Source organism: Sorghum bicolor, chromosome 8 (assembly GCF_000003195.3).
Source record: "Sorghum bicolor cultivar BTx623 chromosome 8, Sorghum_bicolor_NCBIv3, whole genome shotgun sequence".
NCBI classification, from domain to species: domain Eukaryota; kingdom Viridiplantae; phylum Streptophyta; class Magnoliopsida; order Poales; family Poaceae; genus Sorghum; species Sorghum bicolor.
This window is the reverse complement of record NC_012877.2, coordinates 12,874,154-12,946,242: the sequence shown is the minus strand read 5'-3', so window position 1 is coordinate 12,946,242 and position 72,089 is coordinate 12,874,154. Positions and strand designations below refer to the sequence as shown.

The following is a 72,089-nucleotide window of genomic DNA, read 5'->3' as shown; positions in this document are numbered from 1 at the left end:
GTGGAAGAAATCCCGGTGCACTCCCAACTCCCTCAATGACCTCGTCAGGATGGGATTGCTGCACAATCAAGAGCTTGGCGGCTGGAGGGCATCTGAAGGAGAACGCTATCCAGAGCCCCGAGCTGGTGAGATTGTGGTTTTTGAAGATTTCTTTAAGAGGGGATTTGGGCTGCCGGGGCATCCATTTCTTCATGGTCTTCTTCTCTACTATGAGATTGGGATTTGCAATGTACAACCGAACTCAATTCTTCTTGTCGCCACTTTCATTCATCTTTGTGAAGCCTTCATCGGTATCGAACCACATTTTGATTTGTTTTGATACTTGTTTTGCTTGAGGAAGAAAGGAGCAGTTGGAGGCTCCAAGATTGCACATGGAGTATACCTCAATCTGCGCGACGGGATGAAGAACCATTTTCTCAGCTGCTCCTGGAACACCTCCCTTACTGAATGGTATAGGACGTGGTTCTATATTCGCGAAGAACCAGGGAGTGCTACGTTCTGCGACGTTGGATACATGAGAAGAGGGCCAGCTGGACAGACCGACCAAAGTATGCCAATCAGGTGGAAGAGTAGATGAGCCTGATTGACTAGTCGCGCCTTGATGAACCTAGTGTGGTTGGCAACTTCCTCAACCGACGAGTCATGCCGTACCAGAGGAGGGTGCACTCATTGTATGAGTACCAGGGAGACCAGGACTCGACCAGGATGGGTCGGGACAACTTGGAGAAATCGGAGATCCAGTGAAGGATCAACGAGCTATTCAACCTAGCCGACAGCAACTTCGTGCGTAGCGACAATCCTATGCATGCGTATAAGTTAGGCTGACCAACTCCCAAGGTAAAAATAACTTCAATCAATTTGTGATTTTGTAAACTGTTATGCCCTTATTCTGATATCTTATCACCTTTGTCTTGCAGATCAGAGACATTGATCGGGCAACAGTGTATGTGTCACTAGCGCCCGGCATGGAGCACCCGGTGGGGGTGGACCCACTGATGGATAACGCTACTTGGTATTACCGATACACCAGCAGCGAGGAGGATGATAGTCGACAAGCGCCGACCATCGATGACAGGGTCGCCGGCAAGAGACCGATGGCCAGGGAGCCATCCCAAACAGGGGCAGCAACGGCTGGATCAGCGCAAGGGCCCTCAACCGGACAAGGCTCTGCCTCGGGGGCCCGAGCGCCGAAGCATCAATGACTACTTCAAGTTGTTGACAATGATGACGACGAAGAGGAGGTAGCCCCAACTCTACTCCGCAAGCCACGTAGCCGCCCAGAGGTGGCTCCGGCAGAGGGTGGGTGGGCCACCGAAGATCCGCCCGCTACGGATGCCCCTGCCGAGCAGGCGTGCCTAGACAAGGCAGAAACAACGGCAGCGGTTGGTCGCACCAAGTGGAGAGTCTTCTCTTCGTCGCACCAAAGCTCCAATCTATAAGTAAGAGAGAAACAACTCTGTTTTTTATGATGTTAGAATTTCAGTGTTTTATGATTTGATGCAATTTTACAGTGCCGCCTCGGATGTTGACCCGAGCACCGTTTTGGGTAAACCATCATGGGGCAAGCTGCCACAGAGCAGCCTATGGCTCAAACCACAATTGCCCTGACGACCGAAGATATCATCGAGGACCCGACCTAGGAAGGTGCTGATGGGAATGTCCCAACCAGGGATGAGGGCACTGCTGCTGCTCCCCCACCGAGTAGTGGAGCAGGAGAAGACATCAGAGCTCCATCCCCTGCTCGGGTGGAGGAGCCGCCGGTCGAGGCTGCAGTGTCGGAGAGCACGCCTGACCTTGGGAAGAGGCCAGTGATGTCCTCGGCCTTGGTAGGGAGGAACGCAGAGGGCGAGGGGGCCCAAGCAGACTCCGACGATGAAGTGGAGGAGATCTAGGGGCGCCCCCATGACGAGCGCCAACATATCTATGTCTGGGGCTAGCATGAGGACCACTGGGTTGGCCACGAAGAAATCGCCGAAGTCGAAGAGGCGGAAAGGGTGGAACGGGACACCAAGCGTCTTGTCAACGAGGTTAAGGTAAGCGTCTTCCCAACTTTGAAAAATACGTAGGTCTAGCGTGGACACATTTATATGTGTTTGTAATCCATAGGACGCAATGAAAACAGCGAAGTATCATAAAAGATGCTTCGACGAGATTGAAGGAATTGTGGCCGAGAACAAGGCCCTGACATCGGAGGTGGACCGCCTTCGGTTAGAGGCCGAGAAGGAGGCCAAGGAGAAGGCTGCTCTGGAGGAGCGAATGCTGGACCTGACTCGGCGACTAGCCGACAAGGACCGTGAGAGGAAAAGTAAGACTGAGTGTTGGCGCTAGCCCTTATGCATGGTGTTTTTGGTTCTTTTAGTATAACGATTGCTGCTGCAGGTCTAGAGGAAGAAATGGAACGCCTCTAGAAGGAGAAGGACCATCTTGACTAGGAGCGCGCTCGCATGCTGGAGAACGAGCGGAAGGTCAGAGAAGAGCTAAAGATGAGGAACCACGAGCTGACCGGTAAGATCAGTTTTGACGGGGTGAGTGAAAACTCTTTTGCTTTTGTAGCCCAGTATTGACTTCCCTTGTTTTAATCTTGTCACAGTGCTCAAGGCTAAGACAAAGAAGCATCTCGAGGACCTGGTGAAAGACCAGGACTTGTGGAAGAGCAATTGCCTTCAGATCTGGAAGGGAGTGTCCCCGGTGCTAGATCTCATCAGTCTAGAGCTCCCCGAGGACTAGCCCCGCGCACAGAGGCAAACTCCAGTTGAGAAGTTGCAGCATGCGTGGGGATGGCTTTAGTAGTTCGTCAAGGACGTTGGGGAGTACGCCAGAGCCCATGTCCTGAGTGTGGTATGTGCTCACTACCCCCTGATTGATCTGTCCTGCTTGGAGGGAGGATACCCCAAGGAGGTTGGTCCAAAGGAAGCAGATGACCTTCATGTCAGTCTGCTGGACTTGTCGTCGATGGTGATTGGCGACATCAACCTCTGCGGGACATCTACCCACCCTAATCAACCGGGTTCAGAGAGGTTGACTACGGAGTGGTCAGAGCCGTCTACTGCAGGGGATGGGTGATTAGCACCTGCAGTCTTGACCAGCCAGGCACCGGTGGCCCTGACCTCTTCGACGGCACTGGAGCCTCGTGTTAGCGAATAGCCCGAGCAACAAGCCCCGGTCTAGTCTGTTGGTTTAGATTAGGAGCCGCCCGGAGGGGCTTTTATTGTAAACTTTGCTTGGAAAGTTTGTAATAAAGTTTGGATTTATAACCCATAGTTTTGAGTGCTGTAAATAATTTATGAGAGTGATGTATCAGTGAACGGATGTTGTCGAGTACGCTGTTGCTCGCATAGAACAGAGAGAAAACGTTCTTGTCGAATGGTCTGCATATAAAAAGATATAGAGCCAAAAGCTAAAACTTGTTATTATTAATAAGGAAAAAGATACAAACAAGGTGTACTGCTTCTAGGGGTAAAACTGCCGTAGTTTATCTATGTGCCAAGAGTTGGTCATACTTGTTCCATCTGGGTAAGCCAGTCTGTAAGAGGTGGGACGTGTGACCTCCGCGACCACGGAGGGTCCCTCCCAGGGCGTGGAGAGTTTGTGCATTCCTTCTTGGCTTGTCTTCCACTTTAGCACCAGATCACCGACCATGAAGGAACGCTCTTTGACGTTCTTGTTGTAATATCACCGCATAGCTTCGAGGTATTTTGTTGTTCGGAGGTAGGAATCTAACCGTTTTTCCTCTATGCAATTGATTTCAAGTTCTCTAGCGTGATCTGCTGAACATAGATCGAAATGCTCGACTCTCAGAGATCCGAACGCTATGTTAGAGGGGAGTACCGCCTCAGCCCCATACACCATGAAATAGGGGGATACACCAGTATTCTGACTAGGCTATGTTCGGAGGCCCCAGACCACGGCTGGCAATTCTTTCATCCACCTTTCCGGTGCTTTGTCATTTTCCTTGTACAACCTCTTTTTTAAGGTGTCTGTGATCATGCCATTGGCTCGCTCGACTTATCCGTTTGCTCGAGGATGAGCTACCGACACGTACTTTATGACTATGCCTTTGTCATCACAGAAATCCCAGAATGTAGTGCCGATGAACTGAGTACCCAAATCGGTAATTATACTGTTGGAAACCCTGAATCGGTGTATGACCTGATTGAGGAATTCTATAGCTGTTTCTAAAGTTTCTTTGACCAGTGACATGTACTCGATCCACTTGGAGAACTTGTCGACCAGCACGAACACGAACTTGAGGTTGCCAGGAGCAGGTTTGAATGGCCCAAATATCTAGGCACCAACAGGCGAATGGCCATGATGAAGGTATCGTCTGGGTTTCATGAGCCGGTATGTGGGTCCTCTTAGCGAAGAATTGACAACCCTCACATCGTTGGACCAGCTTCTCGGCGTCGGCCACAGCAGACGGCCAATAAAATCCTACTCGGAAAGCCTTTTCAGACCAGCGTTCGGGAGGCTGCATGATTGCCACAAGATCTAGTGTGTATGTCTTCTAGCAGCTTGGTGCCATCGTCTTGGGTGATGCACTTTAGCAAGACTTTTAAATTGGTGCTCCTGCACATAAGTCGACCGTCGACCAGTATGTAGTTTCTGGATCGTCGGATGAGGCATTCATTCTCTATCTTGTCTTGAAAGACGTGCGCTAGTCATCGCTGCCGGTTGTCGGTATGGCGTCCTAGACGAGCAGTGCCTCGCTATTTGTCTTATCGACCAGGTCACCTCCGATGCTTGGTTTGTCAATGTCTTGGACAAAAACGCCTTGCGAAATCTAGGCCCGGGATGATCCTATCTTTGACAGTGCATCCGCTGCTTGATTTTTGTCCCGGACTACGTGTATGTACTCGATTCCATAAAAATTTGCCTCCCATTTGCGGATCTCCTTGCAATACACGTCCATTTTCTCATGAGTCATGTCCCACTCCTTATTTAGCTGGTTGATGACCAGGGCGGAGTCGCCAGGTACGTAAAGGCGCTTGACTCCTAATTCCACGGCCAGTCGTTATGCCGTGTAAGCACACTTCGTACTCGGCCACGTTGTTAGACGTGGGGAAAAGGATTCTAAGGACGTAACGTAGTTTGTCCTTGTTTGGTGAGACGAAGAGGATCCCTGCGCCGGCACCATTGATATTCAAAGACCCATCAAAAAACATTAACAAGTGGTCGGAGATATCCGGGGCAGGTGGTGCGTTGAGGTCTGTCCATTCTGCGATGAAGTCAGCCAGGGCTTAGGACTTGACGGTCGTAAGACTCTAGAAATCCATCGAAAAGGGGCACAGTTCCATGGCCCATTTAACAATTGTACCATTGGCGTCCTTGTTGCGTAGGATATCCCCCAACGGGAAACTTGTAGTTACTATGATGCGATGGCCGTCGAAATAATGCTTCAGCTTCTTGGAAGTGATTAGAATAGCATAGATTAACTTCTGTATCTAGAGGTACCTGGTCTTGGACTCATTTAGAACCTCGCTTATTAAGTACACTAGTCGCTGGACTTTATAGACATGGACCGGTTTGTCTCGTTCTACTGCAAGCACCAAAGAAACGACTTGATCAGTTGCCACGATGTAGAGGAATAGGTCCTCATTAAGTTGAGGCGCAGTGAGGATTGTGGGGGGAAGTGAGGAAAACTTTGAGCTGCGTGAATGCAGCGTCGACTTCCCCTGTCCTGGCAAATTTTTTAGATGCTTTAAGTAGTTTGAAGAAGGGGAGCCATTTTTCTCCTAATCGAGGTATGAACCGGCTAAGAGCGGCCATACATCCTGTGAGTTTTTGTACGTCCTTTACGTTTTTGGGTGGTCGCATATCGAGCACCGCCCTGACTTTTGAGGGGTTCGGTCGTATGCCGTCGCGACTGACGACGTCACCGAGCACTATGCCAGAAGGGACCCCAAAGATACACTTTTAGGGTTAAACTTCCACTTATATCTATTTAACGCTTTAAAGGTGCGGTCTAGGTTGTCGATCAGAGTGCTGGCGTCTCTGGTTTTGACGACGACGTCATCGACGTAAGCTTCGACAAGGTCATCGCGTATCTCGTTGTGGAGACATTGCTGAATAGCGCGTTGATACGTGGCTCCGACATTTTTTAGTCCAAAGGACATGGTGGTGTAGCAGTATGCCCCAAAGGGAGTGATGAAAGAGGTTTTAATTTGGTCATCCTCTTTTAATCAGATCTGGTGATAACTAGAGTAGCAGTCGAGAAAAGAGAGTAATTCGCATCCGGCCGTTGAATCGACCACCTCGTCTATGCGAGGGAGACCGAAAGGATCTTTCGGACAGTGTTTATTGAGATCGGAGCCAATCAGGATCATACACTTCCTTAATAAAAGCCGTGTAATTTCTGTCCTAATAGCCTCCTTTTTGTCACGAGCGAACCGTCGTAGCTTCTGCTTGATTGGTCTTGTGGTCTTCAAGATGTTTAAGGAGTGCTCGATCAGGTTTCGGGGGACACCTGGCATGTCTGCGGGTTTCCATGAGAAAACGCTTACATTGTCCCTTAGAAACCTGACGAGCGTGTCTTCCTATTTGGCGTCCAAGTTGGCTCCGATGAGAGCCGTCTTCTTAGGATCACCGTTGACCAGCTAGACTTCCTTGTGTTCTTTGGACTTGATGCTCTTTCTTAGGGTCTGCTGCTCGGGTAGCTTGAGCTGGTCGCATGGGGCTTGTGCTGCTTGGGACACGGTTTCTGCCATCCGGATCGAGAGATCAATGGCTTTGGTGATCTTGAAGCTTTCCTCCTCGCAGGTGTATGCTGTGTAAACATTGCCTCTCACGGTCAGGACGCCCTTCTCGGTTGGCGTCTTGAGGACCAAGTATGAATAGTATGGAACTGCCATGAACTTGGTGAGAGAAGGACGGCCCAAAATGGTGTGGGAAGTTCTATCAAAATCGGCGACCACAAAATTTACAAACTCTGTGCGAAAGTAGTCTGGCGTTACGAACTGCACGGGCAACGTTATTTGGCCAAGAGGTATTGAGCTTTGGCCTGGTAGAACACCCCAGAATTAGGCTTCATATGGTTTCAGTTGCGCTGAGGTTAGCTTGAGAGCAGGCAAGCTGTTGCGGAACAAGATGTCGATAGAGCTACCACCGTCCACGAGCACGCGCTCAAATTTTACGTTGTTGATGCATGGGTCCAGGATCAATGGGAAACGTCCCGATTTTGGGATGGCAGCCCATTGATCTTGTCTGTTGAAGGATATCTCTCGGTGAGACCAGGGAGGAAACATTGGGTCGGTGACCAATCCGTCAGAGCTATCCACATTTAGGCAGGCTCTCTTGAGAAGTTTCCTCTCCCGCTTTGATTCAATTGAAACCTTCCCTCCAAAGATGGAGTGGACTACGTCGGTTGGATTGACGTATTGATGTCGTGGGTCTCTGTCTTGGTCTTCCTCTTCGTCCTCTTGGTTGCATCTATTGTGTTTCCCCGCAGTCTTGGCGGTGTCTCCTTGAGCGGCCCGCTGCGTGTAGATGCTCTTGAGGACACGACATTCCTACATCGTGCGGTCAGACTTGGGATGAAGTTGGTGTTGACGGTCCTTAAGTACTAAAATTAATAATCAAATAAACATGAAAAAGGATCAATATGAAACAAACATCTAGAATTAGGGTTTTATCTGACAGAATTCCACGAGCTTTGGTGTTTATCTATTTCTGCAGGGGTTTATCAGAAAATATGGAGAGAAAGCCCACATGTCATGTTTACAACGAGATAATTACGTGCCGCGCAATTTTCCTCCATCTAGAAGGATCCAGAAGCCACGGGAACGAACGGGAGGCGATTCGGGCTCGGGGGCTGGGCGGCCGCCCAGGGTTGGAGGCCAACCAGGACTCTGCTTCGGGGCAAGACTCCACCGACCTAAAGGATCAATCTAAACCATACAATCTATGTCGGTTTGATCCAATGGCTCACGTTCACTTGAGGGGACTATAAAACCAAGGCCAGACCCCCCCTGGAGGAGGGGAGGAGAAATCATTATTCAGAGGTAGCCATCAAAGTTAAGGTTTAGAGCTTCTCTCCCACAGAGAATTAGAATTAGCTACTCCCTAATCCTTCAAGTTTAGAGGTTTGATTAGATAGCAATTAGAGAAGTAGAGCACTACGCTCTGGATTCGGATCTTCGGTAATAAAGATTGGTATTATTCATATCTTTCTCTAATTCTTTGTTCTAATTGCATTATGTCTCTAATTATTATGTTCTTAGTTTGCTCTAGTTCTATATTTGATATAGTTCTAATTGATAATGAGTTTATGTATAAGTTTGCAAAGCGCTTAGCTCTTGACGCGAGGGAGTTAGGTGATAGATCACATGTGAGCGTGGTGCTTAGATGTTATTTATCTGCAAATGTATCCTATTGGCCGAGTCGTGTGGTAGTTCGCGATAGTGACAGCTTCGTTGATTCTTATATAGTCCACCCTCCGTTGATAGGACAGGCAGAACCGGTATTGTGGAGTAAGTCATGCGATGTTCTGATTTACTTTATCAATGTTCCTTATACATGAATGAAGAGTCTTTTATGCTATATATGATCTTGTAGATAACTAGAGTAGATTATGACTTAGTAGTTAGTAGATAACTTAGAATCCATTCTCTAGCTAATCTGACATCACCTACATATATGAGGAGTAGTCTATTTTCTAATCGCTGTGCTATCTACCCATGAACTTATAATTCATTATCATTATCTTTATGGTTTACCCCCTGCTAAAGTAAGTGACTGTGTGACGAGTTTCTCATTAGTAATCATGTTCTTGCAAGTTTATCTCTAGTCTATGCCTTGATAGATTTTGCCCCTTGATTTAATTCCATCTTCTTGAGATCCCTAGAGCAAAATTATAAATAACGATACCTGGAATACTTATCCTGGTGAAATGCTACAATGAGGTGTTTTATCTGTGCGCTTGTGGATAGAATAGATTATTTTCTAGAGAGCCTTTACATTTATAAATACCTTTGTACACTCTGGCGCCATGCTAGGGATGACAACCTAGTATCTAAGTGGTGTTAGCTAGTGTCAACAAGCATTTCTGGCGCCGTTGCCGGGGAATCTTATAGGAATTATACGAGTCTCAGGAATAAGTCATAAAAGGGAACAAAAGGGTAATATTAAGGAAAGCCAGAAAATCAATCAAGGTTATTCATATAAAACATTATACTAAACTATAGAGAAATAATTGCATAAAAACAACTACTAAGTGAGAAATCATAACAAGGCACCTCTGCTTTGGCAGGTTCACCCTGTTGTTTTTCTATGTTTATATTTTATACAGGGTATAACAGGATTGACTTTGGGTACATTCAACTCTTCATCATCAAAACCAAAGCAATCAAGAGAAGAAGAAGCTAGCTACCAATTGCTGAAGCTATGGCACAAAAGACCTTGCAAGAATTCTCTGCTCCAAGTCTTGACAACATTCCAACTGGTCCAAGATTTGCAATAGAAGAAGGAATACCCGAGTTTGAGCTCAAGTCAAGCCTCATCAATTTGGTACAAGCTACACAATTCAGTGGAAAGGCACATGAAGATGCTAGTGCACACTTGCAGAATTTCTTAGAGATTGGAAGCACAATCCACATCAACGGAGTTGACAAAGACGTCATACTGCTTCGCCTTTTTCCATTCTCACTAGAAGGAAAAGCGAGGAAGTGGTTCTACACTCATCAAGATAACATCAACAACTGGACAAACTTGTCAGATGCCTTTCTATCAAAGTTTTTCCCTATAGGCAAAACAACTGCCTTAAGAGGAAATATTGTCAGTTTCCAACAGCAGAAGACAGAAGCCATTTCAGAAGCATGGGAGCGTTTTCAAGGATACATATCAGATTGTCCTCACCATGGAATGGCCACATGGTTACTTATGCAGACCTTCTACCATGGATTAACCCAGAAGGCTCGTGAGTGCCTAGATGCATCTGCTAAAGGATCATTCTTGGAGCTTACAACTGGAAAAGCAGAGATACTTTTGGATAAGATAGCAGAAAATCAAACCTGGTTCCAAGATAAAGTCCAACAATGTCATCAAACTGAAGAAATACCAGAAGAAGTAAATGCATTATCAACTAAGATGGAAAATTTGCTCCATTGGATTGACCAGAGGGCCAAGTTCGAAGAAGATCAAAGGGCCATTGAGACAACATACAAATATCAACCAATTTCGAGTCAACCCAATAGCAAAGGTATGAATTCAGGTAATACTGTCAAACAACTTTCATTAAAAGAGATAATTGCTCAACAAACCAAAATTAATGATGAAGTTAAACAAAGGCTAGATACAAATGAATCGTCTCTAAAAGATATACATAATAAAATAGATTTTCTACTAACCGCCTTTGATGAACAAAACACTCTTAATAAAAGGGTAGAGCTTAAATTAATAAAGTTAGCTGCTGCACTGCCTGTTGCCACTAACATTGAGCAGGTAAAGAATATAACTACTAGAGGAGGTAAAGCCACCAGAGATCCACCATACCCAAAAGAGAAACAAAGAACATCAGCACCAGTGCAACCAGCAGTGATAGAAGAAGAAAGCCCAGTTGAAGCAGAAGATCTGCTACAACCACCAAGAACTAGAGAAATGAGGAAAGATTTTTACGACACCAACTATTTGCCATTTCCTAGAAGAAACAGAGGACTGCAGTCGGATGAGCAGTTTGGTAAGTTTGTAGAGGTCATTCAGAAATTAAATGTCAACATACCTCTGCTCGATGCTATACAGGTACCTACATATGCAAAGTACATCAGAGATATTCTTAACAAGAAGAGACCACTGCCCACCACTGAGGTTATCAAGCTGACAGAAGAATGTAGTGCGGCCATCCTCAACAAACCACCAAGGAAGAAGGAAGATCCCGGATGTCCCACTATTGATTGCTCGATCGGAAACCAACACTTCAACAATGCACTTTGTGATCTCGGAGCAAGTGTGAGTGTGATGCCAGCATCAGTCCACAAAAAGCTTGAGCATGCGACCCTAGAACCAACATCAATGTGCCTACAATTAGCGGATCAATCGGTTCGACACCCGTTGGGCATCGCCGAGAACATTCCAGTCAAGATCAGGGATTTCCTTGTGCCAGTAGACTTCGTAGTACTGGACATGAGTCCTAACTCAAAAGTGTCCATCATCCTTGGAAGGCCATTTCTGAGCACTGCCAATGCCCACATTGATGTCGGAAAAGGAGAAATCAAGTTCAACATAAACGGTCAAGAAGAACACTTCACATTCAAACCCAGACCAGAGAGAGACTCGACAGTGAAGGAAGTTCATGAAGAACCACTGGAGACACCGTCTCCAGAGGAAGGTAACTCAGAAGATTAAAAGATTTGGAGGTCCAGCTTGGGGGACCTAAAAATCCCAAACCCTCACCGGGAGGTAAATCGGTATTTATCCGCATTATTAATTTTCTCATATTTAAACTCTTACATAATTAATTCTGGCATTAGTCATATATATTCATAGCATAATTATAATAATCAAAAAGCCCCATATAAATAATATTTGTGGTGTGTAACAACCCATATTTATTAATTATTGTGGAGGCACAAAAATATTTTCCATTATCATTTTAATTAAGTTTCAATTCTCATAGATTTTCCTGCATTATATTTATTTATATTGATCTTCTAGAAGCATGACCCACACTCTTTGGGTCCCACATGTCATACACTTCATCTCACATACATCCCATCACATAATTTCATCCACCAATATGTTTCCACTCACTTGACATCTTTCCACCGTCCAACCACTACCAACACAATATTATTCTGCGTGAGATCAAAGCAAGGAAGCATGTGGAGGAGGCACACCCAGGATGGACACCAGGGGTGGGCGCCTGCCCACCTACCTTGGGCGCGCGCCCTGTCCCCTGCTCAGCTTATAAAAGGCCACCTCCAGCTCCCCTTCTCTTCACACAAACACTCCAGAAAACCACACAAGTTTTAGTTTCCCGAGAAGGAGCTCTTGTAGTGAAGAGAAGAGAGTAGAGAGAAAGTGGAGAGTGGAAGGTTGGAGTTCTTTTGAGAGAGTGATTATCACCTAGCAAGTAGTGATCCTGCTGTCTAACTGGAAGTAAAAGTTGTTTAGGGGGAGGCTCTACTAAAATAGAAACTTGTCTTGAACGATTAACCCCTGGACTACTGACATTCCGGACAGCTGACCACTAACATTTTCTCTCACATTTTCCACCAGTTGTGTTTTTGCCAATTTTTGTTTGCAGGATGTTTAAGAAGGTGAAGAATGCAGGGAAGGCTCTCAAGAACATTGGAACAAGGAGTTCATCCCAACACTCCTCACAGCCATCAGAGATGAGCGTCGACCCGACACCCACACAAGCTCCATCATCTTCATCAGGTCAGCAAGTTAAGGTCCTTCTCAAGATAGGAGACCTAGGACTGAAGACCCGAAGAGAGAAGGAAGTCTATCAGCAACTGAAGAACAAAGATTTCATTCACACCCCTACTATCGATCCAACCTTACTACAAGAAACAGGTATGGACACTGAATTTGACTTAATTTTTTAGATGATGGGTTGGACAAATTTTTGGAATATAACTGAGCTGGGTTCTCGTCTTCTCACCCTCGAATTTCTTTGCACCTTACAATACTATGAGGGGGGAATTGTTTTTCGGATGTTCAAACAGGAAATTATGTTATCTTGGAGAGAGCTGAGCGACCATCTTGGTTTCTCTTCAAGATGCATCCTGAACATTGACTCCGATTTACCCAATTTTGAGAGACACCAGTTTTGGATAGAAATATCTAGAGATAATTTTTATAGTCAAGCCCGAACCAGTGACATGGAACACCCCACTCATAGGATGTTCCACAAATGGCTTGGGTACAATCTTTTTTATCGTGATGATATTAGGAAAGTAAGAGTAGGAGATTTACAACTTTTATATGCTGCTATTAGTAAAGTACCCACTTCACCTGTTACACTATTAGTTTCACATTGGCTTAGTATACCTAGTCTTCAGGGACCAGTAGGATGTACTTCACTTATCACTCGTCTAGCCTCTAATCTTCACTTACTAGAAAATTCATCGTTGGACTTCATAGAAGAATTAAGAATTATCATGGCTATGACACATTTAGACAAGCTCGGATGTTAAAGAAAGAGGGAAATATAATGTACAAGCTATATGATGATAAAGGCAAGATTCGGTTACCTAACCCGAACCTTGGCCTCTAATCTGTGCAAAACTTTTTGATTGAAATTGCAGCAACACCAGTGAACCAGAGAACTCCACAGCGAGTGGCGTCTGAAAGGATAACCACTCACCGAGAACGCACTTGGTATGGAGCTGACCCTGGACCAGAAGAAGCAGCACACCTGCATTATTGCGATTAGAACCCTCGAGTCCTTCGAGACCCTTGGGCTCATCATGCGCAACCACAAGAGCCAACAGAGGAGACATGGCCGAAGAGCCAAGATCACCAGTGGACAAACCCGCCTTTTCATACGGGCAGGTATTCCACTGATCCATATGGAGCTTCAGGATCCAGACCTCCGCCCCAATTTGATGCAGGACGATATTCCGACGCCTCCTACGCTTTCACGAATGACTACTATCAAGAGGCCGGTGCTTTCTTCACTCGTACCGACAACACCCTCCTCGACATCCAGAACTCGCAAGCAGAACACGGAAGACTCCTGGAAGAGCAACAAAAATGGAACCAGGACCATGTCGCTGCAGTAGAAGAGTTGAGACAAGATACAACAACAATGAACAACAACATCACAACCATGATGCGGTTCTGGAACATCGGGTAAGACCGACGTCAACATCCAGCTTGGGGGAGTTTCTCCCCAATTTATCAAGTAAGTTTTTATTTGCTCTTCTTATTTATTCTTTTTCAGTATTTTATTCAAAAAAAAAACTTAGAAAACCAAATAAATATTTTGTTGCTTTAATTTACTGCATTTTAATAAACATAAAAACAAAATAAAAAGAGTGTGTAGATAAGTGTGCTTTATTTTTCTGCTAAGTTTAATCTCTAGAAAAAAATAAAAAGACCAAAAATATGTATGATGGAAATGATGAACAGTTGCTCTGTTTGCTTACTTACAAGTACCTAGCTTTTATATTAGAATTCTTCCAGGAATTACTAAAACTAAAATTACTATCTTTGGGAAGCATAAAACTAAAGTCTAGGTAAGAGAAAGGCATGATATAAAGTTGAGCTACTGTTTATCTTGTTCCTACTACACTAAGTTCTAGAGAATTATTTTGAAAACTTACAAGTCACATGATGAGTTCCTAGCATGACAAAACTACCTACCACAGCCATACTTGCTATAACATCTTTTACTACATTGAGTTTGATCGAGCTGTGTAGACCCTTAGGAGCTTCTCATGTGGTTAAATTAAGATATTCACTTGCACACATCTACCACAGCATTCATCACCAATCATTAAAATCGCTAAAAATATTTTCACTCACTATCCCGAATATTATTATTCTCTCTCTCTAAAAAGATTCAATGCAGAAGAGGCATGGGTTATGCAAAAATATGCGAGGAAATAAAAAGGGGCAAGTGCCCGGAACCTCGGAGAAGAAAGAAAAAGAGTGAGACGAGAGGTAAAAATGGACAAGTGTCCGAAGTAGAATTAGGGGTACAAAGATGCCCACTAGAGCGGAAAAAATGGACAAGTGTCCGACAGTAGAATTAGGGGTATCTACTACCCACCTGAAAAAAAAAGAAAAAAAAAGATAGCCCATGTTCTCCCAAAGCAAAGATCAAAGAAGAGGAGAGATAGCAATATAAGGAGCAATGAGAACTAAATTTTATTATTATCACTTATGCATTTTCACCATCACTATCATTTACTCCATCACACATGCACATCTTGATTTAATTATATGCCGAGTTCCTTTGGATTCATGGCTCGATTAGACAACATATGTAAGAGCTGTTTTTCACTCCTATGAGCTCCACTTAAATATTCCATTAGCTATAGGTAAGTGATATCATGGTAAGGATCCACAAATACCACATATAGAGAGACTTGAGAGATTATTGCTGGGAACTCTGAGTTTTATTTTGAAAACTTATGAAAAACTCTAGAACAAAGGTGAAGTATAGACAGGAGGGATAGTGCTTGACTTAACTATTTTGTCTTTCGATTACTTAAGATTTAAGTGCAGGTACTAAACTTCATAACACTTCACTTTAATCTGGAAGAATTTTTATGTAAAAGCATGTGTGCCTGTCAGGAAAGAAAACATCGAAGCAACTCCTGATCCGTTTGAGTTTAGCTGTTTGCTCAGGGACAAGCAAAGGGTAAGCTTGGGGGAGTTTGTTGACGGTCCTTAAGTACTATAATTAATAATCAAATAAACATGAAAAATGATCAATATGAAACAAACATCTAGAATTAGGGTTTTATCTGACAGAATTCCACGAGCTTTGGTGTTTATCTATTTCTGCAGGGGTTTATCAGAAAATATGGAGAGAAGGCCCACATGTCATGTTTATAACGAGATAATTACGTGCCGCGCAATTTTCCTCCATCTAGAAGGATCCAGAAGCCACGGGAACGAACGGGAGGCGATTCGGGCTCGGGGGCTGGGCGGCCGCCCACCCCCATTGGGCGCCCGCCCAGGGTTGGAGGCCAACTAGGACTCTGCTTTGGGGCAAGACTCCACCGACCTAAAGGATCAATCTAAACCATACAATCTATGTCGGTTTGATCCAATGGCTCACATTCACTTGAGGGGACTATAAAACCAAGGCCAGACCCCCCTGGAGGAGGGGAGGAGAAATCATTATTCAGAGGTAGCCATCAAAGTTAGGGTTTAGAGCTTCTCTCCCACAGAGAATTAGAATTAGCTACTCCCTAATCCTTCAAGTTTAGAGGGTTGATTAGATAGCAATTAGAGAAGTAGAGCACTACGCTCTGGATTCGGATCTTCGGTAATAAAGATTGGTATTATTCATATCTTTCTCTAATTCTTTGTTCTAATTGCATTATGTCTCTAATTATTATGTTCTTAGTTTGCTCTAGTTCTATATTTGATATAGTTCTAATTGATAATGAGTTTATGTATAAGTTTGCAAAGCGCTTAGCTCTTGACGCGAGGGAGTTAGGTGATAGATCACATGTGAGCGTGGTGCTTAGATGTTATTTATCTGCAAATGTATCCTATTGGCCGAGTCGTGTGGTAGTTCGCGATAGTGACAGCTTCGTTGATTCTTATATAGTCCACCCTCCGTTGATAGGACAGGCAGAACCGGTATTGTGGAGTAAGTCATGCGATGTTCTGATTTACTTTATCAATGTTCCTTATACATAAATGAAGAGTCTTTTATGCTATATATGATCTTGTAGATAACTAGAGTAGATTATGACTTAGTAGTTAGTAGATAACTTAGAATCCATTCTCTAGCTAATCCGACATCACCTACATATATGAGGAGTAGTCTATTTTCTAATCGCTGTGCTATCTACCCATGAACTTATAATTCATTATCATTATCTTTATGGTTTACCCCCTGCTAAAGTAAGTGACTGTGTGACGAGTTTCTCACTAGTAATCATGTTCTTGCAAGTTTATCTCTAATCTATGCCTTGATTGATTTTGCCCCTTGATTTAATTCCATCTTCTTGAGATCCCTAGAGCAAAATTATAAATAACGATACCTGGAATACTTATCCTGGTGAAATGCTACAATGAGGTGTTTTATCTGTGCGCTTGCGGATAGAATAGATTATTTTCTAGAGAGCCTTTACATTTATAAATACCTTTGTACACTCTGGCGCCATGCTAGGGATGACAACCTAGTATCTAAGTGGTGTTAGCTAGTGTCAACAGTTGGCACGACCCTTTCAAGGTTTTGTTGTAATCTTCCTGATAATCTCGTCGACCATTGGAGTGCTTGACTGTGTTCACCTCGTGATCATTGTCGCGAGGTCGCTTGCCTCTGAAGTCATCGCGGTGGTCGCGACGCCTATCCCACCCTTCTCGGTGGTCGCGGTTGTTGCTACGCCGAAGGCTTCGGTTGTCGAAACGTCCGTGGTTGTCGTCCCGTCGGGGAGGCTCCTTGTTTTGCTGGGTTCCTCGGATGTCTTCTCTGATGAGCTTTTTTGCGTCGTCGATGTTGGCATAATTCTTGGCCGTGGTGAGGAGTTCGGCGACCGTGGTCGTCCTCTTGCGCAGTAGCTTACTCCTCAAGGCTTCGTGAAAACAAAGACCTTTGATGAAAGCCAAAATAGTCTTGTCGTGGGAAATCTTCGGGGTCTTGAGGCGCATATCTGAGAAGCGTCGGATGTAATCACGCAAGGGCTCATTTTTTCGATCTCGTATCCTCTCGAGATCGTACTTGTTTCCCGGCTGCTCGCATGTGGTGATGAAATTGTCGATGAATGCCTACCGCAGTTCTTCCCATGAGTCAAATGAGTTTTCAGGCAAGCCGAGGAGCCACTGATGACCAGCTTGGTCGAGGACGACCGGGAAATAATTTGCCATCACATGCTCGTCCCCTGTTGTAGATCGGACCGCGATCTCATAAAGGGTCATCCAATTTTTGGGGTTCTCCTTGCCGTCGTATTTTTTGAGCTTCTCGAGCTTGAAATTGCATGGCCAGATGACTTGTCAGAGATGCGAGGAGAACTGTTTTAGGCTAGGAGGGCCGTGAGCTGCATCGTACTCAATGAGGCGCACGTTTTCGTGGGCCACCCTATCGTTGATGCATCTGTTGATGCGCTCGCGGGCGTCCTTATGAGAGAGGTTCTGCCATAGATATCTTTCCTGGTCTACCTCCTGGTCGTGTCCGCGCCTTTGCTCACGGTTGCAGCCAGCGTCCCAACCACGGTCGTCGCGATGAGCTTCCTTCCTACGGTCATCGATGGGCGAATTGCTGCGGCGATGTGCGCCTGGTCGTGGTGAAGCCCGACTGTGATGGGTCTAGTCGGAGGTGACCTCCGTGTAGGAGATGGCTTGAACCCTTCTGAGGAGATCTGCTGTCTGTCCCATGGCGGCGATTAGGTGCGCCCGTATGTTGGTCCGAACACCCTGGTATTCTGGTGTGTCTGGGAGTCGATCGAGGTTTGCCATGGCGACAGCTAAATTAGCGCTTGGTGTCTTGAACACTTGCTGGTCCCCCACCATGTCGAAAGCATCGTCGAGGTTGTTTGGGACCAGCTGCCGTTGTTCTTCATCTGCTCGTCGTTGAGCGCGATCGGCATTGCGCTGCTCGTGCTGCTGCCTTTGCTCATAGGTTTCTCCGTCGAGGACTGGTTCGTCGTTGCTGACATTGAAGACCAAATCTCCTCGTCGAGGTGGAAAAACCGGGAAGCGGGAGAAGCCCCGGGGGGTATGCCGGGAGATCCAAGTCATAATCTTCGTCCTTGGGGTGTAGAACCTCAGTGGGGACAGAGCCTGTGCTTGAGTTTGTGCTGGCGGTGTTGTCCTCTGGCAAAGTATGGACAGAAACCATATTGACAAACTGGCATGTCAGGCGCACGGGTTGTCGTGATGATAGGTCCATCTCCCTGAATAGACGCCGAGTATAGTGCGAGACCTGGTCGGCCATGAGGAAAACTCCCATTTTGAGAGGTTGTCTTGAATTGAACAGTTCATCCTTCGGGAGTGGCTGTTATCATCAAGGACGTCCCTAGCCGTTCGTGCGCAGTGGCACAAGTTGGTCGACGGGAGTCGAAAAAATTCGGTGCCGATGCTTCAAGAAGCCTTTGATTGGCGTGATCGATTGGTTCAAGTACATCAGAATTGTTGACTCGTTTCCCCTTGTAGCGAGGAAGCAGAGGTTGAGTTGTCGGAGTCGTAGTGGTCGTGGTCGGTGTGATTGGGACCACCACTTCCACCGTTTCAGATCGGATCTGATTCTCTTCCAAAGTCGTGGTCATAAGGCCACTGGCGTGAGTCGTCTAGGTGATCTGGCTAATGGTGAACGTGAGGCCTTCAGCTACGGCAGCAGAAGTAGGGACGATAACCATCTTGTTTGTCTGGAGAGCTGTACGCACTCCCCCTACCTGGCGCGCCACTGTCGATGAAAGCTAGTCGGCAGTTTACCTTGGGGTATACCTACAGTAGTAGTTTATCGGTAGACAGGTGCGCAAGCTACGAACTCGTTGGTGACGCAAGACACGGATAAGGATTTTATCTAGGTTCGACCGCCGTGTGGGCGCAATACCTATGTCCTGCGTCTAATTGTATTGATTTGAGATATGTCGAATTGTGTTGAGTTGTTCTAGGGGGGTCCCTTGCCTCTCTTTATATAGTCCAGAGAGCAGGGTTACAGATCTGGACACTAATCCTAGTCGGTTACAATTGTCATAGATGATACGATATCAATTCCTATTTTAACCGACTAGAATCATGCTTGATCTCCACGTCTTGTTTCCTTGCGCGAGACTCCGAGCAGTTAGATCAAGCCCCGAACTGTCTCGTGATGGACCAAATCTCCTAGCCCAAGCCTAGCCGTAAGGGTATAGGAGTTTATACCCCCACAGGTCCATCATTGCATCATCCATGTTGTCATTCAGCTCCATCATTGCATCATCCATGTTGTCATTCGGATTGGTCATTTCTGCAAATTGGATCAAGTGTTAAAAGTTATTTGTCAAATCTCATACTTAATATGTCCAACGCAAAAGTATTTGACAAGATCAACATAAATTAAAGTAACTTGTGGTATCTATATTAAAGTAATAGATAAAGAATGGATAAAGATTAGCGTGTGGTTGTGTTTTAACTTTTGACTACCTATATTATTATACTGATAGTAGGACAGATTCAAGTTCAACTATACACAACAAGGTTTGCAACCGAATAAATCCAAATTTTATATAGTCGCAGTGGGAATATATTATAAATATATAATATTATAATATAATATAATATAATATAATATACTCTCTTCATCCATAAAATAATGTAATTATGTGATTTGTGTCGATGAAACTAATTCAAATTTAACCAAGTTTATTATAAATAGTATTAGCATTTATGTCTCAAGTAAATTTATAGTATAAAAATATATCTATAATTAATATAATAATACTTATATATTTTATAGAAATGTCATAAAAATTTTAAAATATTTTATTTCTAAAAAAGAGAATTGTAATTTTTTCGTGAATGAAGTATCTTGGCATAACAATTTGTAACTTCCCTTAACAATTTGAGGTTTGCAAATTATCCGTCACATCACATGCATAAAGCATTAAATATAGATAAAAAATAACTAATTACACAGTTTGCCTGTAATTTGCGAGTTAAATCTTTTTAACCTAATTAATCATAATTAGATAATATTTATCAAACAAACGAAAGTGTTACGACTGTGCCTTTAAATTGGAACTAAGGCCTTGTTTACTTTCCCAAATATTTTACAAAATATTTCAGATTCATTGTCACATCGAATCTTGCTGCACATGCATGGAGATGCTCTCGACTCGATGGCTGTCCACCACAACGTACACGCATTCCAGGGCTCGATGGCCGTCCACAAAGACGCACAACCGTGCTCGACTCGATGGCCGACGCAACACACAACACATACAGTTATCATGGCGCTCGGTGCTCACCCTTGACGACGGCGGCGCGAGCCTTCTCTGGCCAGAGAAGAGGAGATGGCGTCGGCGGTGCACGCGGTTGGTCGGCGGCGAGGAGGCGGCCGCGGGGGCGCTCTGGACGACGGTGCGTGCGGGGCGGCGCCGGAGAAGGAGGCAGCGGCGGTGCGACGACGGCTCGAGGACGAGATCACGTGTCTCTGCGCCGGAGAAGGAGGCAGCGGCGGTGGCGGCGCTCCTCGGCTCAGGGACGAGGGGTGGCGGCGGAGGGGCTCCTGGGCTCGGGGACTCGGGCGAGACGACGGCGGGGTGCAGTGGCGGTCTAGGGCAACGTCGATCTGGAGGAGGAAGAAGACTGTTTACATAAATATCCGTGGGGACCTTCAGTCCAGTGCGTATAACCAACCGGGACTAAATTAGTCCTGGTTGGTGATACGCACTGGTACTAAAGGTCCAACCTTTAGTCCCGGTTCATAACAAGAACCGAGACTAAAGGCCACAGTTAGTGCCGGTTGGTATTGCGGACCGGGACTAAAGGTGTTTTTGCCCTTTCTTATTTATTTATGCTTATAATAATTAAATTAATTTTGTTAATTACATAGTAAAGAAAATAATAGGTATCAATTTGTTAAAAAACAATAGTTCTATTTCTTTTTGTCGAATTGCTTACATAATAAATTTGGGAACATAAAATCTTTCCATCTCTTATAATAGCAAACTTAAATATAAAAAATAATTAGTATTTTGTTAATGCAAAAATGTATTACTTAATTCTAATATCTTAAAGTAGGTGTTTTTGACAGAAAATTTATTTGTGCATTATTTAAACTTAAATTTTGTTCATTTATCATCATTTATCTTCAAAATCGTGATATACATGATATTCACCATTAAATCGGATTATTTTTTAAAGATTTATTTTCTATTTCTTATTTATTTATGCTTACAATAATTAGAATAATTTTATTAATTGCATAGTAAATAAAAGAATTTGTATTAATTTGTTAAAAAATAACAGTTCTATTTCCTCTTATCTAATTGCTTTCATAATAAATTTGGGAACTTAAAATCTTTCCATCTCTTATAATAGCAAACTTAAATATAAAAAATAATTAGTATTTTGTTAATGTAAAAATGTATTACTTAATTTTAATATCTTAAAGTTGTTGTTTTTGAAAGAAAATTTGTCTCCCACAAGTCATTTCATTATTTGAAATGATATAAAATAAGAAAAACTAATATAAACATCTTAAGTTACAATTGTCATATACACATACTCTAATGCAATCTATTTATTTGGCGGGCACAGTAGTGATCTTCTTTTTGACGTATGTTCCTTGGTCATGATCTTGACGTAACAATGGAGTGTCCTCAGCATTTATTAGAATGCTCAGATCTTTGGTCACATTGAAAGGCGTGATTCGGTCATCCCTTTCATAATCTTCTAAAATAATATGTGACTTGTCTTCAATTCCCACAATGTTTCTTTTCCCTGAGAGAACTATATGGCGTTTTGTCTCATTCACTGATTTGTTGTCACTTTCCCCTCTCTTCTGTTTTGTAGACATGTCTTTCACATAGAACACCTAATTCACATCAGCAGCAAGGACGAATGGTTCATCTTTGTAACAAATATTGTTGAGGTCCACTGTTGTCATTCCATAGTCTTTGTCAACAGTTACCCCGCCTCCGATAATCTTCACCCATTGGCACCGGAACAAAGGGACTTTAAAATTAGGTGCGTAGTCTAGTTCCCAAATTTCCTCTATGCGGCCATAATATGTTTGTCTGTTTTCATTCGGGTCTGTGGCGTCTACGCGAACCCCACTATTTTGGTTCGTGCTTTTTTTTTATCTTGGCCTAGGGTGTAAAATATATTTCCATTTATCTCGTACCCTTTGTACGTGAGGATGTGCCAGTTGCCTAGCCAACAAATACAGTTGCTCATCAATCTAGTCATTACCCTAACATTCTTTTCGTAACCAATCACTGAAAGTGTCCATGTGCTGACGCATAAGCCAAGCTTCATTCTTCTCTACGAATTAAGATCGTAGGAAGTCCTTGTGTTTCGTGACATACGGCTCCACCACGGATGAGTTTTGAAGAACTGTGTGGTGTGCGTTATTGAAATAATCGTCCCCCATACCGATGTATGTTTTCTTTTTTAGTGTTCCCTTTCCACTCAGCTTACCCTCGTGTCGCGATTCAGGAACACTAATTGGATCAAGTTCAGGAATGTGTGGTGAATTCCACACAGAACTCAATGACCTCCTCTGTCCCATAGCCCTCTGCGATACTTTCTTCTAGCCGAGCATGCTGGTGAACATATTTCTTCAGGACTCCCATAAACCTCTCGAATGGAAACATATTATGTAGGAACACAGGACCAAGAATATTGATCTCCTTGACCAGATGAACTAGGAGGTGTGTCATGATATCAAAGAAGGATGGAGGGAACACTAACTCAAAGCTAACAAGACATTGAACCACATCATTCTGTAGAGCAGCTAGTTCCAGTGGATTGATTTCCTTATGAAAAATTGCATTGAGAAATGCACATAGCTTTACGGTGGCCAGACATACATGTGGAGATAAAATTCCTCTTAATACAACTGGAAGCAATTGCGTCATAAGCACATGGCAGTCGTGCGACTTTAAGTTAAAAATTTCTTCTCGGGCACATTAATTATACCTTTTATATTAGAGGAGAATCCAGATGGGACTTTGATGCTGCTTAAGCAATCAAACATGATTTCTTTCTCTTCATTGCTAAGAGTGTAGCTAGCAGGTCTTAAATATTGGCGTCCATCAGCTATCTTCTCTGGATGCAGGTTGTCTCGTTCTTCCTTGCGTTGCAAGTCTTGTCATGCTTCAAGTGAATCATTAGGCTTCCCATACACACCCATGAATCCTAGAAGGTTCACACAAAGATTCTTTGTTAGGTGCATGACGTCGATCGCATTCCGAACCTCTACGACTTGCCAATAGGGTAGCTCCCAAAATATTGACTTCTTCTTCCACATGGGTGCATGACCCACTGCATCTTTTGGAATTGGTTGGCTGCCTTGTCCCTTACCAAAACTACTTTCACATCCTTAACCATCTCAAATACATCTTCTCTAGTTCTATTGCGAGGCTTGTATCGGTGGTCTGCCTTACCTTTAAAATGCTTGCCTTTCTTTCTTACTAACTGGGTGATTCATAGAAAAAAATTGACGATACCCAAGGTACACGACCTTTCTATATTTTTTCAAATATATATTATCAAGGTCATCAACACAGTGTGTGCACGTATTATATCCCTTGTTTGTCTGTCCTGAAAGATTACTTAGAGCAGGCCAATCATTGATTGTCACAAACAACAGTGCTCGTAGGTCAAAGTGTTCCTGATTGTACTCATACCACATACGAACACCTGTTTTGATCCATAAATGTAGGAGTTCTTCAATTAATAGCCATAGATAGACATCAATGTCATTGCCCGGTTGCTTCGGGCCTTGGATGAGCACCGGCATCATAATGAACTTTCGCTTCATGCATAACCATGGAGGAAGGTTATAGATACATAGTGTAATAGGCCAAGTGCTATGACTACTGCTCTGCTCACCAAAAGGATTCATACCGTCCATACTTAAAGCGAACCTTAAGTTTCTTGCGTCTTTTGCAAACTCTAGATATTCTTTGTCTATTGCTCTCCACTGGGATCCATCAGCACGGTGTCTCAACATGTTGTCTACCTTATGGTCTTCTTTGTGCCACCGCAACAATTTTGCACGGTCCTTGTTTCTAAAAAGACATTTCAAACGTGGTATTATAGGAGCATACCACATAACCTTTGCAGGGAATTTCTTTCTGGGACGTTCTTCCCCCTCAACATGCCAGGGTCATCTCACCTGATCTTATACCGTGATCCTTTACATATGGGGCATTCATAGGCAGATGGGTATAGTAATTTTTTGTGATCTTCTAACATATGGTCAAACTTTGCCTTCTCTTTTTCACTTTCGCAATCTTTCTGTGCATCACGAATGACATCACCAAGAGCATCATCTTCAACAGGTGTGCCTTCTGCACTTGCCTCATCTTCGGTTTCTCCCATTGCTGTATCACCGAAGTCACCGTATTGAGCAATAATGTCATCAGGCTCCAACTGTTCTTCTTCACCTTCTTCCATCATTATCCCGGTATCTCCATGCTTGGTCCAACAAATTTGAGTGAATATTTCTATAGCTAGAATATTCCTTCAAATTCTAACATAAGGCACATGGGCAACATATGAATCCACCCCGCTTGTTTTCCTTGGCCACTCTTAAGAAATAATGCACACCATCAATGAATTCTTTGGAGCGGCGATCGGCATAGTACATCCTATGACGTGTCATTATCTGCATTGCAACGTAAAGTATTACAAGTTTCTAACTTTTTATATAGAAATTAAAGTAACAAATAACCTAAAATTCTCTATTTCTAATTTTTCTAAACAAGCAAAATTAAAAAGACATAAAAGTTCTCTATTTTTCTAACTAATCATGAAATGTGGCATGCATACTAGTTATAATTAACTAATTAACCTTGTCATAAATTGCAAATTAAAGTATTATAAGTTTCTAATTTTTTATACAGAAATTAAAGTAACAAAAAACCTAAAATTCTCTATTTCTAATTTTTCTAAACAAACAAAATTAAAAAGCACAAAAGTTCTCTATTTTCCTAACTAATCAAGAAATGTGGTATGCATACTAGTTATAATTAACTAACTAACTCGGTCACAAATTGCAAATTAAAGTATTATAAGTTTTTAATTTTTTTCTAAACTAATTAAAGTAAAAAAACCATAGTATCACTGTTTCTCTAACTAAAACAATAAATGTGGTAGACATAATACTAATGAAAAGTTAATTTTTAGGGAACTAATTGTAGTTGCAATCATTCAAATATTCAAACGATCAAGTGAATGGAGTTTAAAATAGCGTAGAATTCATAAAATAAAAAAACATATATAACACTAAGGAAATGACATATGTCGCTGCTAATGTTGAGAAGATGAAGCTAGTGATCTCTTAACAAGTCGATGACGGCGTAGAAATGATGAAATGAATCAATAGCCGGAGATGAGAGTAAGAACAAGCAAGAACAAATGTGAAGAACATAGCAAAAGAGTGAAGATTGGGCTCAGTTAGGAGAAGAAGAAGAGTTCAAATATGGGAGAAGGACATTTAATCCAATTACCAACCGGAACTAAAGTCTAACATTTTGTCCCGGCCTTTGAGACGGACCGGGATAACACATTTTAATCCCGGTTTGTGTTAACAACCGGGACTAAAGGCTGGGCTTTAGTCCCGGTTGGGGAGACCAACCGGGACTAAAGTCCCTTCTGTCGATCTCTGATAACGTAGCCGTTGGGCACGGGACTTTTAGTCCCATTTGGTCTCACCAACCGGGACTAAAGATGTTTTTGTTCCGGACGCTGATTGGGCCAAGATTATTGTTCATTTTGGGCAAGTGACAAATGTTCTGTAGTAGTGATACATATGTCCCAAGGCAATGCGACCCCTTTGGATTTCACTGAATGGCTGCACAACAGAAAATAGTTGCCACTTAAACAGGCATCTAGAGTATACAGCTCGCTCTGTTTTGCGTCTATCAATGGATCAACAACTGAACTCTGTTTCTCGTCTCTAAGCTAGCTTGTTCATCTACCATATACAGTTGAAGTGGATGTGAATTGGCGATGGCTCCCCCTCCGCTCCCCCCCCGACCTCCCCCTCCACCATCCTTCCGCCGCCACCACCGCCGCCGGCCGCCCCTCGCGCCTCCGCCATTCAATACCGGCGAACGAGGGCCTCCCCCGGTGGCCCCTCGCTTCGGCTCTATCCCCACCCACCTTCTCTTGCCGTTCACCCACGAACTCACCTTCCGTTCTTCCACCCGTCGCCTACCTCCACCACCTCCAGCCGAACCTCCAATCTTCTCTGGTGTTCCGGCGAACCGACCTCTGCGCGGGACTTATCTCCGGCAGTCTGTGGATCTCCAGACGCTGCGCCTGAACTCCTTCTCTCAAGCTGAGGTTGCGCACTTCAACGTGCGCCCCGCCTGTTCGACAAAATGGCGAGGCGAGGGACTGCTCCATAAAGCGCTCTTTCGAGGGGTGGAAGGTTCTCTGGAAGCGGGGGAAACAAAGCCTGCTCCAGTCCAAGATCCAAGACGCGGAAGACCTGCTACCGGCATCAAGGAGAAACCTGGTGTGCCTGTCTCCGACAAGGCCGCCTAGAGCTGCCTCTGCATCGACTTCTCACGTCACCCGAGTACGCAATTTCAAAACCACTTTATGGAAACTTTTAGTTGCCCGATTGTTAGGCCTCTGGCCAGCTCTTCTTCCCCCGTTCGTCTCTGGATTGCCCAGACGAATGGTTCCTCCCCTGCCTCCCCTGGCCAGGTTTCCAAAGCCCTCAACTTCCTGTTCTGCGACCCCGGAATCTTTCTCCACCCATATCGACCTTCCTTTCTTCTTCTCTACCTCCGTTGCCAATGAAATCGTCCGATTCCATCTCCTCAAGGTGGGAGTGTTCGCCATGGATGGAATTATTTTCCATTTCCACCCTGACAGCCGTTCTGCTGTCTATGACATCATTGCCTCTGCTAGACGGCGCTCTGCGGGATTTAAGTTCAAATTTCAAAAAGCCCCCAAGTCCCAGCGCGGGCCTCGGCCCATTAACAATGACCCCAACTTGCATGACGAGTTTAGACCCCAAAAGCCCCATTCCATGGCCTACTGGAGGCCCAAGTTGGACTCCCCGCACCCTCCCGGGACGCCTCGACCTGTGCTGGAGGCCACTACTGAGTTCGATGGAGCTGCCCTATCCTTTGAGAATGTCGGCGACAGAAGCAAGGGAGGAGTCAAATATTCTTTCTCTGAACCGGCTGTTAATGCCTGTACCCCTACTCTCTCCTATCTAGATGCCGCTCGCCTACCCCCTAAACCTACTCTGCAGCGCTCCAACCTGACAAGTGATGGTGACCGCCGTGCTTACTCAACCATTTTCACTGTACCCAGTAACCATGGGGCTGGACACCTCGCTCGGCCGGTGAAGCTTCAATGGACACGTCCACCCAAGGATGTCAACGATGCCAATGTGGAAATAGCTAGAGCCATGCATGCAAATCGTTGCCCGCTTACGGAGCTGTTTCTTAGAACCAAAAGGAAAAAATCTACCAAAATCTGCTACAGATGTTTATCTTCTGATCATCTCGTCTCTCAGTGTCGTGACCCTATAAAATGCTGTGTCTGCCTTCGGTCTGGACACAAGAGCTCTCACTGCAAACTCTTCAACGCTATGTCTCTGTACTCCACCCCACCCTCATCGCCTCTCGCTCCTCCACCCAGCCCTGAGATGGGGTCCTCCACCTTCCCCAGACGTTCCATGGCCGAGGCTCACGTTGGCATTGGCGATTTCGAGGGGGCTAGGTGCTTTGCCTACGTCTACCTCGAGCACGCCGTGCACAGCCCGCACCTCTTCATTCGCCAAGCCATGGAGCAGGCTGCTGGCGCCCTAGCCTTCCAGCTTGCTGCCTCGGCCAGGGGGGCCGGGATCATGGTGTTCAACACGCTGGAGGAGAGGGACGAGATCGGCGCCATGAGCCCCGTTGTCCATGACGGCAACAGCATCCGCATCGAGCGCCACGAAGAGGCAGACAACCGATTCTACGCCTTCTACCGTGTCTACGCCGCGGTGGACTTCCCCCTGGAGCACTGGGATGAGGACAGGGCACGTGAGGCTCTGAGTGCAGTGGGCAATGTTTGCTGCCTGGACCCTGCCTGCTTTGACGCAGGCGACTTCACGTCCATTCGCGCGGTGGTTCGCCTGGACCACCACGCGGAGCTCCAGGACCAGCTTCTCGTGCGCAACCACAACGGACCTGCGTGCCTCGCCAACCTCTACGCCATTCGCACGTGGATCGATGTCGGGCCTGAGCCGGACTGGGGCGACTACGACTTCGGCAACGCCCCGGCCCTGCATGGCGCCCCCTACTATCACCCCGTCGGCAATCCGCCGACCCAACTACCGCCTGTCCCTGAGAACCTGGTGACCACGGTGCTGGAGTGGGAGAACTCTGCTCCCGCTCCGCCTCTTCACCCAATCCGCACCAGGCGTGCAACACCCTACCCAATGCGCCCGGCACTACTAGCCCTTCCTTGGTATGGGGTTGGCGGTGTCCCTGCGCTGCCGGTGGGGGTGGAGCCTGGGGAGGAGGCCAGCGGAGGCGTCGACCCGGTGTCTGAGGGTCACCTGGAGGACGGCTCGGACAATGTGGCCGCTTCTGAGCTGGCGATGCTGAACCTGGCGGACCTGAACCTGAACATCGACGTCGTGCATGAGACCCGCTCACAGAAGAGGCGTGCCAGGCGTAAGAGGGCCAAGGACTCCGCCCGTGCTCTGAGGAGGAGTGTGCGCCTCATGGAGAAGGAGGAAGCCGGCTTCGAGATGCCTAAGGACAAGGCTGCACGGGTCCAGCAGGCCAAGTTTGATTTCAGTGGTGCGTCCCGTCGTCTCCGTAATGCCCTGTCTCGCTCTTATCTTTTTTCTGACACCTTCTCTTCCTCTGACAAAACTGAATCCCTCCGGGACATTGCTGCAGCTTGTGAGCTACTGAGGAGGAAGTTGCGGGTATCTCTGGTGAGGCGGCACTACCGCCTGAAGAAGACTGATGCATATGTCCAACGTCAGAAGTGTTGATAGAGTGTACTACACCCGTAGCGAGCACTCCTGCTCCAGTTTTGGCTTTTGTAGTAGTACCTCTAGACAGTGTACCACCCCTACGTGTTCTGTGATGCTTCCCATGTGCCTGCACCCAGCGTTTGCAGTGTTCGCTGCTGCAAGAATAATGTAAAGTATCTGACGGCTGCTTGGATGCCCCGTCCAGTGTATGGTGCAGATGTATATATCAATGAATAGAAGCATTAGTTTTTGTAGTTGGAATGTTCGAGGCCTCAATGACTCTATTAAATGTGGTAATGTGCTTGCCGAACTTCTGTCTGCTCTTCCTGATGTCGTCCTTCTCCAGGAAACCAAGCTCCAATCCATCTCCCCCTTCAAACTTCGCTCCTTCCTTCCCCGCCGCCTCCATGGCTTCTCCTATAATTCCTCCAATGGAAGTGCTGGTGGTATTCTAACTGCTTGGAATAGTACCACTTTCACCCTGGTCACCTCTGCATCAACTCCCCATACCATCACCTCTCATCTCTCCACCACTAGCTCTGACCTTTCTTTGTTCATCACAAACGTTTACGCTCCCTCTTCCCCTGAATTTCGGCCCTCCTTTCTGGAGGAGCTGGCTTCCATCTCCCCTAACCCCTCCTCTCCCTGGCTGCTTCTTGGAGATTTCAATATGATCTGTTATCCTCACGAAAAGAACAATGACAACTTCCATCAATCGGAAGTAGAGGCCTTCAACGATTGCATAAATTCCATGTGCTTGATTGAGCTCCCCCTTATCGACAGACAATACACTTGGTCTAATAATTGTTCCACTCCCACCCTTGAGCGCCTAGACCGGGCCTTCATCAACTTGGCTTGGGACGCCATTCTTCCTAACTCTATCATCTCCTCCCTAACCAGACGCACCTCAGACCATGTCCCCCTCATTCTTAACATCTCCACTCACATTCCCAAGGCTAGACTCTTTCGCTTTGAAAACTGTTGGGTCCATCGTGCGGACTTTAGAGACACCGTTCATTCTGCCTGGCATTGTCGGACAAGGAATAGTGACCCGGCTGGTGTGCTTGCTGAGAAGCTTAAAGCAACCAAGCGTGCTCTCAAACTCTGGAACAAGCAACACCTAAATGTAAACCAGCAGGAAAATGACTGTCATCTAGTCATCAATCTTCTGGACAGAATTGAAGAGCATCGGTCCCTGTCTATCGCGGAAGCCAACCTGCGATCTGTCATTATAACTGTTCTTAGCCGCACAACACGGGCCAAACTCTTGCTCTGGAAACAACGAGCCAAGATAAGAGCAGCGGTGGATGGGGACGAGAACACCCGCTTCTTTCATGCTTGCGCCAACCAGCGGCGTCGGAAAAATAACATCCAGGTCATCGAGCACGACGATAGAGAAGTACATGGGCATGGACCAAAAGCGGCCATTCTGCATGACTTCTATCAAGACCTGTTGGGCGCCAACAGGCCTATCAGATGGGGCTTTTGCCTCCAGCAACTCTACCCTGAGGACAGTCTTTCTCTGACTACACTCGATGGAGAGTTTGATCAGGAGGAGATAATGGTTGCCTTTCGACAAATGAATTCCAATGCCAGCCCCGAGCCAGATGGGTTCGGCCCTCTGTTCTTCAAGCACAATTGGTCCTGCGTCAGAGAGGACATCGCTAAGCTCTTCAGTGCCTTCTACTGCCACGATCTAGACTTATCCAGGATCGATAGATCGTATCTTGTGCTTCTTCCTAAGAAGGATGGGGCCCATCGCCCCCAGGATTTTAGACCCATTGCTCTCCAGAACACAACTCTTAAAGGCATCTCAAGGGTTCTCATGAACCGACTCCAACCGATCATCCCTTCCCTCATCAGCTTTGATTAGACTGGCTTTGTTCGTGGGCGATGCATCGCTGATAACTTTGTTTACGCTGCAGATTTATTAAATTGTTGTCACAAGAGACACTGCCCCACCATTGTCCTGAAGCTTGACTTCCACAAAGCCTTCGACTGTGTGGATTGGGATAGTCTTTCAAAGATCATGGGCCACCGTGGTTTTTCTGAAAAATGGTGTGACTGGATTAGCACCCTTCTTAATACCAGCAAGACTGCTGTCCTTCTCAATGGTGAGCCTGGCAATTGGATCCACTGCAAACGAGGATTACGCCAAGGGGACCCTCTCTCACCCTATCTCTTCATTATTGTTGCTGACATGCTTCGTAGACTGCTTCAGTACCATCCTCTTGCTGTTGATATCCGCCATCCAATCCTCCAAGATAGCCCCTGTCCAGTTCTCCAATACGCCGACGACACGCTCATCTTTCTCCGTTCCACCCCTGCTGCTATTGCTGCTACCAAACACATCCTCCATCTGTTTGAAATGGCCACTGGTCTGGCCATCAACTACCACAAGACCACGTTTCTGCCTATTGCCGTCGTGGACGAGCAAGCCCAAGCCCTTGCCGCTACCTTTGGCGCCACTGTCTCCTCTTTTCCCCAAACCTACCGTGGTCTCCCTCTAACCCCGCATAAGGTGTCTGTTGCCGACTGCCTTCCCCTCATTTCCTCCACTGACAAATACCTCTCTGGTTGGCGTGCCTCCCTCCTCAACCGTGCTGGCCGTCTCACCCTTTGCTACTCTGTCCTTAGCTATCTTCCCCTCCACTACATGTCTGCTCTCAGCATCCCCAAAACTGTCATCAAGGCTATTGATAAGAGGCGTCGTGATTTCTTTTGGACTGGGGAGGAAAGTTGCCATGGGTCCAAATGCCTAGTCGCGTGGGAGTCTGTCCAGGCTGCCAAAAAAACGGGAGGCTTGGGATCAAAGACCTTGAACTGCAAAATTTCTGCCTTCTAATGAAGTTCATTGACAAGCTGTTCAGTAATGCTGATGCCAATTGGAAACATTGGTTGCTCACCACTTCCACCCCTTTTGATGCCCACCCCCAAAGCTCCACCGGTTTTCTGTGGCGAATTATTAATGATGAGCTAAACACCTATCGATCTATCACTCGTGTTGAGGTTCACAATGGCACAACCACCTCTTTTTGGTATGACCACTGGCTCCCGGAGGGGCCTCTCTGTTCCACCCATGCTGCCCTCTTCTCCCACACCACCTTCCCTAACATTTCGGTGCAACAGGTTTTCCTGAGTGGTTTTGATTTGCGTCTTCGCCCCCGGCTCACTAATGCTGCTAGCATCCAGCTGGGCAGCCTTCTTGATGTGTTGCAGGAAATCAATTTGGACGGGGCACACGACGTCCGCGTTCTGAAGCTTACTGGGCGTCCATACTCAACAAGAGCTGCATATACTGCCTTGGACTCCTCAGGAAATGTCAACGACATACATGGTGTCCGTATTTGGGAGACAAGGCTGCCCAACAAAGTTAAAGTCTTCGCCTGGCTGTACTTCAAGAACCGTCTAAGCACAAGAGTAAACCTGTTTGCGAAGCACTCTGTCGACACCGAGACCTGCGAGCGCTGTTCTGCTCAAACTGAAAGCAGGGAACATGTCTTCTTCGTTTGCCGGGAAAGTGCTGCGATCTGGAACACCATTTGCATGCCCCAAATTGTGCGGCTCTCCGATGAAGATGTCTGGACAGCAACCACTCCATCAGGACTGTCCAGGACGCTTTGGCCTTTCGTCCTCTTAACCATCTTATGGCGTATCTGGGAAGCTCGTAATGGGCATATTTTTCGTAATGAAACCTTCTGCGTCGGGTTGTACTGACACGGGTCAGTGATGACCTTGTAACCTGGCGTAAGCGCCTTCCCCCAAACCTCCTATACGACTTGTTAGCCTGGAACTTGTACATCCGTAGCTGTATCATAAACTTTTCTCCACGCCCCGGTGCCCCGGGGAGTGTACATTTGGAATGAGAAGGTGGGGAAGCTCTCCCCCCGTTTATGTTTCAAAAAAAAAATATACAGTTGAAGTGCTCAACAGATAGATTAACCATGACGATCCAGACCAGTGCAAAATTCTGGTGACAAGCTAAGGGGACGCATCCACGGATAACATACATACAATTTTTTTTCCAGAATTACACAGACACAGACATACTCACCCCTGGGGGCATGCTCGGCGATGGTCACCTGCGGACCTGCTCATGGGTACGACCTCGTAATCAACGCCGGCCTCCTTAAGGCACAGCAGCACCCGCACCATCCATGGCGACACGGCCCACTCGTACACCTTCATTGGCACCATCGATGTATGGTGGCTGCAATTAATCTTTTAGGGTAAACATATTGGTAGATACAACTCAATACGGGTTATCGTGCATGATAAGCAATCTCCTTTCCGGGTTATTCAGTGTCTTGGGCACAAACAAAATACAGAAAATACAGACATATCATGATTACTATACTACACATGCTGTACCCTAAAAACCTGGCTCTAAATCAGCAGGGAACATGCCAATCATCTAGAATTGATCGAGGAATGGGTAATCAGTGTAGCCAACCACAGGATCCGAGGTGTAGAAGGTGCTCCTGTCATACTTGTTCAGCGCGGCCTTCTTGGCAAAACGCGCCGGAAGATCCGGGTTGGCCAGGAACATCCGGCCGTACGCGATCAGGTCGGCATAACCATGGGCGATGGCGGCGTTGCCTTCCTCACGGTCGTATCCTCCGCTAGCTATGAACGTCACCCGAAACGCCCTCCTGAACGGCAGTAGCATCTGCTGGAGGGTCATTTTGTTGCCGTCCTCTGGGTTCACCCGCATCCTTGCCTCTACCATGTGGCAGTAGAGCACGCCGAGCGGGTTCAGCGTCTTGTCGATGACATGAAGCCCAAGCGCCTCTGGATCAGAGTCATGGCAGTCCATGTAGTCGGCGAACGGAGAGAGGCGCACGCCCAGCCGGTCACCGCCGACCTCAGCCGCCACAGCTGCCGTCACCTCGGCGGTGAAACGGCATCGGTTCTCCAGGCTGCCCCCGTAGGCATCGTCACGGTCATTGGTGCTGTCCTTCATGAACTGGTCGAACAGGTACCCGTTTGCCGCGTGGATCTCCACTCCGTCAAAGCCTTTTTAGTCACAAGAGTAGGTCAACTGTTAGTAATTTTTTTTATTAATTACTCCCTGCAAAATGCATGTAGTAGTTGCTCCGTCATAAATATAAGTATTTATTGTGATTTATTGTAACTTCTAATTTGTAGTGAAGATTATTAACACCTGGCACATTAAAAAAAATAACTGTAACTCATGGTCAAAACGATCTTTGCTTTCAAAGGAATGTACTATAAGGCATCTATATATATTACCTAACTTCCCTCAATAGATATGTATATTACCTAACGGTTTCAAGTTATAAATTGTTTTGACTTTTGTAGATCCATAAATTTTATATGTAACCTTGAATACATTCAAAATATCTTATATCTTGAGGCAGAGCTAGGAGGTTTTAGCCTTGTCCACTACTAGAGACTTTTAGACAAAGGCGGAGATCAATTATTTGGTATAACCCAGCTCTTGTGTCATTCTAGAATTTGGAGATATACTCACTGTACATTCGTCTTTTAGCCTTCACTGATTCCACCATAACTATGGAATTTTCTTGGTACTTTCCTAGTCACTAAGTAAGAGTATACTCTGATTTATACTTCTATCAGTTTAGGCTATAGTGTAAGTCCATGCCAGAGATATATATCTGTCACAAGATTGATTAGTTATGTGATTTTACGTGAGGGTTTGGACTGTTGGAATTGAACTCATTTTAATAATCATAATTTATACACATAATAATTAACCTAATCTAGTTGTATTAGATTATATTTGTGTATTATTATCAGCTATACGAGAGAGATACTTAAGTGTTGCAATTCTATCATATGAGAGCGTGTTGAAGAGCATGTTACGAGTTGCAAAATAAAAATATAAAATAGTGATTTATATGAATTTAAGGTAGGCTTATATGTAAACTTTGAAAAGTGGTGTAATGTCAAATTCCAAGCCAAATAGTTTAACTTATTAAGTATAATTCGATTCTGTTTGCATGGTAATTCTCTCGAATATAGACAAAGGAAAATACTCTTTTCGAGCATCTAGATCAGTTAGGGTACAAAACCATTAAAGTCGCAGAAATTGGAATAGATAGATCTCAGGGTTGTAGCTCTCGTCGTTTTAAATTAATATGTGGATATCTAGCGTTCGATTAATGATTATAATAAGGAGAATTTAGATCCCGCTTGGCACGGCTTGACTTCATCAATGAAGCTGTTTTTTGGGCTTCAGCTTCATGAATAACTCTATCGATGGAATCAATTTGGTAAACCGTTTGGCAAAACAGCTCTTTTCTTAAAATGTGCTCTCATAGAACGCCACGTAGGATGAGGTGAAACAAGGAGAAGCCACTATTTTTACCTCTTCACACCCCAGAAGCTCTATGAGAGTATGTTTTTACGAACTTCGTTGGTGGAGTCATTCTATTTTATCCCATTTGGCACAAAACAGCTCAAAACGGCTTCTGAAAGCCGCTGGAGGAGCTGTGCCAAATGGACCTTAGATTATTTGTGTCATGGTCGGGTGCACTATTATTCCACGCGCCGCCGAGCCCGTGACTTACGCCGCAACGCCGAGCGCGCGGAACGTGCGGTGGGCACGCACGTGGACATGCTAGGCGTGGTCACCGCTATTGGCTGAGTTATAAATTAGAAATAGCTTTCTATTAATAGTTTCTAAACTAAAGGAGCATGTTGCTCTGGTTGGTGAGGCCGATGGCCATATATTCTCGTAGCAGACATTTGGTTAAGGTTAAAAGATATTACCAATTTAATCTCCTACCACTCTCTCTAAACCAAGCATGCGGCGAGGGTTCAACCTCACCGGAGAAGACGGATCAAGGCTACAAATTCCGTAGCCGAGGTCAAGCTACCCGAGGGTTTAACGTCTTTGACAACGTGGTATCACGGTCTCGTCGATCCTCGCCGCCTCGCTCCACTTCTCCAACCGCCGCTGCCCCCACATCCCCACCACCAGCCGCCATGCTGCCGTCTCCAGCCTCGTCCTCCGTCACATCTTGTTCCTCCACCATGGGTGACAACGGCGACCTCAAGGCCACCGTCGAGGCCCTCGCCAAAGCCGTCACCACCCTGTAGGCCACCGCCGAATCCAACGCCAAGGCACTGGTGGCCAATGCCAAGGCGATTGCTGCACTCACATCGGACTATTCCTCCTCGTCGAGCCACAAGCTGCCTTCTGGTGAGCATCACCAAGACTAGCCGTTGAAGTTCTAGAGGATGGACTTCCTGCGGTACGACGACAAGTCGGACTCACTCATCTTCATCAACCACTGCAAGTCGTACTTCCACTAGTAGTGGATCATATAAGAGGAGAAAGTGTGGATGGCACCCTACAACCTCAAGGAGGGAGCGCAGTGTGGTACATCCAAGTCCAAATGGATGAGGGCACCCCGTTGTGGCGCTGCTTCAAGGAGCTACTCCACCTGCAGTATGGACTGCCCCTTTGTGCGGCCCCCTCTTCGAGCTCGTTGACATCGCCACCGCCGAGGACGCCACGACCGGGGACACGGAGGCCCCGGTTTTATCCCTGCACACGATTGTTGGGGTCCTCGTCTGCAACACCATCCAGCTCTATGTTCTCTTGCCTGCCATGTTCTTCATGACGCTCGTTGACACAGTCTCCATCCATAGTTTCATCAGGGAGTTGGCTGCTAGGCGCACGGGCCTACCCATTGAGTTGCACCGAAGGCCTACGACGACAGTGGAAAATAATGAGCGCGTCTCCTACCTTGGTGTGATTCGACAAGCCCCGATCCTCATCGATAACATAGCTTTCCATGTCGACCTCTTCATGATGCCCCTAACTGGGTATGACATGGTCCTCGACACGCACTAGATGGCCACGTTGGAGCCCATCGTCTGGAATCTCATCGCCTGCACCATGATGTTCTAGCAGGACGGGCGCACCATCTGTTGGTGTGGCATGGCACCGCCTACTGCGCTGGGCCTCCATGCCGCCACAGCTGATGAATCCCTCCTCCTAGAGGGGCTACTTGCCTCCATCGATGACGTCTTTGTCGAGTCAAAGGGACTGCCTCCAGTGCATGCCCATGACCACCACATCGTCCTCAAGCCTGATGGGGCATCGATGACTATGCGGCGGTATCGGTACCCCATGGCCCACAAAGATGAACTTGAGTGGAAGTGCACCACCATGATTGAGTAGGGAATTGTCTGCCATAGTGACTTGGCGTTTTCATCCCCTGTCCTCATCAAGAAGCTAGAAGGGTCATGGTGGTTCTACGTCGACTACCGTGCGCTGAATGCCCTCATAGTGAAGGACACATTCCCGAGTTCGGTCGTCGACGAGCTCCATGACACCCAGTTCTTCTCCAAGCTTGACTTGTGCCTCGAGTACCATTAGGTGCGCGTGAGGTCGAAGGACATCCACAAGATGATGTTTCGCACCCACAACAGCCTCTACGAGTTCCTGGTTATGTCGTTCGGGCTGTGCAATGCCCCAACAACATTCTAGGCTCTCATGAATGATGTACTCCACCCATTCTTATGTCGCTTTGTGCCTGTTTTCTTTGACGACATCTTGATATATAGCAAGTCTTGGGCAGACCATCTTCATCATCTACGCGTCGTCCTCACTTAGTTGCGCCACCACTGCCTCTTTGGCAAGTGCTCCAAGTGTGTGTTCAGCCTAACTTCCATCTCCTACCTCGGCCACATCATATCAAAGGTAAGTGTAGCCATGGATCTGGCCAAGGTGTAGGCCATTCACGACTGGCCGGTTCCTCGCTTGGCGCGAGCGGTGTGCAGCTTCCTTGGCTTGGCAGGCTACTACCACAAGTTCGTTGACAACTACAGCTCGGTCATAGCACCACGAACAACCCTCCTCAAGAAGGATGGCTTCTCCTAGAACGACGAGGTGGTCGCTGTCTTTTGGTGTGCTCAAGGTTGCGTTCACCTTGGCACCCATCCTCGCCATGCCGGACTTCACCAAGACATTTGTCGTTGAGTGTGACGCCTCGTCTCATGGCTTTGGGGTGGTGCTCATTCAAGACGGCCACCCAATCGCCCTCTTTAGCCGACCCGTCGCACCCCACCATTGTACAGTCGCCGCGTATGAACGGGAGCTCATCGGGCTGGTCCACATCGTATGCCACTAGAGGCCATACCTCTGGGGCCACCGTTTCATCGTCAAGATGGACCACTATAGCTTGAAGTACTTGCTGGACCAGTGCTTGGCCACCATTCCACAACAACAATGGGTGGGCAAGCTGCTGGGCTTTGACTTCTCCATCAACTATAAGCCGAGTGTCGCGAACGCCATGGCTGACGTGCTATCCTAGCATGACACAATGGAGGGGGTGCACCTCACACTTTCAGCTCTGTACCGCTTCGCCTGCCATTGCCTTCAAACCTTCCGCTCTCATCTTCTCCAATCTCCTGCATCATCCTAACTCCAGCCCACATTCGCACCTCTAATGGCGAAGAGCGACTCCAGGAAGAGGGCCGAACTGATGGCCAAGGAGTGGAAGAAGTCTCGCAGCACTACAAAATCTCTTGGTGACCTCGTCGATATGGGGCTTCTGCACGGCGCAGAGCTCGGCGGCTGGAGGGCACCGGAGGGGGAGAGCTACCCCGACCCTCGCGCCGGTGAGATCGTCGTTTTTGAAGATTTCGTTAAGAGAGGCTTTGGTGTTCCTGTTCATCCTTTTCTTCAAGGTCTTCTTTTGTACTATGAGATCGGGATTTGCAATCTGCACCCGAACTCAATTCTCCTTATTTCCACCTTCATCCACCTGTGCGAGGCCTATGTTGGCATAGAGCCGCACTTCGATCTTTTCCGGTACCTTTTCTGCTTGAGGAAGAAGGGAGCAGTTGGAGGCTCCAAGGTTGCAGGTGGAGTATACCTCAACCTTCGTGATGGGATGAAGAACCGCTACCTGCACTGCCCATGGAACACTTCCTTGACCGAATGGTACAGGAAGTGGTTCTACGTCAGGGAGGAACCGGGCAGCTCCACGTTCTGCGACGTGGGATACATTCCCGAGAAGAGGACGAGCTGGACCGACCGCCCGGAGTTCGACGGTCCAGTGGCGGATCTCATGAAGCTGATCGACTGGTCGCGCCTAGACGGGCTTGGCGTGGTCGGCAACTTCATTTGCCGCCGGGTGATGCCCTGCCAGAAGAGGGTGCACTCGGCGTACGAGTATGCCGGAAGCGCAGACCCGACCAGGATGCGGTCGGAGATCTTGGAGAAAGCGGAGGTACAACAGCTGTTGAACGAGCTGTTTAACTTCGCGGATGGGGGCTTCATCCGTGGCAGTGATCGGGTGCAAGCCTTCAAGTTAGGACGACCAGCACCAAAGGTATGTAGCAGATTCTGTTTGATCATTCGTATATCGTCTGCAGTTGACTCATCTCTGTTGCTTTTGCAGGTCGGTGATGTCGACCGGTGCGCAGTGTATGTATCACTGGCGCCGGGGATGGAAAATCCTGCGGGAGAGGTCCCGCCAGAGGAGGACGCTGCTCGGTGTACTCATTACACCAGCAGTGAGGAAGACCGAGCCCGCCCCGTCCCGACCTCCGAGGAGAGGGTAGCGGGGAAAAGGCCATTGCCGGCAGATCCCTTGCCGACACCGGAGCTGCCGGCAGATCTACCGGCGGAGAGCAGCCAAGCACCGAAGCGTCGTCGGCTCGTGCGGATCGTCGACGACGACGACGACGACGAGGAGGCTGCGCCGTCGTTGGTCCGACGGCCTCGGAGCCGCCCGGACACTGCGTCGGTCGCCACTGATCGAGTGGCCAGCGGCGCCGCTGCCCCGCAGGTTGTCGAGATGGGGGCACAGGTGCCGATCGGCCGGGCGAGGAGGAGGTTCACCGCGACCCACCGTCGGTCAGACCTGTAAGTGTTCGACTTACGTATTTTGGACTCCTCTTTTTTTTAAAAACTTTTGTTCCTGTAGTGCGGCATCGGATGTCGACCCTGGCCAAACTGCCGGCCAGGGAACGGGCGAGCCTGCCCGCGGTTCTGGGGATGCGGCCCCCCAGACCACAGAGCAGCCAACAGCTGCAGTCGCGCCTGGGAGCACCGAGGGGCTCCCGAGCGCGGCGCCGACTACAACAAGCAGCCCGACCAGGGCTGGAGAGGCTCCCCCAACTAACTCCTCAGGGAAGGGAGAATCTCCGGCCGCTCCTCCTGCCGGGGGGAGTGAAGTCCCCCCGCCGCCCCGAGCAGGAGCCTCTCCGGCTGCGGGCTCCCCAGGTCTGGTCCAAGGGCCAGTGATGCCTGGGACCACCACCGGGGGTGACGCAGCCCAGGAGGAGGAAACCCGGGCGGCCTCCGATGACGAGGTGGAAGAGATCGAGGGTCGTCCCCGTGATGGCCGCCAACACGTGTATGTGTGGCGCCAACGCGGGGATCACTTTATCGGTCATGAGGAGCTCGCCGAGTCCGAAGAGGCCGCCAGGGTGGAGCGCGCAGCCAAGCGCCTCGTCGACGAAGTCAAGGTAAGCGGCTTTTTGTGCTGCTGCGCATTCTTTTGCCTTGTCTTGCATGGTCGTTATATGCTTGCTTTGTAGGACGTAATGAAAACGGCGAAGTACCGGAAACGGTGCTTTGACCAGATAGAAGGCGTCGTGGCCGAGAACAAGGTCCTTGCCGCGGAGGTAGACCGGTTGCGGGCGGAGGTCGGGGAGAAGGTGGTCGAGATAAGTGCCGAAAAGGAGCGTCGTCTCGACCTCGCTCGTCGTTTGGCCGACCAGTACCGGCTGCAAGAAGGTTAGTCACACGCTCCGAGCAGCTTCGCTTGCTTGTATAGCTTGCTTTGCTGACCAGTTTAGGATTCACGCAGATTTGGAGGAGGAGGTGGCGAGCCTCCAACAAGAGAAGGAGCAGCTCAGCCAACAGCTCGCCGGTGCGCTGGAGTCCGGGCGGCGAGCAGAAGAGGAATTGGGTAGAAAAGACCGGGAGCTATCTGGTAATGGGTGCCGCCTTGCTGGTTGCTGCCTGCCCCTTTATTTGTCTGGTATGCCGAGAGTAACGTTTCGTTTCGTTTGCAGTGCTCAAGGTGAACACCAAAAAGCACCTGGATGACCTGATCAAGGACCGGGACTCCTGGAAGGTCAACTGTTGCCGGATCTGGAAAGGAGTGTCCCCGGTCCTGGACCTGATCAGTCCTGAGCTCCCAGAGAGCCAGCCCCGCGCGCCCCGGTCGAGAAGGCGCAACGGGCGTGGGACTGGCTCCAGCAGTTTGTGAAGGACGCCGGGGAGTTTGCCGGCGCGCACGTCCTCAGCATGGTGCGCGCCCACTACCCCCTGGTCGACTTGAGCAGGCTGGAGAAGGGGTACCCGAAGGAAGTCGGCCCACAGGAAGCGGACGAACTTCGGGGTAGTCTGCTGGACTTGTCGTCGACAGTGATCGGCGACATCAATCTGTGCGGAACGGCCACTCCTCCAGACCAGCCGAGCTCAGATAGGTCGGCCAGGGAGTTGTCGGGCGCGTCCGTTGCGGGAGATGGGCGGTCGACGCCTGCGGTCTCGACCAGCCAGGCGCCGGTGGCCCCGACCCCTTCGTCCGGGCAGCAGGGCCAGGCGGGTGGTCAGCCCGAGCAGCTAGGCCAATAAAGTAGTCTGTAGGAATAGACTAGTGTCTGCCCGTCAGGGTATTTATTGTAAACTTTGTATGTAAAGTTTGTAATAAAGTTTGCTTTTTGTCATGACTGTTGTTTTGAGCGCTGTAAGAATATCTGAGTGACGTGTCACCGTATTTGTCTTGGTTGTCGCTAAGAGCATCCGTTGCAGGAGTTTTGCCGAGTGCTGTGTGTGACAAGGTATGGGCCAAAAAATAGAGAATTTCATTATCAAAAATTATAAGATACTTACAAAAGAAAGTCATTAAAAATCTTTATGGATAGAAACGTCGCAGTTTGTCGATGTGCCAAGAGTTAGGCACTCGTGTTCCGTCTGGGTATGCCAATCTGTAGGACGTAGGTCGTGTGACCTCGGTCACCACGAAGGGTCCTTCCCAGGGAGTGGATAGCTTGTGCATTCCCTCCTGGCTTGTTTTCCATCGAAGCACCAGATCGCCGACCACGAAAGAACGGTCCTTGACATTCCTGTTGTAGTATCGCCTGACTGCTGCGAGATATTTTGCTGTTCGGAGACACGAAACTAAACGCTTTTCCTCCATGCAATTGATTTCGAGTCCTCTGGCGTTGTCGGCGGTCGCCTGGTCGAAGTGCTCGATTCTAGGAGATCCGAAGTGTATGTCAGACGGCAAGACCGCCTCTGCACCGTACACCATGAAGTAGGGAGACACCCCTGTGTTTCGACTGGTCTGAGTTCGGAGGCCCCAGACCACTGCCGGCAATTCTTTCATCCATCGACCGGGTGCTCTGTCGTTTTCGGTGTACAACCTTTTCTTTAGGGCATCAACGATCATTCCGTTAGCACGTTCAACTTGACCGTTGGCACGTGGATGTGCCACTGACACATATTTTATGACTATGCCTCTGTCATCGCAGAAATCCCAAAAAGTGGTGCCAGTAAACTGAGTGCCCAGGTCGGTGATTATGCTGTTCGGGATGCCGAATCTGTGTATGATTTGATTGAGGAACTCCACAGCCTTCTCGGAGGTTGCCTTGACCAGGGGCATGTATTCAATCCACTTGGAGAACTTGTCGATTAACACGAAGACAAACTTAAAATTGCCCGGGGCTGGTTTAAATGGTCCGATCATGTCAAGCCCCCAGCAAGCAAAGGGCCAAGACGACGGGATGGTTTGAATTTCATGGGCAGGTACGTGGGTCCTCTTAGCGAAAAACTGACATCCTTCGCAATGCCGAACCAGTTTTTCTGCGTCGCTGACCGCGGTTGGCCAATAAAAACCTGCTCGGAAAGCCTTTCCGACCGGCGTTCTAGATGCGGCGTGGTTGCCGCAGGATCCGGCGTGTATGTCCTCCAAGAGCTTGATACCATCATCTTGGGGTATGCACTTGAGCAGTACTTCGGAGCTTGCGTTTTTCCGCATGAGTTTTCCGTCGACCAGGATGTAGTTCTTTGATCGTCGGATGAGACACTCGTTCTCTGTTTTGTCCTGAAAGCCTGTCCCGTCTGAGATGTATTTGATGAACTGGATACGCCAGTCACGCCCACCGGTTGTCGGAGTGGCGTCATCTATGAGCATTGCCTCGGTGGGTTGCTTGTCGACCAGGGGGGAGCTTACGCTCGGCTCATGGATGTCCTGGACGAAAATACCCCGCGGGATTTGGGCCCGAGACGAGCCTAACTTTGACAACGCATCTGCTGCTTGGTTCTTATCCCGGACCACGTGGATGTACTCTATGCCATAGAAGTTAGTTTCCCATTTGCGAATTTCTTTGCAGTAGAGATCCATCTTCTCGTGGGTTGCGTCCCACTCCTTGTTGAGCTGGTTGATGACCAAAGCGGAGTCGCCGTAGACATAGAGGCGCTTGACCCCCAGTTCAACGGCTAGTCGTACGCCATGTAAGCATGCTTCGTATTCGGCGACATTGTTTGACGCCGGAAAAAGGATCCGAAGGACGTAGCGGAGTTTGTCCTTGTTGGGTGATACGAACAATATCCCAGCGCCTGCACCGTTGATGTTCAAGGACCCATCAAAGAACATTGACCAGTGGTCTGAGACATCTGGAACGGAAGGCTCGTTGAGATCCGTCCATTCGGCAATGAAATCGACCAGGGCTTGAGACTTGACGGTGGTGTGACTCTGGAACTCTAGGGAAAATGGACATAATTCCATTGCCCATTTCACGATTCTGCCATTGGCGTCTTTGTTGCGCAGGATGTCCCCGAGAGGAAAGCTGGTTGTCACCAGGACTCGATGGCCGTCGAAGTAGTGCTTCAGCTTTCTTGACGTTATCAGGATGGCGTATATAAGCTTCTGTATTTGTGGGTACCTGGCCTTGGATTCGTTTAAAACTTCACTTATGAAGTAAACGGGTCTCTGGACCTTGAAGACGTGACCTGGTTCATCTCGCTCGACCACGATTGCCGTGGAAACAACCCTGTCGGTTGCAGCAATGTAAAGGAGTAGGTCTTCATTGGGCTGAGGCGCTGTGAGGACAGGCGGTGAAGTGAGGAAGGTCTTAAGCTGAGTGAACGCAGCGTCGGCTTCCTCTGTCCAAGAGAATTTTTCTGACGCTTTCAGTAGTTTGAAGAAAGGGAGGCCTTTTTCTCCCAGCCTTGAGATGAAACGACTGAGGGCGGCCATGCATCCGGTTAGCTTCTGAATATCCTTGACGTTCTTCGGTGGTCGCATGTCGAGTACGGCTTTGACTTTTGAAGGGTTTGGTCGTATGCCGTCGCGACTGACGACGTTGCCGAGCAGTAGACCGGAAGGAACGCCGAAAATGCATTTCTTGGGGTTGAGCTTCCACTTGTACCTATTGAGTGCCTTGAAGGTTCGGTCTAAATTGTCGATTAGGGTGCTCGCGTCCCTTGTTGTTACAACCACGTCGTCCACATAGGCCTCGACGAGGTCATCGCGAATCTCGTCGTGGAGGCATTGCTGGATGGCCCTTTGATAAGTGGCCCCAGCGTTTTTAAGTCCGAAAGACATGGTAGTGTAACAGTATGCGCCGAAGGGTGTGATGAAGGATGTTTTGATCTGATCTTCTTCCTTTAACGAGATCTGGTGATAACCAGAGTAGCAATCTAGAAAGGAGAGGAGTTCGCATCCGGCCGTTGAGTCGACCACCTCGTCGATGCGAGGAAGACCAAAAGGATCTTTAGGACAGTGTTTGTTGAGATCGGTGTAATCAACGCACATTCTCCATTCGTTATTCTTTTTGCGTACAAGAACCGGATTGGCGAGCCAATCGGGATGATACACTTCTTTTATGAATCCGGCTGCTAGAAGCCGTGTTATTTCTGTCCTAATAGCCTCCTTTTTGTCACGAGCGAACCGTCGCAGTTTTTGCTTGATTGGTCTTGCGGTCTTCGAGACGTTTAAGGAGTGCTCGATCAGGTTTCGTGGGACACCGGGCATGTCTGCGGGTTTCCATGCGAAAACGCTCACGTTGTCCCTTAGAAACCTGACGAGCGCGTCTTCCTATTTTGGATCCAGGTTAGCCCCGATGAGGGCTGTCTTCTCGGGGTTGCCTTCGACCAGCTGCACTTCTTTGTGCTCCTTGGATTTCGAATTCTTTCTGGCTGTCTCCTGCTCAGGTAATCGGAGCTGGTCGGGAGGCAGCTGTGCGGCTTGGTTTGCTGTTTCCGCCATGCGGATTGAGAGGTCAATTGCCTCGGTGATCTTGAAGCTTTCTTCTTCGCAGGTGTACGCAGTGTAGACGTTGCCTCTGATGGTTAGGACACCCTTCTCCGTGGGCATCTTAAGGACTAGGTATGAGTAGTGCGGGACTGCCATGAACTTTGTCAGCGATGGGCGGCCCAGTATGGCGTGGTAGGTCCCGTCGAAATCCGCGACTACAAAGTTGATGAACTCCGTCCGGAAGTGATCGGGTGTGCCGAATTGGACAGGCAATGTTATCTGTCCGAGGGGCACCGAACTTTGACCTGGCAAAACCCCCCAGAATTGGGCGTCGTAAGGTTTTAGTTGTGCCGGTGATATCTTGAGGGCGGGGAGGCTGTTGCGGAAAAGGATGTCGATGGAGCTTCCCCCGTCCACGAGCACGCGCTCGAATCTGATGCTATTGATGCAGGGATCAAGAATCAGTGGGAAACGTCCCGGCTCTGGGATAGCGGCCCACTGGTCCTTCCTGCTGAACGAGATCTCCCTGTGGGACCAGGCGGGAAATTTCGGATCTGCGATCAGCCCGTCCGTGCTGTCTATGTTGAGGCAGACTCTCTTTAACAGCTTTCTTTCTCGCTTGGACTCAGTGGAGACCTTGCCCCCGAAAATGGAGTGGACCACGTCGGTGGGGCTGACGTATTGGTGTCGGGGGTCCCTGTCTTGGTCCTCATCCTCATCTTCGTGGTCGTGCCCGTCGCGTTTGTTATTTTTCTTGGCGGAGTCCTCTTGGGCGGCCCGCCGTGTATAGATACTTTTGAGGACGCGGCACTCTTCCATGGTATGGTTAGACTTTGGGTGTAGCTGGCACGGTCCCTTCAACGTTTTGTTGTAGTCGTCTTGGTAGTCCCGTCGTCCGTTGGGACGTTTGACCGTATTTACTTCGTGGTCGTATTCACGAGGGCGCTTTCCTCTGAAGTCGTCACGGCTGTCGCGCCGCCGATCCCAACCCTCTCGGTGATCGCGGTTGTCGGAGCGGCGGTGATTTCTGTTGTCGTAGCGACCACGACCGTCATCTCGCCGAGAAGGCTGGTCGGGGCCTCTCGCGTCGTCTCGGATTAGTTTTTCTGCGTCATCAGCATCGGTGTAATTTTTAGCCGTGGCGAGGAGCTCTGCTACCGTTGATGGGCGCTTACGCAACAGCTTGTTCCTCAGCGCTTCATGGAAACGCAAGCCCTTGATAAAGGCTGATATGGCCTCGTCATGAGAAATCTTCGGGATTTTGAGGCGCATATCCGAGAATCGTCGGATGTAATCGCGCAGAGGTTCATTCTTCCTGTCTCTTATCCTTTCAAGGTCATACTTGTTTCCGGGCTGCTCGCATGTGGCGATGAAGTTGTCGATGAAAGCCTGTCGTAACTCTTCCCAAGAGTCGAAGGAGTCCTCGGGCAAGCCGAGAAGCCACTGATGACCAGCCTGGTCGAGGACTACGGGGAAGTAGTTAGCCATGACGTGCTCATCTCCTGCCGCTGATCGGACGGCGATTTCATAGAGAGTGATCCAGTTCTCTGGATTTTCCTTGCCGTCGTATTTTTTAAGTTTTTCGAGCTTAAAATTGCGGGGCCACACGACCTGGCGGAGGTGTGAGGAGAACTGCCTTAGGCCCGGAGGACCGTGGGTCGCATCGTACTCGATGCGGCGCAGGTTTTCGTGGACTGCTCTCTCTACGGCGCGCCTGTTGATGCGGTCCCGGGCATCTTTGGGAGGGATGTTGTGGCGGAGATCCCTGTGTTGATCTTCTTCTTCTTGGCCGCGTACGCGGTTCTGCTGGCGGCGGCAATCGGCGTCCCGACCACCATCGTCGCGCCGTGAGTCCCCTCGACGGTTGTCGGGGGAGCGGTTGCGGTGACGCCTGCTGGGTGAGGCCCGGCTACGATTAGTCTGGTCGGAGGCGGCTTCCGTATAAGAGACGTCCTGGACTCTCTTGAGCAGAGTGGCTGTCTGTCCCATTGCGGCGATCAGGTGTGCTCGGATGCTGGTCCGGACTCCCTGGCACTCGGGGGTGTCAGGAAGCCGATCCAGGTTGGCCATGGCGACAGCCACGTTGGCGCTTGGTGTTTTGTAGACCGGCTGGTCCCCGACCATGTCAAAGGCATCGTTGAGGTTACTTGGTGGCATCTGTTGTTGCTCGTCCGCACGCCGTCGGGCGCGATCGGCATTACGCTGTTCGCGGAGTTGCCTCTAGTCATCTGTTTCTCCGTCAACAGCTGGTTCGTCGGCGCTGACATTGAACACGATATCCCCTCGCCGGGGGGGGAATATCGGGAATCGGTCGAAACCCGGAGGGTGTGAAGGAAAATCCAGGTCGTAGCCCTCGTCCTCGGTGTTTATAACCTCGGTGGGGACGGAGCCGGTGCTTGAGTTGGTGCTGGAAACCTGGTCGTCCCGTAGCTCTCGGATTGTCACCATGTTGACATGGTGGCGATTGTTCCTCGTCGGCGACCAGCCCGCTTTGCTGAAAACGGATTGGACATGCTGTGAGTAAACAGAGGCCGAGTTGTTCAGGCCGCGAGGATAGTCTTCCTTTTTGAGCTCGACGGATCGTCCTGAGGGGGTTGAGGTTATCGTCAGGGACGTTCCCAGCCGTTCGTGTGTGGCGACACGAGTTGGCCGGCGGGATTTCGAAAAATCCGCTCGAGCAGCTTGGTCGGGCCGGCGCAGAACTCCATCTATTAGTTGGGAGACTTCGAGTAGCTTGGAGTCAGCGCGATCGAGCGCTTGGAGGAGGTCCGAGCAGTCGATCTCCTTTCCCTTGTAGAGTGGGAACGGTGGTCGGGAGCTTGGTGCCGTCATGCGTGTGGTCGGAGACGGCGTGATCTCAGATTGGATCTGGATCTCTTTCGGAACCGTGGTCGCGAAGCCGCCGCTGCACGTCGTCCACGTGATCTGGCCGACGGTGAATGTGAGGCCTTCGGGCACGGTCGCGGAAGCTGGGATCGTGACCATCTTGTTCGCCGGAAAAGTTGCACGCACACCCCCTACCTGGCGCGCCACTGTCGACGAAAGCTGGTCGGCAGTCTACCTTGGGGTATACCCACGGTAGTAGTTTATCGGTAGACGGTGCGCAAACTACGAACTCGATGTGACGCAAGACACGGACAAGCTTTTTATCCAGGTTCGGCCGCCGAGTTGGCGTAATACCTACGTCCTGCGTCTGGTTGTATTGATTTGTGTTGAGAGAATATGATGTCCTAGGGGGGTCCCTTGCCCCTCCTTATATAGTCTGGAGGACAGGGTTACAGATCTAGAAACTAATCCTAGTCGGTTACAATTGCCATAGATAATTCGATATCAATTCCTATTCTAACCGACTAGAATCCTGCTTGATCTCCACGTCTTGTTTCCTTGCGCGAAACTCCGGGCTGTCTGATCAAGCCTTGAACTCGTCTCGTAGTGGGCCGAGCTTCCTGGCTGAAGTCTGGCCGTAAGGGTATAGGGGTTTATACCCCCACAGCTTCGACTCCATTGACTGCCTCTTCTAAGCACAGCAAACCGACCTGGCTCTCATTGCTCTTTCCGAGGACATTAGCGCCGGCTCTCGTAGGGCGCCTAGGTCAGTCATAGATGGCATGATCCGGTTTGTCGTGCGACTATACATACCATGAACCTCTCCGTTGCTCCACAAGATCATGGTGGCTGTCCACAAGGACAGACACAAGGGGGTTCAATGTATGCTACACTATCTGTGACATGACTTTCACTTTCCGAACATGAAGTGGCTAGTCTAGGACTTGGTGTGCATGTGCGTCGTCTGTAGCAATACAAGTCCGAGCACTGGCATTCGGCTAGCCTCCAGTTTCCTCTACTGGTGCCTCACGGGGTTTGGACAAATATTGCCCTTGACTTCGTTGAAGCGCTTCCACGCATCTGTGGCAAGTCCATCATACGCGTCCATGGCAAGACCATACTCACCCTGGTGGACAGGTTCAATAAGTATTGCCATTTCATTTTACTGGCGCATCCATACTCCACCGAGTCCGTCGCTCAGGTATTCTTCACCGAGATCATATGACTACACGACATGACCTAGTCTATGGTGTCAGACAGGGACTCAGTCTTCATGTCGATGTTCTGGGGTGAGCTCATGTGTCTGATGGGTACCAAGCTACACATGACAATGACGTTCCATCCTCATTCTGATGGGCAATCGAAGGCTGCCAACCATGTGATCATTATGTACCTACGGTGCCTCACCGGGGATGGGCCACGATGGTGGCTAAGATGGCTGCCGTAGGCAGAGTTTGTCTTCAACACTACCTACCAGACATCGCTACAGGACACGCCCTTCTGTGTCGTCTATGGACACGATCCACCATCCATCCGGTTATATGAACCAGGATACATGAGGTGGCGGCTGTCACCAACAACATGGAGGAGCGTGATGAGTTCCTGGCCGATATTCACTACCGGCTAGAAAAAGCTCAAGTGACGCAAAAGCTACGCTACAACAAGGTGCAACACCATGTCGAGTACCAGGTGGGCAATTGGGCGCTCCTCTGTCATGGCAGCGTGTGGCGTCCTCGCTTCCCCAGGCTGTCATCGGCAAGCTCAAGCCATGCTTATTCGGGCCATACCGCGTCACTGAGCTAATCAATGACGTCGCTGTCCGCCTCACCTTGCCGCCCCGCAACCGCATTCACAATGTGTTCCACGTGGGGCAACTCAAGAAGTTCTAGGGGCTGATGCCGGATACTCCTCCTCCCCTACCACCTCTGCATCATGGCACTGTTGCCCCTAAGCCAGAAACATGTTGTAGGTTTCCAGCTGGCTCACGGGGTGCACCAGGTTCTTGTCCAGTGGAAGGGCGAGTCAGCAGCATTTGCAACCTTGGAAGATATCGAGCCATTCTGCACAAAGTACCCACAGTTCTAGCTCAAGGATGAGCTTCTCCTCGACGGGGAGAGAGATGTCATGGTCGGGCGCACTTATTCTAGGCATTGTCGAGCTAGTGACGTATGCCATGACACGGAGCGCGTAGAACACACGGTGGGTGCACGCGAGGACGTGCTAGGCGTGGTTACCGCTAGTGGCTGAGTTGGAAATTAGAAATAGCTTTCTATTAATAGTTCCTAAATTAAAGGAGCATGTTGCTCTGGTTGGTGAGGCCTATGGCCATATATTATGGTAACAAACATTTGGTTAAGGTTAAGAAAGATATTACCAATATAATCTACTACCTCTCTCTCTCTCTCTCAACCAAGCCTGTGGCGAGGGTTCAACCTCATTAGAGAAGACGGATCAAGGCTACGGACTCCGTAGCTGAGTTCTAGCTACTCGAGGCTTTAATGCCCTTAATAACTTGAGCCATTGGAGCTCAAGGAACAACTCTTAGCAGACTGCAAGTATATTAAGGTGCAGATGTTTCTGTTGCAGCTGGATTACTAAGCAACAACTAAACTCTGCTTGTGTCACATACCTATCACATTATTCTTTTAAGTGGAGTCGCTCTATATCTAGTTAGATAGCAGGTGAAGTCACACATTTATCGCTCTAGCTCTAGTAGATAGAGGCACGGACACATCACTCGAGATCTAGTAGGTGGAGTCTTATGCACCCATCATTGTAGGTCTAATAGATGGAATTACCTTCACCCATCACTCTAGTTTTGGTAGGTGGAACCATGTGTACTCATCATTGTAGCTCTTGTGGGTGGAATAATCATATGCAGCTATCACTCTAGCTAATTTTAAGTAGGTGTAGAATCACTCACACAAGTTGTGAGTAACCACCTTTGTAATTAATTCAGATGCTTGGCTCTACAAATGATATTTTTGGTACGAGTGTGTTAAGGCCGGTCTCAATGAGAGTTTCATGTGAGTTTCATTTGCATTGAATAGGTTGCCTCATAGACTTTTTTATGACATGGCGGTGTATTTAAGAAGAGAGAGAGAAGAAATTGGTTTCATCTAGATGAAACTCTCTTGGCACGATTACAACTCTCTATGAGTCTTGCAATTAAATGCCTATGAAACTATGAAATGAAACTCTCCATTGAAAGTGGGTGTTTCATCCAAGTTCTATTTCATTTCATATGACATGGCAGTCTTAGAAACAATGACATGAAACTCCCCATTGAAACTGGCCAAATAATTGATCGCATCTACAACTTCTGATCTTGAATATTATCACGGTCATAGGCCTCCACTACCAGAGATGCACACAATGACATTAATGTCCTTAAACATGTAAATAGGGTGTCAGCATTTCAACTCCGGAGTGATGCAGCCCCATCAATATTTCAATCTGCTACAAATTTCCCAGCTTAGTTCTAAAATGACATATTAGGGCCTTGTTTAGTTCACCCCGAAAACCAAAAACTTTTCAAGATTCTCCGTCACATTAAATCTTGGAGCATATGCATGAAGCATTAGATATAGACGAAAATAAAACTAATTGCACAGTTTGTTTGTAAATCACGAGATAATTCTTTTGAGCCTAGTTAGTCCATGTTTAGATAATATTTGTCAAATAAAAACGAAAATGTTACAGTTACAAAATCCAAAATTTTTTCGAAACTAAACAAGGCCTAGGTAGGTATGTTGTGAGTTAATGGATCGCTTTTACCAGCATTGCATTGACATGAATCTTATCACAAGCATTGCGGAAATTCCGCAGGCCTTATTTAGTTTCGAAAACTTTCGTTTTTATTTGACAAACATTGTCCAATTATGGAGTAACTATGCTTAAAAGATTCATCTTGCGATTTACAGGTAAACTGTGCAATTAGTTTTTATTTTCATCTATATCTAGTGTCTCATGCATGTGCCGCAAGATTCGATGTGACGAGGAATCTTGAAAAGTTTTTAATTTTTAGGGTGAACTAAAGAAAGCCTTAGTTCTAAAATGACATATTAGGTTGGTATGTTGTGAGTTAATGGATCGCTTTTACCAGCATTGCAACTCCTTCGTTTAATGACCCTACCAAGTCAACAATTTTACTTAGAGCATCCCCAACCGTTTTGCAAATAGACTTTGCATTCATGTATCTGCAAAAAAGTCTTAAAAACACCTATTCAACGGTTTGGCATTTGGACTTTGCAATTTTGTTAACTTGGCAAAAAGAGGAGAAGGATTGGCATATATGCCAAGCCTGTTCACACTTGGCATTGGGAAACTGGCGCGAAGTCCGCGTACGGCTACGGGTTGAGGTTGCGCGAGTTTGGCGACATCCCGCCACCAGACTTTCCTGCAAACTGCCCATCGGTCTTCCATCAACGTTAGGTACTCCATCGATGCCCTCCCAATTAATTGTTTGTGTTTTTGCCTATCGGTCTTCCATCAACGCCACGTACTCCATCAATGCCCTTTGGATCGTTTTTGCCGGCAAAGACTCCAGCTACCAAACTCCGAGCGGCCATGCACAAATGTCGCGACCTCAGTGCCTCGGTGGAAATAAATTTGCCGCGAACATTCACCCGACGCGCTGGGAGGAGAAAAGCTCGGCAAAAAAATTGTGTGTGTCCATAATTTTCTTTTTTGCCAAGTGATTAATGCCAAACCATTGGAGATTTTCTCTTTTCATCTTTACTATATTTTTTTGAGACTTGGCAAACTCCCTCATTTGCCAAACTAATTATGCAAAACGGTTGGGGATGCTCGGTGGTTTGGTTATTACTTACCAGCTTTGATGGCGTTTCTGGCGGCAATCCGGAAGTCGTTGACGACGTGTGGTATCTCCTCTGTTTCCGGTCTTCGAGGCACCGCGAAGGTGTTGACGACGCCGGCATGGCTCACCTGCGGTGGGATTTGCTTGTCCGTGCTTGAGATCGGTGCCTGCCCATTTGGTTGGAATTCTGTCGTCGAAAAATTAAACCGATCATCAGATTCAGAGGTTACCATGCATACTAGTACTAAGAGACCACCAGAAGATGCGTGGACGATGCGTTGCCACTAAGGATGAAAAGCGAACTAAAATATTCCGAAAGGATTGTTTTCGTTTTCTATATTATGATACCATTTTTGAATTTTGTCAAACATAAAAAATTGTTAATTTTAATTGGTTTCACAACCATTTTGAATTATTTTTTTTACTCTTTAATTCCTAAAATGTCGAAGTATTCTGATTTTCGGACCACGTTCGTTTTTTATATTATAATTCCGTTTTCGACTGTTTACGACTATTTTCATCCTTAGTTGCCAGCAAGCGGAGAGAACATGAGAAAATGTCATAGAAAAACGACCAATTTCAACCAGAATCCATGAGAAAACTAAGAACAAATTTATTAAGAGCCTGTTTGTTAAGGCATTCCTGGCCTGAAATGGGTCGAAATATTTTCAGCCCAATATAAAATATCGAATAATTTCAGACCCGAAATAGTTGTAGGCTGTTCCAGCCGAGAAACGAACCGGCCCTAAGCCAGGGGCACGACGACGGTACGGTACCTGGGGCGGAGGCTCGTCCGGTGTGCCAGATCTGGGCGAAGAAGACGGCGCCGCTGGCGTGGACGGCGTCGACGATGGGCTTCCAGGCCTCCACCTGTTGGTCGGTCCACAGCCCCGGAACGTCCGGGTACCCGCGCGCGCTCTCCGACACGGCGCAGGCCTCGGCGATGAGGAGCCCGCCCGGCGTCGCGCGCTGGCAGTAGTAGACGGCCATGTGCTCCGGCTGCGGCACGTTCCCGTACGCCCGGCACCTCGTCAGCGGCGCCAGCACAACCCTAATTAATGCATGCATCTTTAATCTTTGTTCATGTGTAATGATAACTCTATAATAATAGAAGTAATAACTAACCTGTGTGCCAGGTTGAACTCGCCCATCTTGTACGGTGTCAGCAGAGGAAGAGTCGTCGACTCCATCTCCATCCCTCGCAGAGGTTGCCCACGGCCAGCTAAACGGAATAGATGCTGATATATGGCTAAAATTTAGCGAGGGGAACTAAAAATGTTCTTTGTGTGGTGCCAGCTGCGTGTGCTGGCTGGACATCAGCTGCGCCGGGATTTATAGAGAGGTGCTGCGCGTGCCGTAGGACTATGAGGAGACGGAGTTGTAGTTGTACTTGTCTTATCTTACTGCAGGAGGTTCCGTTCATACCACACAAGACCGCAGCTTGGACTGTTAAGTGTCACTCTCGGACGTACTCACCTGATCTCTGTCATATATCCATGAGAATTCAAGAGCCGTAGGTGGAGCAGCCGGCCGGGCCGGGGTGGATGATATAGCACGAAATTAAAACGGCCGGGCAAGAAAGGAAACCACCGGGAAAAACCGTGTGTAGCCCATAGATCGAGAAAGAAGATGTCGAATAAATAGCATCTCTAGCCATGGCGTGGCCGCGATTTTCCTTAGCAGTAGCACGACATAAACTCCGGATACAAGAGATGACGACCATCCGACGAAAAACTATATGCATGGGCGACCAACAACAAACGGTTCCTTGATTGAAAAGGAATAAACTAGGCCTTCAACTTGAACATATATCTTGACTTGCTTTAGGCCTTGTTTAGTTCACCCTTAAAACTATTTTTGTTAAGATTTTTTGGCACATCAAATCTTACGGTACATAGAATATTAAATCACACTATAAAAGAGTGAGTTTTTTCTGCTAGCGTAATAGCCGTCGGATCTGTACTTTGTGCTAGATGAGCCATAAAAAAACGTGATCTTACATCTTATCATCATCACACTATAAAAGAGCGAGTTTTTTTTAGGGAGCTCTCCCTCTCTAATAACCGTTCGATCTAAACGTCGTGCTATATGAGCCTTCCGTCACCCGTGATCTTACATTACATAATATAAGATATAAGATTCCTCCTAAACCAAGATTCCTCCTAGATTCCAAAAACGAAATATAATAGTCCATATTTGCGTATTGGAGTCCAATTCCAATCCGCATGCATAGCTTTCCTGATTTTTTAAGTCCAATTCATTAGCCGTTTCGACTTTTTTAATTTCAAGAAAGAATTAAGAGCATATTTTCTTTTTACCGTGCATGCTTAAGATCGGGCATGCAGGATCACTTGTTCTAGAATATACATACAAGATCTACCGGCAATAGGAAGTCAAATCAAATTGAGATATATTCACGCCAATTTTAAAAAATCAACCTATTCATGACAATGTGGTATGAGATGACCCGTATGGATTCTCCTGCGTGAATAGCGTTGATCATGATTGGTCTTTGAGTCAATCGGCAACGAAACAAACTTAATTGGAGAGGCTAGAGCTGGGTTAAGGAGAAATCTTGGTTTAATAGGAGTCTTGTATCTTTCATGTAAGATTGATTTACCTTTTTAGGTATACGAGGAATCTTGGTTTAGAAAAAGTTTTACATTTTACATATAAGATTACAGATGACAATTGACTCATATAGCACGACATATAGATCGAACAGAGAGCCTCCTTGAAAAAACTCACCGCCGCTGGCCGCGGATTGTTCGAAAAAAGAAAAAAATAATATACATCAAGATGCATACATGCAACTAATAATTAAATTAATTGGAAAAAGAAAAATATGGATGCGTGGATGCAACTATAATAAATAACATCAATATTAATGCATGCTCGCGTATGTATTAGCAATTAAAAAGAAAAATAAAATTTAAACACACGTGATTTTATTTATTATGATAAACAAGGAAGAAAAAAACTAGCAAACGTTTTACATTGTTTATAGTACCATATTATGAATGAATAAGTGAAAATAAAATCAAGGAACAACTGATAATACAAACACGTGCATGACGCACATGCATATTTGCTAGTATACATAAAAAATAACTAATTACACGATTTGTATGTAATTTGCAACACGAATCTTTTAAGCTTAGTTACTTCATGGTTAGACAATGCAATAATTGTCAAATAAAAACAAGAGTGCTACAATATCTTAAAACTTTTCAACTCAACTAAACGGGCCCTGTTCCCATATGTGCTAATGTCTGGGAAAGAATAATAGTTGTAGTTGGCTAACAAAGGGCATCAAGTCACAAATAATATAGCTAGCATGATAAACAATTATCTATAGTCTATAAACATTACGATATATTTGTGGTTTACTGGCATTCTATTACATCATATATAATATATAAAATTTAAGTCACAACTTAAGATTTGGGACCAACAATTAACAAAAATTCAAATATCAAAATGCCAACGTCATGTGGCGTTTGTATATTTATTATCACAAGCATATAGCATTGCTTTATTATCACAAAATCTGACATGACAGAAAAAAGTCACAAAATGAGATTTGGTCTTGTAAAGCCCACGTAGCTCATGGGTTACAAATACTGGTTGGCCATTATTTATTTTTGAATTTTTGGCCACTTTTATGATTGCAGCATGTAAAAATTTCCAGCCCACATCAATGCAGCCCATATAATTTTTTCAACCCGCACAATTGAACCCATATATTTTTTTCAACCCACATATTTCAGCCCAATTTTTTTAACAGTCCACAAAATTCTGCCCATATTTTTTTCAGCAGCACATACAATTGCATCTATATAATTTTTTCAACACATACAAAATCAGATTCACATGAATCAACATCTCCACAAATGGTTGCAATATACAAGCATTTCACATTCCACAAGTTTTAAAATGCAATATCATTACATCCATCCACCAATTTAATACACATCAAGAGTCTCGTCTCAAATTTTAACTTCCTACTACATCTAGAGCAGTAGGAGCACATATGCAAAAGTACCACAGCGGCCATAAGGTCAGTGTCACCAAAATATCATCAAGAGCCTAATTAAGTATGAGAGCTTACTGCTGAGCATTAGGTAATGCACACTTTCTACCAAACAAGGAGTGAAGCAAGCTTTGGATTTCACTTTCTTGCTACCTCAACTTCTCAGTTTCATCTTTATTCTTCCTTGTTGCTTCTTTTTGGTTCTCTACTTGCTTTTGCAGATCTGCCATTTGTGATCGCTTTCCTGCTGATCCCATCTTCTCAGCTCGCAATTCACTGTCAAGCTCATGTACACCATCATTCATTGCAACAACTTTGGCATCTCTCTTCATCTCTGTAGATTGCATGCCAACATTTGAAGAAAAGTTGATTTGGGTAGAACATGAGCTATAGCCTGATTAGGAGTGTTTGGATCGTTGCCTTCTTCTGCTGGTTGAGCAACATGAGGCCTCCATTTTTGCCTAGAAACAATAACACTAATAAATTCAAATTTCTATGTAAGTTATGTATGTGTCCAGAACAATATATATGCAATGATGTCTATATAGAATGCAACCTGGTGGAAGAAATGACATGGTGTATATGGAATGGAACCTTCTATGCTACTGTCCAGGATATATTTATCCAATGATGTCTATATGGAATAAAGATATCTACTAATCTGCTATGTTATTCATCATAATAACAAGATAGGGAAAGCTACTCACAATGGCATCCTTTACATTCTCATTAAAACCTGCACTACACCATGACCCACTTTTCCCTACACTCATGTGTTGGCAAATCATAGGTTGTACCAACACATTATTTGTTGGCAATTCTGTCATCTTTTAGCGTCCCCTAAACTGTCGCCAAAAGTATTGTAAGGCAACATCTTAACTGTCGGTGTTTCTCCTCCCAACGAAAAATGTGTCGGCAAAAGTTTGCAAACAAGAAAACTGTCGTCGTAGCCTAATGAAACCACAGTCGAAGTGTCGTCGAAGGGTGAAATCAGAGGTTTCCCAAATATATAGGCGTATGCGCGGGAGATAGAAGTGAAAAAACAACAGCGCGCTAAAACTGAACACACAGCGGGAGCGAAATATCCATTGAACAGGCTTTTCATTCCATCCACCCACGCGACTCAAGTCAGCCTGCCCAACCCGTCGTCCAGGACGTCGTGGCCCCAAAACCACCGCCCAACCCGCCGTTGCCCAAGCTCCCCAGCGCCGCCCCAGCTCCCCACCGCCCGTGCTCCTCACTGCCCCAGCGCCGCCCCAGTTCCCCACCGTGCCAGGTCCCCACCATCCCTGCGCCACTCCAACGACACAGTGCTCCAGATCCGCCACAGCAACACACCGCGCTAGAGCTGCCCCAGCGTTGGCCCAGGTCTCCACCGCCCCCAGCGCCGCCCCAGCTGTTGATGCGAAAGTAGATCTGCAAACACAAAGGACTAATACCTGATTTGATGTTAAGGCGTGCCAGCCGATTTGACCTTACAATCGACAAAGGTGGTAACTCGAACACTTTGGTCCCGACAACAGCGATGCGCCCGGATGTCACGGCCAAGAGGTATTCACGCGGAACTCAAGAACTCGTCGAGATTGACTCGAAGAATCCCTAAGAACTCGTAAGTAAAAGGAAAAATATGCAGGGTGACGAAGTCGTCGAAAAAGTAGATGCTTGAATAGATGTAAAGACTTGTATTTGATTGATTGTGTGTCTTCTTACATCGCTACGGGGTCTACATTTATACCCTGCCCAAAAGAGTTACAATCAGACACGACTTAGGACTCGAATTCCAAATTGAACGGAATCCGTATATAAAACAAACTCTAATAACTATGGAAAACACTAATTTATCTACCACAACTGATCGGCACACCATCACCATCCGATTCGATAATTCCTGCGCCTCCCTTCGTGACCATCGGCAAATCACCCTTCGTAGTCATCGGCAACCATCAGTATCAGTCATCGGCATAGATCTATCACTACTCTTGGACTGTGGCCACATTCTTTCGTTTCATCATCGGTATCAACCCTCATCGGCAACTCTTCTGTCAAGTCACCATTTGTTCGCCTGCCGATCTACGCTTCATTAACTCCCAGATACGTGCCCAAAGATACGTGTCCAAAAATGGTGTCAACACATGCCCCCCAATTTCGGAGTATAAAATCATTAATGCTCCGAAATTCTCCTGAGTAATGATGTCTTTCTGCAATTACTCCCTGCTGACAGTAGTTAATCACCAAATCCAAACAACCTCAGCTCGATTCTCCAACATGCTCCTCGAATCTCTCAACTTCTCGAACCAAATCTCCTAAATATACGTTCATCGGCAATCCTCTCCTCCTAAATATACGTTCATCGACAACATTTCCGTTAGAGAGGATTGCCGATGAGCCGACCAGGAGATCTTGCACAGTAAGATATCGTCAAAATCATGACGGCTTGCTGTCAAATTACCTGCACAATCCCTTGATTATCGTGCGAACAGTTACCATATCCACCTGAACACCCTCGGGTTTCATGGATACGGTGAAGAGATAAGTCAGAATTGCCCCTGCTCACTTTACCCTATAAATACTTCCTTCCTCGGCACTCTTCCTCCAGCTTATCATTTTACGTCTTCCCAGCCTACCTTCATGACGGCAGCATTGTCCGAGGAGCCCAAGAACTCCAGCGAGCCTCAGCAATCCTTCAAATCGTCGATCTCCTCCAAAAGAAATGGCGATCAACTTCACCGTCCCTAAGGTTAATTTCCCCATGTCTTCTTTTTCACTTGCCGTGCTTTAACTTCTGCAAATCTATTTACTGAGCACGTTCTTTCTCCTTTTTTTTCTTTTATGTTCTTCCAACCTTCAAACCCTTAGGAATTGGCTGATAAAATTGTGATTCCCACCGATCAACCCCACTTTGAATGTCTTTGGCCATTGGGTAACCTGGATCCTACTGATTTGATCAACGCAGAGACAAATAAAATCCCTTATAGAACTGAAAATTTCTCCTTAGATCAGTGGAAAAATACCTTCCGATCTTGGCCCAGCTCTATTAAGGGATGGAGAGAATGGTTTTTGAGGGTTGGCAATTCAAACGAAGTCCAATGGGGTGAGCGCAAAATGGACTAGTGCATCAGGTTATCCATTGCCGATATGGAAAGAAATGAATCGCTATTAATAGCTGCTTCATACTTCTGGTCAGACACTTTTAATGCTTTTCTGTTTGGTCATGGTCCTACTTCCCCCACTCTTGACGATGTGCTCATGCTCACTGGCTTAGACATATCATCTGCCGATGATAGCCATCTATACGACCGCAAACCTGAGCGCAAAGTAGAAACCCGCAACATCGGCGGTTGGTCAGGATACATCTAGAAGTACCAGAGGACGGGACCAGTCGGTCAGAGGGAACATGTTGTTTTTCTGAACATGTGGTTAGATAAGTCCGTCTTCTGTGGCCGATCGGTAGGACCAACCTCTGTCTACTTATCGGCAGCAGAAAGATTAGCCGATGGCGGCCGATTTCCTCTTGGCCGATACTTGCTTGGTTCTGCCTATCACCTCCTGCATCAAGTAGCTGAGAAGCTCCTGTTAGGCCCACCCATCGGCAACCTAGGAGGTCCTTGGTGGTTCATCAACATGTGGCGTAATGTCCATTTGCACAAACGCCTCCGGTTTGACCTCTTTGCACAACAATTCCCTAGAGATATCACCGAAGACCATGAACTGGGTGACAAAGAATCGGCAACCCGCTCACCCTTGAATTACGGTGAGGCTGCCATAGTGCTACCTGGTACCGGTGGTAATGAAGACCAGGTCAGCCGATTCTTCCAAACTCTGTATGAGGGTCTCCCCAAAGATCAACGGGCATGGATACCTTATGAAGATCCAGAAACCAAATTCCCACTCATCTTCCATCCTTTTGATGATGTTCTTAATAAAGATAATGAACTGATGATGGCAATCATCACCCCGAGGGCCATCCCAGTAAATACCTTTGGTAGCGGGAAAAATTCTAACCCTACTTACGAGTTTTACAATCCATCGGCCTTAGCTCGTCAACTGGCATTTGGGCAGCTGCCGATGAGACTTTGTTACGCTGATGTGGTGAAGCCTAGGGAAACTATAACCAGTGGGCTTGTGTGGATAAGGATAGCCCAGCTTCAACCAAATGCCGATACGACATATATCGATCTATCGGCTTGGATCCCAGCCCTCTTCATCACTCAGGCATACAAACAGTGGTGGGAAGAGTGGAAAGGGCACATGTTCTGCACATCAACTCTGACATACCACAGCATGATCGACCCCAACTATAAGGTCCCCGATAACACTATAAGTCTTCAACCGATATCTCAGTTCTTTTGTTACTTCTAACCTTATCGATAACTTATCCTCTCCTTTTTAAACAGGTTGACAACCCACCATCGACAGTCAGCAGGAGTGGAAGACCGATCGAACTCCTTCCATCAGGTCCAATCTCTCTGATCGGTCATAACGCGCCGAGTTTAGCAGCCCTGGCGCATCGAAATATGCGCTTCAAGAAGAGGACCACCAGGCGGTCGAAGACTTCCCCATCGGTTACCATTGCCACTTTGGCACAGGCTTTCAAGGTAGACTCTCAATTTCCTTGGCTTCTATCGATTTCATCCCATACTTACATAATCCTTTCAGGGCACATCAACTGCTACGAGAACCTCATCGGTAACTTTTATTGTTCAACAAAATTTCATCAATATTCTTAAATGTATCTACTGATGATATATTTGGTTGTTGCAATAGCAAACTAGCAAATCGGCGAAGACCAGAAGCGCCTAAACACGTGCCGATGCCCCCAGCCAGCCAAGCCAAGAGAAAAGGTCCCAAGAGTACTAAGTCGCAACCAAAGCGCCAGAGGACAGCACCATCTTCTCCTGCTCGTCCAGTGTCGCCAATTCACGTGGAATCATCCCCCTCTTCACCAGAAATCCAAACACAGCAAGTACCGTCCCCTCCTCGATTAGCACCTCAGCCACAAGAAGCACCAGCCGATGTATCTGAGCAGACTGCCGATCCAGCTGATTTGAGTGTATCATCGGTTGTTCCCCCAGAACAAACAAGCACTGTCCCCCCTCAAGGTAAAGTACTGATCATAACATTATTACCGATGACTCTTATTTTTTGTTAATCATAATTACCCTCATAATTTCTCAGTTGATATCATCCCATCGGCAACTTCAGCCGATCAACCCATAGTGTCCACGACATCATCAGGCCAAATGCGTGAAATTACTTTGAAGCAAGTAAGTTATCTGATCTCCACCCTTTATCACAAATATTTGACCATCAAATAACTTATCTTTATCTTCTTTCAGGAACAAGACTCTCCAGACAGCTTATTCTCCTTCGCCATTGATATTTCCGATGATGAGGGCGAAGAAGCAAGCTCTTCCCATGCAGTAGGGATCTCATCGGTAGAAATCAAAACTAAGCTGGAAGACCTGTTGGCCCTGTTGCATCAAGGTACTGCCCAGTTGGTTGATGATTCCGATCTAGCCAAAGCTCTATTTAAGACCCTTCGCAGTCAAATTCCAGCCGATGCAGAAGAGATTATTTTCCAAGCTGCCCATCTAGAAAGCCGTCAGCTTCAATACCAGAAAGCTACCCAGTGCCTTGCCGACAGAGCTGCCTACACCCAACTTTCAGAGGAAATAATGCAAGTAAAGCGCATTGCCGATGAGAAGCATAAGAGCATCGGCATTCTGCAGTCCTCAGGAGATGAATTGAAGCAAAAGATCTCCACCCTATTGGCAAGAAGGGAGGCTTTGCTGGCTGAGCTCAAACAAGTGGAAGAAGCCCTGACCCAAGATCAACAAGAAGAAAGTCAACTGCCTGAGATGCTCAAGACTCCTCAGCAAGAACGAAACATCCAGGCTCGTAAGGCACTGCAGATGAAAAAGAAGTTGAAGCCAGTAGAGGGCTCCGCCGATGAAGACATCCGGAAGATAGAAGAAGCCAACCAGATTCGCCTGTGCCATATCGACCATTCAAGCCATGCTGAATCTGTGAACTCTTCATCGACAATTTGTTTCATTCTGCCCTTAGAAACTTTTGCTCGTTATGATCTAGCCGATAGGACTGTTATCGATACTTTTAAAACATTATGCATGACCTTAGATACATCTCATCCAGCCGATAGGAGTGTTATCGGCACTTAACTTCTATGCATCAATCCAGATGCTTGGGTAATATTTCTTTAGATATTTTCCATTTAACGCTCTAGGAAATTTAACTCCTTCGAGAGTTTCTAAAATATAAGCATTGCCATGAGCAGACCGATTTATCCGATAAGGTCCTTCCCAATTAGGAGACCATTTTCCAAACTTTGAACTTTTCATCCAAATCGGTAACATTAATTTCCACACCTAATCTCTGTCGGCAAACTCCTTAGCTTTTACTTTTTTATCATACCATGTAGCCACTCTCTTTTTATTCTCTTCTATACTTATCAAAGCTCTCAACCGATGCTCTGCCAAATTATCCAACTCATCTTTCATCAAAGAAGCATAGTCATCGGCAGCCAACTGATCTTGAAAAGAGATCTGCCTAGATCCAGTCTTAATCTCCCATGGCAACACCGCAACATGCCCATATATCAACTGATAGGGCAAAACCTTGGTCGATCCATGACACGCCATCCGATACGACCACAAAGCTTCATTCAACAATGTGTGCCATCTTATAGGATTTTCTTCAATCTTTCGCTTGATGAGCTTAATAATCCCTTTGTTAGACGCTTTGGCTTGTCCATTGGCTTGAGCATAATAAGGAGAAGAATTCAATACTTTAATTCTCATACCGATTGCAAATTCATCAAACTCCCCTGATGTGAACATAGTACCCTAATCGGTAGTAATCGTTTGAGGAATACCAAATCGGTAAACAATATGCTCCTTCACGAAATCAATCATGTTAGCCGATGTCACTTTCTTCAAAGGAATAGCTTCAACCCATTTAGTAAAATAATCAGTGGCAACTAAAATGAACTTATGCCCCTTGCTTGATGGTGCATAAATCTGGCCGATTAGATCAATAACCCATCCCCGGAATGGCCAAGGCTTAATAATAGGATTCATGGCCGATGCGGGTGCCCTTTGAATATTGCCAAACCTCTGACACCCTTGACATCCTTTGAAATATTTAAAACAATCCTCAAGTATAGTTGGCCAATAATACCTGTTTCTCCTAATCGTCCACTTCATCTTAAAAGCCGACTGATGTGCTCCACACACTCCTTCATGGATCTCACTCATCAAGCTTCTAGCCTCATCATCACCCAAGCATTTAAGTAGAACTCCATCTATCGTTCGATAATATAACTCTTCTCCAAGGAGTACATACTTGGTAGCTTGAAACCTGACACGCCTCTCAACTCTTTTAGATGGATCTTTTAAGTAATCAATGATTTCTTTTTTCCAATCATCGACACTGATTGCCGATAACATATTTAAGATGGGTTGATATCCCGAGGCATGTTGAGCCAACCGATTAGCCTATTCATTATGTAATCGAGGAACATGCTCTAATCGGAAATCCTTGAATTCCCTCAACAGTTGTATGCTCTTTTCATAATAGATTATCAAAACTTCACTTCAGCATTCATAAATCCCAGCCAATTGATTTATAACAAGCATAGAATCGCTAAAGATCTCAACAGCATCAGCATGAACCTCTTTTAACAATTCTAACCCCTTAATTAGAGCTTGGTACTCGGCTTGATTATTTGTCGACGTGGCAACAATCGGCAAAGAAAACTCATACTTCTTTCCTCGAGGAGAAATTAGTACTATGCCGATTCCTGCCCCCCGGTCACACGTGGATCCATCAAAGAAGAGCGTCCAAGGAACTATTTCCAAAGTGCCCGCCATACCGCAACGCCGAGTTACAAAATCGGCCATAATTTGCCCATTAACTGCCTTGGCCGATTCATAACGCAGATCAAACTCTGATAAGGCTAAAATCCATTTGCCGATTCTACCACTCATAATTGGCATTGATAACATGTACTGGACTACGTCATCTTTGCATATAACAGTACATTCGGCAGATAACAAATAGTGTCTTAATTTGACACATGAAAAGTATAGGCATAAGCATAGTTTTTCAATTGCCGAATACCTTGTCTCAGCATCCACCAATCTTCTACTTAGATAATAAATCACACGCTCCTTCCCTTCAAATTCTTGAATTAGAGCCGAACCGATGACCATCCCATCGGTATACAAATATAATTTGAAAGGCTTTCCTTGTTGAGGTGGAATCAAAACTGGAGGATTTGTCAAATAATTCTTGATTTCATCCAACGCTAACTGTTGCTCCTTCCCCCATATAAATTCTTGATCGGCTTTTAACTTGAGTAAAGGACTAAAAGCACGAATCTTACCAGATAAGTTAGATATAAATTGCCTGATAAAATTTATCTTGCCGATCAGAGATTCGAGTTCAGTCTTGTTGGTGGGAGCAACTATCTTGTTAATGGCATCAATAGATCTCCTACTAATTTCAATCCCTCTCTGGTGCACCATGAAACCAAGAAACTGTCCTGCCGATACACCAAATGCACATTTATTAGCATTCATTTTCAAACCATGCTTCCTTGTACACTCCAGCACTTTTCGTAGATCGGCAAGATGCTTCGCAAAATCTCCAGACTTAACCACTACATCATTAATATAGATTTCCACCAACTTGCCGATAAACTCATGGAAGATAAAATTCATAGCCCTCTGATAAGTAGGACCAGCATTTTTCAAGCCAAAGGTCATGACTATCCATTCGAACAATCCAACATGACCAGGACATCTACATGCGATCTTTGGAATATCTTCCTCAGCCATGAATATTTGATTGTATCCTGCATTGCCATCCATAAAGCTAATGATCCGATGTCCAGCCGCAACATCAACTAGCAAATCGGCAACTGGCATTGGATAACCATCCATCGGTGTAGCTTTGTTAAGATTCCTGAAATCAATGCAAACACGAAGCTTCCTATTCTTATTGTAAACTGGAACGACATTGGAAATCCACTTGGCATACCGACATTGCCGAATAAATTTAGCTTCAATGAGTTTAGTTATTTAGGCCTTAATATCAGGAAGAATATTAGGATTGCATCGGCGAGCTGGCTGCTGATGCGGCCGAAATCCAGATTTGATAGGTAACCGATGCTCAACAATAGATCGGTCTAAACCAGGCATCTCGGTGTTATCCCAAGCAAAGCAATCTTTATATTCCTTTAACAAATCGGTTAACTGTTGCTTACACTCAGAATTTAATTTAGCACTAATAAAAGTAAGCCTTGGTCTATCACCATTACCTATATCTATTTCTACTAAATCTTCGGTCAATGTAAACCCCTGGCCTAATTTTCCATCATCGGCGAACCTATCCATTAAAACTCTTCGTCAGAACCGACTGCTTGGATCGGTGGAATTTCATAATCAGCGACCTTGAGAAAATCCTTCTCCCAAATCTCCCCTGAGATGCATCTGGTCCTTTCATAAGTATCTGCTTCTGCCGATGCAATGACATATGAAGAATCCCCTAGGACAATTTCAATCTTGTCACCTACCCACTGGACCAAGCATTGGTGCATTGTATATGGGATGCAACAATTGGAATGAATCCAATATCTCCCTAACAGCAAATTATAAGCACCCTTTCCACTAATGACAAAGAAAGTTGTCGGCAAGGTCTTGCTGCCGATGGTCAACTCAACACATATGGCTCCCTTGACTGGAGACACATTTCCTTCAAAATCCTTTAGCATCATATCGGTCTTGGTCAAATCCTGATCTCCTTTTCCAAGCTTCCAATAGACTGCGTATGGCATGATATTAATAGCAGCCCCACCGTCAACAAGTATCTTGGTCATTGACTGTCCATCAACCCTGCCTTTGACGAACACAGCTTTAAGATGTTGTCTCTCATTATCGGTGGGTTTTTCAAAGATAGCCGTCATCGGATCCAGGGCCAACTGAGCTATCTGGTTGGGAAAATCTACCTCCTCATCATCACTGAAGGGTGCAAGGAATTCCGTCGGCAACATAAACACCATATTAACGTGTGCCGATGGACCTTTTCCCTTAGGATCTGACTGCTGCCGATCTCCAGACTTAGCAGAATTATCTCCTCTACTCAGTTCTTCTTGTCGCTCCCGCTGTAGCCTTCTTATCTATGTCCTAGTCAACCCCTCTGGACACCATGGAGGAAGTTGTGGTTGCCTTACCGATTGACGATGATTTTCACTTGATTCTACCCGATAAGTATTAGCATCTCTGCAAAATATGAACTCATCGGGAACCCGTGCATCTGCCATCTCCTCAAGCTCCTCTTGGTTTCTTGGAAAATAGCCAATACGCTCACCAACCCTATCGTGCACACTGAGCCTGCCCCCAGCCGATCATGAACCGATGTCCTTCCTCTAATCAGCCCACCAAAACGCCGATCATTGTTCTGATACTACCGATTTGGTCTATCATACCGATTATAACCATTGCATTCAGGGCAGTCTCTAACAGTTGGTAGCTTGATATTTTGCTCCCAACAGTGGATGAAGAACGGGCAATTCCAATGATCTTTATGCCGATTCCACTCTTGTCGACGTGTTTCTTCTTCCCTGCGACGATCTTCCTATTGGCGATGATAGCGATCCTCACGCTGCTGCCAGGTTTCCCGATGCCTCCTATGAGTGATTACAATGCCAGACCGAGGAAGCCTTCCTGAGCTGGTACCTTCCTGGATCAAGCCCTTGCCTTTGGCGTCATCGGCAGTGATATGATGCTGAGGATCTACCTATGCGCTTCTCTCAGCTGCCTCTGATGTCAAGACTTTAGTCTTTCCCTTAGCATCCAACATATTAGTGGGGAAAGGATGTTGGTCAATCTTCATCGGCTTCTGGGCTTTGGAACTATCAAACTTAATTCTCCCAGATTCTATAGCCGATTGCAGCTGTTGTCTAAACACTTTGCATTCATTTGTACTATGAGATGTCGCATTATGCCACTTGCAGTATTTGATCTTCTTTAACTCTTCCGTCGATGGAATCACATGGTTAGGCGACAACTTGATCTGTCCCTCCTGAAGTAGAAAGTCAAATATCCTATCGGCTTTGGTGATGTCAAATGCAAACTTTTCTAGATCTTTATGCCGAAAAGGGCAAGACATTGGCTTCTTATTTTTTACCCACTCTGCTAAGCCGATGACTGGTTCTTCATCAGAATCTGAGCTTGTTGCCTCATCAACAAATCACACCTTTTTGTTCCATGCTCTCTTAGGTTCAAAAGCTTTGATGTCTTGGTCAGAGATCCTCTGCACTAGATGACTCGGACTTTCAAATTCTTGAGAAGCATACTTGTCTTTAATGTGTGGCAACAATCCTTGGAAAGCCAAATCGGCTAGCTGCCGATCATCCAGAACCAAACTATAGCATTTGTTCTTAACATCTCGCAACCTTTGCACAAAGCTTTCAACCAATTCATCATTGCGCTGCCTTAGCCTGACTAAATCGGTAATCTTCTTCTCATGAACTCCAGAAAAGAAATACTTATGGAATTGTTTTCCTAGATCGGCCCAAGTAATCACTGAGTTTGGAGGTAATGAAATAAACCAGGTAAAGGCCGATCCAGATAAAGATGACGAGAATAAACGAACCCTTAATTCATCTCTGTTAGCAGCTTCTCCACACTGGATGATGAACCTGTTAACATGCTCCATGGTTGACGTGTCATCCTGCCCAGAGAATTTAGTAAAATCTGGCACCTTGTACCAATTTGGAAGTGGAATTAAGTCTTATGCAGGAGGATACGGCGTCCGATAAGAGTAAGTGTTGACTTTGGGTTTTATCCCAAATTGATCTCTCATCATCTAAGCTATTTTATCGGCCCAATAAGCATCGTCATCCTGCCGATGGGCGGATTGTGGATCTGGCACATGCTGATAAGCTTCCACGTGTCTCTGTGGTGCACGATCTCCAAGGTACATGGGATTAGCCACCGCCTATTGACCACCAATTTGCTGATGAAGATTCATCGGCTGGTTGATCAACCCTTGATTCTGAAATCCAGGTTGCATTGGTCCCTGCTGAAATCCCATAGCCTGATGATTTTGCTGAGGCATCTCTGGAAAGACAAACTGCCCTGTCCATCCATTGTTAACATTCATCGGCGTAGGCCCTACCGATGGTTGATAATTGGGCATCATCATTGAATTGACATACTCTGGCTGTGTCATAAACCTTTGATGCGTCGGCATTGGATCTGCCGATGCGTTAGGCATCTAGAACGTTGGTATTTGAGAATTTCCAGTAAAGGGTCTTGCAGTGGTAGTTGTGGAATAATGAGGATTTTGGGTCATCGGCGATACTGGTGGTGCCGATGCCATAGGAGCCTTGCCTGCCGTGTGAGCCACTTGAGATGTCCTAGAACTATTTGCACCAAAGTCAGGGGGCATACCATATCCCCACCAGTTGGGAGGAACTTGATTGCCTTTAAACACAGACCCTGACATTGCCGATGCCAATAGATCTGTAGTAAGTTGGATTTGCCCTTCTGTTGTTGCTGGTTTAGTTCTCATTGGTGTAGATTGTCCATTGGTTACCCCTAGTGTGCTTGGAGGAGAAGTAACTTCTGTACCCGCAATGGCTGTTGTATCCGATGGAGCCGTAACCGATGATGATCCTGGCTGATGATAGGCCGGACCCACATAAGCTGGTGGTACTTGTCCTTCTTTGAATGTTCTAGCTACAGCATTGAAAACTGTATGTGACAGTACACTAGATTGATTGATTAGAGCACGATTGATAGCATTGTCAACCATCTCTTGCAATTTACCAGGATTGGCTTCAAAAGTGATTTGTCGAGGCATCGGCAATGCTTCCTTCTGGCTCACCTCGCCGCTCCTGTTGATACTGAAGGATTTCAAGCATAGCTGCTTGTAGTCCTTCATAGCTTTTGCCATAGCTTGCTTCTGTTCATCTCTGAGATTGGCTTCCGTCACGGGGATAACGTTCTCCAAGTCGAAATCAGTGTTCGACATGTTGATCTTGATGTTGAATCCCTGTCCCACTGGGCGTGCCAAAAGATGTGTTGATGCGAAAGTAGATCTGCAAACATAAAGGGCTAATACCCGATTTGATCTTAAGGCGTGCCAGCCGATTTGACCTTACAATCAACAAAGGTGGTAACTCGAACACTTTGGTCCCGACAACAGCGATGCGCCCGGATGTCACGGCCAAGAGGTATTCACGCGAAACTCAAGAACTCGTCGAGATTGACTCGAAGAATCCCTAAGAACTCGTAAGTAAAAGGAAAAATATGCAGGGTGACGAAGTCATTGAAAAAGTAGATGCTTGAATATATGAAAAGACTTGTATTTGATTGATTGTGTGTCTTCTTACATCGCTACGGGGTCTACATTTATACCCTACCCAAAAGAGTTACAATCAGACATGACTTAGGACTCGAATTCCAAATTGAACGGAATCTGTATACAAAACAAACTCTAATAACTATGGAAAACACTAATTTATCTACCACAACCGATCGGCACACCATCACCATCCGATTCGATAATTCCTGCGCCTCCCTTCGTGACCATCGGCAAATCACCCTTCATAGTCATCGGCAACCATCAGTATCAGTCATCGGTATAGATCTATCACTACTCTTGGTCTTTGGCCACATTCTGTCATTTCATCATCGGTATCAACCCTCATCGGCAACTCTTCTGTCAAGTCACCATTTGTTCGCCTGTCGATCTACGCCTCATTAACTCCCAGATACGTCCCCAAAGATACGTGTCCAAAAACGGTGTCAACACCAGCTCTCCACCGCCCTAGTGCTGCGCCAGCTCCCAGCCGCTCAAGCCCCTAGCCGCCAGCTGCCCCTTTCTATGCCATGGTGCCACCCAAGGCCAACGATGGACAGGTCAGTGAACCCATACCACCATCAGCAAGCAAGAGGGCTACAACCATCACATCCCCATCCCCCTCCGCATCCAGGTGCGTTAGCTTTGTTTTCCCTTCCCTTCATCCCATTTCGTAGTGTATTAGGGTTTGGGCACAACTAATTTTGTTGTACTCTTTTTATCTTGGTTGCTGAAAGGACTAGGCAAATGTGAGAATGGACCGAAAGGTTCAAGGTTTGGGTTACATCTCTTGCTAAACTTTATTTCAGTCCAGATCAACCATCTATTCCCCTCTTTGGAGAAGGAACATATTCAGCTGGACTTAGATATGAATGTGATGTTTAATGCCTTAGTTGATTTTGCAGAGGAACCACCTGGATTCAAGATCTTCTACACACCACAATCCATTGGCTTGCATGTAAGTTTACTTGTGCGGATCTGCAACTTATTTCTAGTATGGAGGCAAAGTTCACATGAAGGGAATTTAGTCACTTATCTTTGGTCCTTTATGAAGTATAAGTTAATCATGGAATTATTGAAATGCATAAATATCCCCTCATAACAAATGGATCAGTTCTGATTATTTCTTTCTTTCTTGTGCATGTTGCAAAAATATCCAATAAGGAAGCGCTAAAGGATTCAACTCTTTGATTGTTCTTTCTCCACAAGTCATAACCATTTGTAGCTTTGAAGTAAGTTTGCTTGCGCTTAGGTTTTTTACTTATTGTATTGCCTTTGTGATTAATTATCATTGGCAATATTATCTTCAGGGTGCAAGAGCAAGTTGGCCTTCTAGTCTTCATCTACTCTTCTACTATCATTGCTTGATTGGTATGCTCTCCTTTTCTTATCAACTCTGCAGGTTGTGTGTTCTGTGATGTTATGATTTTGGTTTCTTAGATCTGGACTAATTTTTCCGTATAGTTCCTATTGATTGTGTGGCCAGATGATTTTTTTAGCATCAAGTGTGGTGAAATTGACTTATTTTGGATA

At 46.6% G+C, this 72,089-nt stretch overlaps 2 protein-coding genes across 3 annotated transcripts; one reads left to right on the top strand and one right to left on the bottom strand.

The window, feature by feature from the left end:
- On the top strand, nucleotides 27,873-29,522 carry LOC110429915. 2 transcript variants are annotated; one of them, XM_021446661.1, is made up of 2 exons: nucleotides 27,873-29,090; nucleotides 29,193-29,522. In XM_021446661.1, exons 1-2 carry the CDS (start codon nucleotides 27,890-27,892, stop codon nucleotides 29,288-29,290), a joined length of 1,299 nt encoding a protein of 432 aa, XP_021302336.1. In that variant the 5' UTR covers nucleotides 27,873-27,889; the 3' UTR covers nucleotides 29,291-29,522. The 2 variants fall into 2 exon arrangements, with proteins under 2 accessions (XP_021302336.1, XP_021302335.1); XM_021446660.1 differs by having other exon boundaries at nucleotides 27,873-29,108.
- LOC8084222 (12-oxophytodienoate reductase 1) lies at nucleotides 33,196-54,418 on the bottom strand. Its single transcript, XM_002441981.2, has 4 exons — nucleotides 54,260-54,418; nucleotides 53,911-54,185; nucleotides 53,148-53,321; nucleotides 33,196-34,288 (listed from the first exon to the last, which is right to left on the bottom strand). Exons 1-4 carry the CDS (start codon nucleotides 54,328-54,330, stop codon nucleotides 33,687-33,689), a joined length of 1,122 nt encoding a protein of 373 aa, XP_002442026.1. The 5' UTR covers nucleotides 54,331-54,418; the 3' UTR covers nucleotides 33,196-33,686.

Bases quoted from the DNA above. Each gene is read 5' to 3' on its own strand.
- LOC8084222 (XM_002441981.2), bottom strand. From the start codon at position 54,330: ATGGAGATGGAGTCGACGACTCTTCCTCTGCTGACACCGTACAAGATG. The intron at 54,186-54,259 runs GTTAGTTATTAC...TGCATTAATTAG, and splicing joins GAGTTCAACCTGGCACACAG to GGTTGTGCTGGCGCCGCTGA. The intron at 34,289-53,147 runs GTAAGTAATAAC...GTGACTAAAAAG, and splicing joins CAGAAACGCCATCAAAGCTG to GCTTTGACGGAGTGGAGATC.
- LOC110429915 (XM_021446660.1), top strand. From the start codon at position 27,890: ATGTCTCTGTACTCCACCCCACCCTCATCGCCTCTCGCTCCTCCACCC. The intron at 29,109-29,192 runs GTAATGCCCTGT...ACATTGCTGCAG, and splicing joins TGGTGCGTCCCGTCGTCTCC to CTTGTGAGCTACTGAGGAGG.